Source organism: Lolium perenne, chromosome 2 (genome assembly GCF_019359855.2).
Source record: "Lolium perenne isolate Kyuss_39 chromosome 2, Kyuss_2.0, whole genome shotgun sequence".
NCBI lineage: Eukaryota > Viridiplantae > Streptophyta > Magnoliopsida > Poales > Poaceae > Lolium > Lolium perenne.
This window is the reverse complement of record NC_067245.2, coordinates 49,018,767-49,090,855: the sequence shown is the minus strand read 5'-3', so window position 1 is coordinate 49,090,855 and position 72,089 is coordinate 49,018,767. Positions and strand designations below refer to the sequence as shown.

At 46.2% G+C, this 72,089-nt stretch overlaps 2 protein-coding genes and 1 long non-coding RNA gene across 4 annotated transcripts; 2 read left to right on the top strand and 1 right to left on the bottom strand.

Annotated features, from left to right (window-relative positions):
* The first annotated feature begins 18,509 nt into the window (after positions 1-18,509).
* Positions 18,510-23,737, top strand: LOC127328426 (protein FAR1-RELATED SEQUENCE 7-like). The gene is made up of 2 exons (XM_051355026.1): positions 18,510-18,584; positions 22,514-23,737. Exons 1-2 carry the CDS (start codon positions 18,510-18,512, stop codon positions 23,735-23,737), a joined length of 1,299 nt encoding a protein of 432 aa, XP_051210986.1.
* Positions 23,738-29,715: 5,978 nt separating this feature from the next.
* LOC127332059 (uncharacterized) lies at positions 29,716-33,579 on the top strand. The gene is made up of 3 exons (XM_051358310.2): positions 29,716-30,334; positions 30,718-30,993; positions 31,659-33,579. Exons 1-3 carry the CDS (start codon positions 30,314-30,316, stop codon positions 33,156-33,158), a joined length of 1,797 nt encoding a protein of 598 aa, XP_051214270.1. The 5' UTR covers positions 29,716-30,313; the 3' UTR covers positions 33,159-33,579.
* Positions 33,580-36,048: 2,469 nt separating this feature from the next.
* LOC139835997 (uncharacterized) lies at positions 36,049-44,334 on the bottom strand. 2 transcript variants are annotated; one of them, XR_011751583.1, is made up of 5 exons: positions 44,122-44,334; positions 43,806-44,035; positions 37,363-37,577; positions 36,976-37,262; positions 36,049-36,872 (listed from the first exon to the last, which is right to left on the bottom strand). It is a non-coding gene; the product is annotated as an uncharacterized lncRNA (long non-coding RNA). The 2 variants fall into 2 exon arrangements; XR_011751584.1 differs by having other exon boundaries at positions 37,388-37,577.
* Between the last annotated feature and the right edge of the window lie 27,755 nt (positions 44,335-72,089).

Below are 72,089 nucleotides of genomic sequence, written 5' to 3'. Positions count from 1 at the left end.
GTCCTCCTCCACGCTGACGGCGCCGCTGCCACCCCAAACGCCGCACGCAGATCGGCGCGCGCCCCGCCCCGATGCCATGGCAAGGCCACATGCTGATGGGGAATAGACAGAGCGCGCACGTAGGGGCACAATGCGGTGGTAGGGAAACGGAAAAAGGAGGAGGATCATGCGGCACCATGTGACGGCGCTGGCTGTGGCCAGGGAGGGGAGCAGGGCACCATGGCAGCCATGGGGAGAAAAGGAGAAAAAGAAATAGAAGAGTGCGAGAGATGGAGGGCAAATTGGCTGGTTAGTTGGGTGACAGATGCGGTGTTAAGCGTCGTGGGCACCGCTTTGACTGCTCTAGCAAGGCTACATCCACGCGTGAAGGTGGAAAAATAACTGTATCAGTCTTCCTAAAAATTCTACAGAGTACTTAAAGTGTACACAGAAATTATTGTGGGCTCTATTGGATTACGTGTTACCACCATGTTAATCCTCAAATCATCTCAAAATTCTGAGAAAAAAGGAAGCTGTTAAGGTTTAATATAGTAGTTATAGTTAATGTTGTGATTTATTTACCTAGCAAAGTGGTATGTAATAGGTATGTGTGAACTTCTTGTATTTTGTACTTATGAGTTCCGTTATGCAAATCTTACACGTGTATGCATCTGGTTTCACTATACCACTCAATGCTTAGTCTGTTTCAACTTCACGAGCTAATGACTTTGAAGTGTGCAATTTAAATTTACATATGTAATCATTTTTCCACTTGATTTTGATCTTTGTTATATAAATGTAAACCGGCGCGAATTTCACGGGATCATCCGCCAAGACGCACCCCTATGTCCAGTTCTAGTTAAAGATGATCTTTAGCATAACTTGTAGGCCGGGCACTAACCAGAAGAGACCCTGCCTAAGTGAGCCAACCATCAGGTTGATCTGGTCATATTAATGTGTTTTATTTTGTAACTTAGAGAATCAATATCGATGTGGACTTACACATAGAAATTTGGCTTTTGTTTTCCTACATCAAAAGTAGACTTTTTTTTCATTATAAATACCTTTGGAGATATGCCTGACATGCAATAGTAAAGTTGTTATTATAGTATGTTTGTGTGTATGATAAATGTTTATTTTTATGCTATAATTTTATTAACCGGAAATGCTAATACATGTGTGTTTTGTAAATAAATCGGAGTTCCTAGTAAGCCTCTCGTTTAAACTAGCTCGTTGATCAATTGATGATCAAGGTTTCTAGATTATGAACATTGGAAGTTGTTGATAACGAGATCATATTAGGAGAATGATATGATGGACACACACCAAAGGTAAGCATAACTATAAGATCGAGTCATTACGTTTGTTTTGCTATAGCTCTCAGGTAACATAATTCTTAGACCTTGAGATCATATTAATCATTGATATCAAAGAAGTGCTTTGATGATATCAAACGTCACACCATAACATGGTGATTATAAAGGTGGCATTGGGTATTCTAAAAGTGATTGCTGAGACACATGTATCAAGAGTGAGATTTTTTCCATCCAAATGTCGGAGAGATATATTCTAGGCCATCTCGCTGACATCACAATCAATAAGCTCGCAAGAACGTGACTAGGTCTCAGGGATCTAATATCACATATTGAGTAAAGATTACTTATCATTAACGAGATCAAACTAGGTATAGATGGTACCGGCGATTGGATGTCGGATAAGTAAAGTATCGTGAGAAAAAGGGAATTGATCACAATGTGTATAGTTCATTCCACGAGGTCATCATTGAATAGGTAGGAGCCATCACGAATATCTAGATCCCGATATTGGTTATTGATCGGAGAGGTGTCTCGATTATGTCTGCATCATTCGCAAACCGTATGGTGACACACTTAAGGTTCGTTGACGCTAAGGGTAGATACGAGAATATGAGTTGGAGACCGAATGTTGTTTGGAGTCTCGGATTGGATGCAGAATATCATGAAGAGTTTCAGAATAGGGTTCGAGGAATAGGATTCATATAAGGGAATGATACGTCTCCGACGTATCGATAATTTCTTATGTTCCATGCCACATTATTGATGTTATCTATATGTTTTATGCACACTTTATGTCATATTCGTGCATTTTCTGGAACTAACCTATTAACAAGATGCCGAAGTGCCGATTCTTTGTTTTCTGCTGTTTTTGGTTTCAGAAATCCTAGTAACGAAATATTCTCGGAATTGGACGAAATCAACGCCCAGGGTCCTATTTTGCCACGAAGCTTCCAGAAGACCGAAGAGGAGACGAAGTGGGGCCACGAGGTGGCCACACCCTAGGGCGGCGCGGCCCCCCCTTGGCCGCGCGGCCCTGTGGTGTGGGCCCCTCGTGCCGCCTCTTGACCTGCCCTTCCGCCTACTTAAAGCCTCCGTCGCGAAACCCCCAGTACCGAGAGCCACGATACGGAAAACCTTACTGAGACGCCGCCGCCGTCGATCCCATCTCGGGGGATTCAGGAGATCGCCTCCGGCACCCTGCCGGAGAGGGGATTCATCTCCCGGAGGACTCTGTGATGTGTGAGTAGTCTACCCCTGGACTATGGGTCCATAGCAGTAGCTAGATGGTTGTCTTCTCCCCATTGTGCTTCATTGTCGGATCTTGTGAGCTGCCTAACATGATCAAGATCATCTATCTGTAATTCTATATGTTGCGTTTGTTGGGATCCGATGAATAGAGAATACTTGTTATGTTGATTATCAAAGTTATGTCTATGTGTTGTTTATGATCTTGCATGCTCTCCGTTACTAGTAGATGCTCTGGCCAAGTAGATGCTTGTAACTCCAAGAGGGAGTATTTATGCTCGATAGTGGGTTCATGCCTCCATTGATATCTCGGGACAAAGGATGTGAGAAAGTTCTAAGGTTGTGGATGTGCTATTGCCACTAGGGATAAAACATTGGTGCTATGTTCAAGGATGTAGTTACTGATTACATTACGCGCAATACTTAATGCAATTGTCTGTTGTTAGCAACTTAATACTGGAGGGGGTTCGGATGATAACCTGAAGGTGGACTTTTTAGGCATAGATGCATGCTGGATGGCGGTCTATGTACTTTGTCGTAATGCCCAATTAAATCTCACTATACTCATCATAATATGTATGTGCATGGTCATGCCCTCTTTATTTGTCAATTGCCCAACTGTAATTTGTTCACCCAACATGCTGTTTATCTTATGGGAGAGACACCTCTAGTGAACTGTGGACCCCGGTCCAATTCTCTATCTTGAAATACAATCTCTTTGCAATATTGTTCTACTGTTTTCTGCAAACAATCATCTTCCACACAATACGGTTAATCCTTTGTTACAGCAAGCCGGTGAGATTGACAATCTCACTGTTTCGTTGGGGTAAAGTACTTTGGTTGTGTTGTGCAGGTTCCACGTTGGCGCCGGAATCCCTGGTGTTGCGCCGCACTACATCCCGCCGCCATCAACCTTCAACGTGCTTCTTGGCTCCTCCTGGTTCGATAAACCTTGGTTTCTTTCTGAGGGAAAACTTGCTGCTGTGCGCATCATACCTTCCTCTTGGGGTTCCCAACGAACGTGTGAGTTACACGCCATCAAGCTCTTTTTCTGGCGCCGTTGCCGGGGAGATCAAGACACGCTGCAAGGGGAGTCTCCACATCCCAATCTCTTTACTTTGTTTTTGTCTTGCTTAGTTTTATTTACTACTTTGTTTGCTGCACTAAATCAAAATACAAAAAAATTAGTTGCTAGTTTTACTTTACTTGCTATCTTGTTTGCTATATCAAAAACACAAAAAAATTAGTTACTTGCATTTATTTTACTTGATTCATCATGTTTCCTTTTAATTTTACCACAAAAGACATACCGGTAGGACGTGGGTCTATAGTTGGGAGAAATAATATAGAAGAATTTTTCAATCATGTTAGTACCATTGAAGATTTTGAAGATAGACACTTGGTAGACCTTGCGCCTACTTATGAAATTGCTGCTGCTTCTTTAGTTCACATGTTGGAAACTAAATTTGTTAATCTTAATCCTATAATCCAACACATGTTTCTCACACTTGGTGATATGGAAGAAGGGGAAAAGAAAGATTTTGTTTTAGAAACCCTTCTTAGAAAATTTGGTGGTATAGCAAGAGAGGCTAGAAAGGTCTTTGCTAAATTTAATATGCTTGGTTCTTATACCAATTTTGTTAGTCTCCTTAAAAAGATGGACATGGATAGAATAAGATACACTAATAATATTGATGATGGTGGGGAGATCAAAGCACCAATACCATGTAAACTCCTAGCTATGAATGATGCACTAGAAAATAACTATGCTTGGCTTGTTCCTGAAAATTTGTTTGATGAGAGTAGCATGCCTAAGACTAATGAAAAGGGAGATGCTAAAACTTATGTATCTAATATCCTATGCCTGGTTGAGAAAACTCCACATCCCGCTGTAGAAGTACCACCCTTCGATAATACTTGATACACACTTTCTGCGCCTAGCTGAAAGGCGTTAAAGAAAAGCGCTTATGGGAGACAACCCATGTTTTTACCTACAGTACTTTGTTTTTATTTTGTGTCTTGGAAGTTGTTTACTACTGTAGCAACCTCTCCTTATCTTAGTTTAGTGTTTTGTTGTGCCAAGTAAAGTCGTTGATAGAAAAGTTCATACTAGATTTGGATTACTGCGCAGTTTCAGATTTCTTTGCTGTCACGAATTCCGACCTGCCTCCCTGTAGGTAGCTCAGAAAAATATGCCAATTTACGTGCGTGATCCTCATATATGTACGCAACTTTCATTCAATTTGAGCATTTTCATTTGAGCAAGTCTGGTGCCTCGATAAAATTCGTCAATACGAACTGTTCTGTTTTGACAGATTCTGCCTTTTATTTCGCATTGCCTCTTTTGCTATGTTGGATGAATTTCTTTGATCCATTAATGTCCAGTAGCTTTATGCAATGTCCAGAAGTGTTAAGAATGATTGTGTCACCTCTGAACATGTTAATTTTTATTGTCGCTAACTGACAAGGTATCAACTTGTCAATGCCTATGGATTGTAGGCTAGGCTTTAGTTGGAAGTAGAGGGCAAGTAGATCTCGAAGGTTTCAGCCGAAAAGTACTCGACGATTATGAGAACTAGGGTTTGTAACAATGATTCAATGATCTCTTCGTCCCTCGACTCCCCCTTTATATAGGAGGCGGAGCCGAGGGCTTCGTTTTGTACAAGTTACAGAGTCCGGGACGGTTTCTAACTCATCCCGCCAGTTTACAAATAACACTTCCTATTACAACTCTAACTTTCCTTAATATATTTTGGGCTCCCGAATCTTCTTATTCTTCGGGTATTGGGCCTTCAGTAAACCCCGGGTACTATCTTCGGCAGGCCCATTTGGGATGCCTATGTCAGTAGCCCCCGAGATTTTGCTTGAATCGTAGAGTCAGGGAAAATCTCCACTGCTTATTTTTATTCGAGAGCTTTAACTTTTTTATATTTCTTCACATAAAATTCTATATTGTACAGGGATAATAGTAGTTGGGGCTAGTTCATCTGACGGATCAGGTACTAGTTAACTGCTCTAGTGGCAATCCGCAAAAACCTACTTCAAGATCACGTCCCTGGACATGATCTCGGGATACTGGTGTAAACTTCGACAGGTGCCGCTTAAGGTCTTACCATTCCGTCAAGTCCCAGTCAAATTTATCGAGTACCTAACGCGTCCGTTAGGATTTTTCTTCGTATCTGTTGATACGGATAAAAGTAGCAGAGCGCAGTCTTCGGCGATGCCACGCCCAGCAGAACGGATCTGGGGTCTTACCTTCGCAAATTTGCAGCATTCAGAAATTGATCGCAACTTTGGCGTTCTGAGAATATATTGTCGAGTGCTTTTCCGGCTGTTGGAATGGCACATTTTATCGAGTCAAATATGACTTATATTGCTCTCCCGATGGGAGTATATGTAGAGTTAATTATAACTCGAAATATACTCTCTTGCTTTTCTATCTTTTCTTTTTTAATTTCATCGGGCACGCGAACAGCGTTCCCGATGGGAGTAGCCCCCGAGGCTACAGCCAAGAACTTGTGCTTGGTTGTAGGCTCAACATTTTAGTCCACCTTGTCGCTATATTGCCATTATTTCCCAATATGATCTTCTTTTCATCTCTCGGGTGCGCGAACAGCGCTCCCGATGGGAGTAGCCCCTGAGGCTATAGCCAAGGACTTGTGCTTGGTTGTAGGCTCCCGCAATTTCTATACTGCCATACTCAAAATTTTACTTTTTGTCGAAGTAGCCCCCGAGCATTTGGGCAAAAACTTGTATTTGATCAAAGGCTCCCGAAGTATTTAATAACTTCTCCTGTCGCCAATCTTCTTTTATTTTTCTTGTCGGCATGCTTCCCTTAATCAAATTTACTTCATCTCTGTTAATAGTCGTGATTTTTCTGCCTTGTGGGTCCATTGTTTCCACCACGTTGACACGTCGTGCAAGTGGGGGACACACGTCCTCCGCTTTTCCTGGCGCACGTACGGTAACGCCTATTCTATTCTATCTTAGTAAAAATACCTTTTTACCCTTTATCTAGAAGATCTTTTTTCACCACACGATTTCTTCATCCAACGGTGCATTGCTTCATCCGATTCCTATATAAACCTTTCTTCAACCTCCGTTCACTCCTTCGCTTGCGCCGCACATCTGTTTCCCTTTGCAAAAACTTCCACTGCGCCCAACTCTCGTTGATCTCACCCACGCACGAGCTTTGCTTTTCCAGTGCCGTTGATGCCACCGCGCACGCGACTCACTCGCCACAGCACTCCAGAGTCCAAGATGGCCGCTGAAGATCTTGATTGGGAGAGATCTAAAATCTCCAACCAAGACGTCAACATGCTGAAGAGGCTAGGCCTGATGAAGAAAGAAGACGCCATCCGCTTTCCCAGCGAAGAAAGCTACCCAAACCCTCCAATGGAGTACCGGGTTAGTTTCGTTGATCACCTCATCCGCGGCCTTTCTGCCCCAATTCACGATTTCCTCCGCGGCCTTCTTTTTGTTTACGGGATTCAGCTGCACCAGTTGACTCCCAATTCCATCCTCCACATTTCCATTTTTATTACGCTGTGCGAATGCTTCCTTGGAATCCCTCCTAACTGGGCTCTGTGGAAACTCATTTTCTGCCTCCGCCGCAATGGCTCCCACAACGCCACCTATAACATAGGCGGCGTTGTTATCTGTGTCCGAACTGACGTTGATTACTTCGACGTCAAATTTCCTGATTCTGTCCAAGGATGGCGCAAAAGGTGGCTCTACATTCACGAAGAAAGTGCCAATTCTGTGGAACACAACATAGTCCCTTTCGACGGAAGTGCCAAAATTCAGCGCCGCCGCTCCTGGGATGCTGAAGCTTCCGAAGAAGAGAAAAAGGCGATAGAAGCTCTTATGTCTCGTATTCATCAGCTTCAAAATACTCGAGGCAAAGAACTGTCTGGTGTTCAAATCACTGCCTACTTCCTTAGGATTAGAGTGCAGCCTCTTCAGGCTCGCAAAAATCCCCTTTGGACGTATTCTGGTGAAAACGACGCCAATAGACTCTCCAGTGATCTTTCTGCAAAGGACTTGGAGAAGCTGATTCGAAGAATTTCCCGTTTGAACAAGAAGGATCCTATTCCCTCCTCTTGTCGCGTGGAACCATACAGCTCCGCGAATCCTCTTCCCGAGGTATTTTGTCTTCTCGAGTTTCTGTCTTGTTCCGAACTTTCCCTGCATCTCATTGTATTGATATCTCTCTAATTTTTCTTTTGTCGCTATTTTCTTGCAGAACCATCCTACTATGGCTTCCCTTCCTCCTCTTCCTGAGGATGGAGAAGTCGAAGAACAGGCTATCGTTGCCGAAGACAACCAAGGTTCTTCTATTCCTGAAAGTGAAGTCGCAGGTTCTCACAAATCTGCGGCTTCCCATGAAAAAGAAGTTGAGTCTGAAGCCAGCGAGTCGACGTAATCCCTTCCTCCTGCTGTTTCCCCAAGGAACAAAAGGAAAAGGAATGATGCCGAGGATTCTGGCACTTCTAAGGCTGAAAAAGTTGTTCCTTCTCATCCGAAGGCAGCTTATGATCCTTATATTGAATCCCTCGTCAGCTCGTAAGTCATCTTTATTTCTCCCTATTTCTGTACTCGAAATGTTTATCTTGTCTTGCTTTTTATGCTGCCGATTTTTGATCAATAGTGATGACGAGGAAGAAGTACCAACTGTTGACGTGGCTCCTCGGACAAGCACGTCACATACTGTACTTGCCTCAGACACGCTAGTTGAAGGAGAAGAAACCTCGCCTCCTCAACAAAACGTCGTCACCACAACTCCGCCAGCAAGCCCCCTTGCTCCTTCACCAAAAAGGACAAGGATTGAAACAATTCTTGAACCTGCCCCTCAATTGGGCAGCTCTTCGACCCTGCTCTTGGATGATGTAAGTTTGTCGATATCTATATTTCCTCTATTTTGCTTTTTCACGCCTTCACTCTTTTTTCATGCCGATGTTTCTCTTGCTGTGTTCTTCTTTGACAGCCCATGATCAAAGATCTTATCCGCATCGGATCCCAATTCATTGGGTACCGTGAGTATGCTAGCAGAACTGAAGGTAACAACTTTTATACTTGCCATTTTTTCTGTCTTTTTGCTCCTGTTGTTTGTCGTGATTTTTGATCTTTCTTCCCCCCTTTTTTTTTATATCTCGATAGAGAAACTTGCAGAGGCCAACAAACGTGCCGACGCACTTGCTCAAAAACTGGAGCAAAGTGAGGCGGCTCGCAAGAAAGCCGAACTTGTTGCTAGCGAAGCTAAAACTGAGGCTGATGAAGCCAAAGCAAAAGCTGCTAGTGTCGAGGAACTGCAGAAAAAACTTGAGGATGCTGAATCTGCTTTAACCGAGCATATAGCTGCACAAGCTGCTCGTGAACAAGGGATCCTCAAGCGCCTGAAATCACAAAGTCGACGCACTCACAGTAATACCATTGATCCCTTCTATTTTTAAGAGAACCGCTGTTTCTTGTTGTTGACCAATGTTTTGTTTCCTGTGACAGACCAAACAAACCAAGATTTTGATCTGGAGAATCCCGTCAATGACCCTCTCCTTGATGCACTTTCTTATCTGGAGCTTCATGGGTCCGAAATTCGTGAAGGCGTGGCAAATGCTAATGCAGGATTGTCGGCACTGTTTCCCTACTTCTTCCCGAAGAAAGAGGAGCCCCCGACTTTCCTTACCCTTGCCAAGAGCTTCAATTCATCAGAAGACCTTGGACTGAAGATGCGTCAAGAAAACATGAAGATTGCTGTCGAAAGCACTGTTGCCCTTGTTGCTGACAGCCAACAGACTGTTGATTGGACGAAGGTTGGCGACACCGATCAAATAGAGCAATCGAAATGGAGGTCGCTGATTAAGGCAGCCAAGCCCAACACGAAGAAAATCTTGGCATATCTCGGGATCAAACCAGCTTCGACTCCTAGCTCATCAAGGCCGGAGGTCTAGTTGCATGCCTCTTTGTTTTTCTTTCTCTGTTTCTTTTGCTCTTGTCGCCAAAGTAGTTATTTGGCGACACGTACTTCATTAGCTCCACTGTAAGGCCTTTGTAATTATTCCGAAAGATTAATGAAAACTCTATCTTTGCTTGTTGTTTGATGTTGTCTTGTTTTGTTAAATTTCAGTTGGTATTTGATAACTATACTCCATCTTCCGCTCCTTCCACTGTTTCGCCTTCTTCTTCTCACTCAAGGAGACCTCTTGCTGATGATGCACCTGTCGAAGATTCCTTGTCGCGAGAATTGGATGAACTTCGGCAGCAACTTCAGTATGCGAAGAAGCAAACACTTGTGATGATGGAAAAATCTCGTAAGTCTTCTGAAGCCGAAAAAATTGCACTTCAGCAAGCTCACGAGGCCGTGGCTGCTAAGGAAATCGCTGCTTCCGAGGCTGAAAAGGCGACTACTCGAGAAAATTTCATGCTCGAGTTAATGAATGAAGCCAGTGCGGATATGTCGGGTATGCTTGTTTCATCCTCAATATCTTCCGTCTTCATGCTACGTCTCTTAAAGTTTTCTGCTCCGTTGTTTTAATAGGTTCCTTTACTGATGCTTTGTTCTTTGAAGAAGAGAGGGTAAATACTAGGACGAACCTCCTTGTTAACCTTTCCCTTGATCATGGTTCTCTGTTTTGGGCTACCCCAGAGAGGACCCGCCAGATTGTCAGATTTCAGGATCGCGCCTCTCAAACTCGCGACTTCCTTGACTTCTGTACCAAGACCCTGTCTATGGTTTATAACTCCATGTTTCCTCGGAACGTTCAACCAAAAACTCTTCCCGAGTTAATGGAGAAATTCAAGGATGCCCACAGGATCCATGATTTTGTCAAAGCTCAACTGGTAGCTGGCGCCAGATTTGCTCTTATCATGCTTCAGATCTGCCACTCAAATCTTGACCTGACCCAAGTTGTTGCGAAAGTTCATCAGAAGGTAAAGCGCCGAAGAGTTGGTGTCGACCGAATTAACACGAAGGTTTCGCCTGTAGCCGAAGAAATGATTGAAGACCTTCTTCGGATGGATGCCGACTTTTTTGCCGATGGTCATTATGCTGATTTTCTTGGCGCTGCTCCTGAAGAAAACAGAATTACCCTTGATGACATGTTGAACCATGACTAATTAATTTCCTTTGGTAGATAAATCTTCTTTGTAACCCATGATTGTGATTATATTGTGAAACAATCATCATATTTCTATATTTGTCTAGCCCCCGAGTCTTTCGGTGGCTATTTACTGTATTTGTATATTGTGAGGTTTTGAACCAAGGCATTTATTTAATATGTATTTATGGCGAATATCAGCCCCCGAGCTTCTTTATTGAGTACTGTTTCGTATTTTTATTGACTCACGAGGTATTTTAATACCAAGGCAAGGCTTTTCTTTTTCGAGGAAATATATTGAAATTCGTCGGGTCAGAGACTTTGAGCATGTCGATAAAGAAAAGTTATATTGACACTATCTTTATTATATTGCAGCACCGCGAGCCCGCCTCATTAAAAACCTTTCTCGGCCCCACTCGGTGCCCCGAAAAAGGAAAAGAGTGCGTCTGAAAACTCGCGGGCGTTTCAGTACATTGAAGTTTTACAAGGACTATATTTCGATTCTAGGCGTAGAACCGCCTGAGTTGCACCACGTTCCAGGGGTTTTGCTCCTCCACCCCTGTCTTCTTGTCCTTTATCCTGTATGCTCCTCCTCCAATTACTTCCGTGACAATGTAGGGGCCTAGCCATGGTGACTCAAGTTTTTCATGACTTTTTTGCGTGAGCCGGAGAACTAGGTCTCCCACCTGAAAGGATCTTGGCCGCAAACGTCGACTGTGGTAATTCTTCAAGTCCTGTTGGTATTTGGTTACCCGAGATAGTACTTCATCTCTAGCTTCATCAAGTGCATCGACGTCATCTTCTAGCGCTTTTCTCGACACCTCTTCATCATATTCTACGACTCGTGGAGAGTCATGCTCTATCTCAATTGGTAATACTGCTTCTGCTCCATGAACCAAGAAGAACGGAGTTTCCTGTGTTGCTGTGTTTGGTGTTGTTCGTATGCTCCATAATACACTAGGCAGCTCCTCTGGCCATGTGTGTCGAGCTTTCTCTAGTGGCGCTAATAAGCGTTTCTTAATGCCGTTGCAGATGATTCCATTAGCTTTCTCGACTTGGCCGTTGGTCTGCGGGTGCGCAACTGACGCAAAGTGTAATTTGATACCCACTTCTTCGCAATAATCTTTAAAATTGACAGGACCAGCAGCGATCTGTTTACCTCGATCCATTGCGTTGCTTGCGGTTGACGATGTCGAAGATCTTGAACGTGCCATCGAGATCAGATCCTTACGCCTCTAGTTCCCACAGACGGCGCCAATTGACAAGGTATCAACTTGTCAATGCCTATGGATTGTAGGCTAGGGTTTAGTTGGAAGTAGAGGGCAAGTAGATCTCGAAGGTTTCAGCCAAAAAGTACTCGACGATTATGAGAACTAGGGTTTGTAACAATGATTCAATGATCTCTTCGTCCCTCGACTCCCCCTTTATATAGGAGGCGGAGCCGAGGGCTTCGTTTTGTACAAGTTACAGAGTCCGGGACGGTTTCTAACTCATCCCGCCAGTTTACAAATAACACTTCCTATTACAACTCTAACTTTCCTTAATATATTTTGGGCTCCCGAATCTTCTTATTCTTCGGGTATTGGGCCTTCAGTAAACCCCGGGTACTATCTTCGGCAGGCCCATTTGGGATGCCTATGTCACTAACCCTCTAATGAGTTGTTCTAAGTTTGGTGTGGAGGAAGTTTTCAAGGATCAAGAGAGGAGTATGATGCAACATGATCAAGGAGAGTGAAAGCTCTAAGCTTGGGGATGCCCCGGTGGTTCACCCCTGCATATTCTAAGAAGACTCAAGCGTCTAAGCTTGGGGATGCCCAAGGCATCCCCTTCTTCATCGACAACATTATCAGGTTCCTCCCCTGAAACTATATTTTTATTCCATCACATCTTATGTGCTTTGCTTGGAGCGTCGGTTTGTTTTTGTTTTTTGTTTTGTTTGAATAAAATGGATCCTAGCATTCACTTTATGGGAGAGAGACACGCTCCGCTGTAGCATATGGACAAGTATGTCCTTAGGCTCTACTCATAGTATTCATGGCGAAGTTTCTTCTTCGTTAAATTGTTATATGGTTGGATTTGGAAAATGATACATGTAGTAAATTGCTATAATGTCTTGGGTAATGTGATACTTGGCAATTGTTGTGCTCATGTTTAAGCTCTTGCATCATATGCTTTGCACCCATTAATGAAGAAAAACATAGAGCATGCTAAAATTTGGTTTGCATATTTGGTTTCTCTAAGGTCTAGATAATTTCTAGTATTGAGTTTGAACAACAAGGAAGACGGTGTAGAGTCTTATAATGTTTTCAATATGTCTTTTATGTGAGTTTTGCTGCACCGGTTCATCCTTGTGTTTGTTTCAAATAGCCTTGCTAGCCTAAACCTTGTATCGAGAGGGAATACTTCTCATGCATCCAAAATACTTGAGCCAACCACTATGCCATTTGTGTCCACCATACCTACCTACTACATTGTATTTTCTGCCATTCCAAAGTAAATTGCTTGAGTGCTACCTTTAAAATTCCATCATTCACCTTTGCAATATATAGCTCATGGGACAAATAGCTTAAAAACTATTGTGGTATTGAATATGTACTTATGCACTTTATCTCTTATTAAGTTGCTTGTTGTGCGATAACCATGTTCACTGGGGACGCCATCAACTATTCTTTGTTGAATTTCATGTGAGTTGCTATGCATGTTCGTCTTGTCTGAAGTAAGAGCGATCTACCACCTTATGGTTAAGCATGCATATTGTTAGAAAAGAACATTGGGCCGCTAACTAAAGCCATGATCCATGGTGAAAGTTTCAGTTTTGGACATATATCCTCAATCTCATATGAGAAAATTACTAATTGTTGTTACATGCTTATGCATAAAAGAGGAGTCCATTATCTGTTGTCTATGTTGTCCCGGTATGGATGTCTAAGTTGAGAATAATCAATAGCGAGAAATCCAACGCGAGCTTTCTCCTTAGACCTTTGTACAGGCGGCATAGAGGTACCCCTTTGTCACACTTGGTTAAAACATGTGCATTGTGATGATCCGGTAGTCCAAGCTAATTAGGACAAGGTGCGGGCACTATTAGTATACTATGCATGAGGCTTGCAACTTGTAAGATATAATTTACATGATACATATGCTTTATTGCTACTGTTGACAAAATTGTTTCATGTTTTTAAAATCAAAGCTCTAGCACAAATATAGCAATCGATGCTTTTCCTCTATGGAGGATCATTCTTTTACTTTCAATGTTGAGTCAGTTCACCTATTTCTCTCCACCTCAAGAAGCAAACACTTGTGTGAACTGTGCATTGATTCCTACATACTTGCTTATTGCACTTATTATATTACTCTATGTTGACAATATCCATGAGATATATATGTTACAAGTTGAAAGCAACCGCTGAAACTTAATCTTCCTTTGTGTTGCTTCAATACCTTTACTTTGAATTATTGCTTTATGAGTTAACTCTTATGCAAGACTTATTGATGCTTGTCTTGAAGTGCTATTCATGAAAAGTCTTTGCTATATGATTCACTTGTTTACTCATGTCATATACATTGTTTTGATCGCTGCATTCACTACATATGCTTTACAAATAGTATGATCAAGGTTATGATGGCATGTCACTCCAGAAATTATCTGTGTTATCGTTTTACCTGCTCGGGACGAGCAGAACTAAGCTTGGGGATGCTGATACGTCTCCGACGTATCGATAATTTCTTATATTCCATGCCACATTATTGATGTTATCTACATGTTTTATGCACACTTTATGTCATATTCGTGCATTTTCTGGAACTAACCTATTATCAAGATGCTTTGAAGTGCCGATTCTTTGTTTTCTGCTGTTTTTGGTTTCAGAAATCCTAGTAACGAAATATTCTCGGAATTGGACGAAATCAACGCCCAGGGTCCTATTTTGCCACGAAGCTTCCAGAAGACCGAAGAGGAGACGAAGTGGGGCCACGAGGTGGCCACACCCTAGGCGGCGCGGCCCCCCCTTGGCCGCGCGGCCTGTGGTGTGGGCCCCTCGTGCCGCCTCTTGACCTGCCCTTCCGCCTACTTAAAGCCTCCGTCGCGAAACCCCCGCACCGAGAGCCACGATACGGAAAACCTTGCGAGACGCCGCCGCCGCCGATCCCATCTCGGGGGATTCAGGAGATCGCCTCCGGCACCCTGCCGGAGAGGGGATTCATCTCCCGGAGGACTCTACGCCGCCATGGTCGCCTCCGGAGTGATGTGTGAGTTGTCTACCCCTGGACTATGGGTCCATAGCAGTAGCTAGATGGTTGTCTTCTCCCCATTGTGCTTCATTGTCGGATCTTGTGAGCTGCCTAACATGATCAAGATCATCTATCTGTAATTCTATATGTTGCGTTTGTTGGGATCCGATGAATAGAGAATACTTGTTATGTTGATTATCAAAGTTATGTCTATGTGTTGTTTATGATCTTGCATGCTCTCCGTTACTAGTAGATGCTCTGGCCAAGTAGATGCTTGTAACTCCAAGAGGGAGTATTTATGCTCGATAGTGGGTTCATGCCTCCATTGATATCTCGGGACAAGGACGAGAAAGTTCTAAGGTTGTGGATGTGCTGTTGCCACTAGGGATAAAACATTGGTGCTATGTTCAAGGATGTAGTTACTGATTACATTACGCGCAATACTTAATGCAATTGTCTGTTGTTAGCAACTTAATACTGGAGGGGGTTCGGATGATAACCTGAAGGTGGACTTTTTAGGCATAGATGCATGCTGGATGGCGGTCTATGTACTTTGTCGTAATGCCCAATTAAATCTCACTATACTCATCATAATATGTATGTGCATGGTCATGCCCTCTTTATTTGTCAATTGCCCAACTGTAATTTGTTCACCCAACATGCTGTTTATCTTATGGGAGAGACACCTCTAGTGAACTGTGGACCCCGGTCCAATTCTCTATACTGAAATACAATCTACTGCAATACTGTTCTACTGTTTTCTGCAAACAATCATCTTCCACACAATACGGTTAATCCTTTGTTACAGCAAGCCGGTGAGATTGATAACCTCACTGTTTCGTTGGGGCAAAGTAATTTGGTTGTGTTGTGCAGGTTCTACGTTGGCGTCGGAATCCCTGGTGTTGCGCCGCACTACATCCCGCCGCCATCAACCTTCAACGTGCTTCTTGGCTCCTCCTGGTTCGATAAACCTTGGTTTCTTTCTGAGGGAAAACTTGCTGCTGTGCGCATCATACCTTCATCTTGGGGTTCCCAACGAACATGTGAGTTACACGCCATTAGGGAACTCACTTTCCGGTGTCGATCTAACAAAGGGAATATGACTCAGTGTAATGGTTAAAACGACGATCACATCTTCGTATAATACACATGGACAATTATGGTTCTCAAGAACCCCGTGGTGATCATTGATCGGAGAGCCGTCTCGATCATGTCTATGTTATTCTTGAACTGTATGGTAACACGCTTAAGGGTTCAACGAAACTTAAGATAGTTTTAGAGTCATTGGAAACAGAGAAGAGATAGCCGAAAAGTGTTTCGGTAGTATTCCGGAGGATGTTCGGAGTGGTTTGGGAGGTGTCTCAGACCATCGAAACTTAAATAATATATACTCTCTCTGTTCCTTTCTATAGTGTCTATAGATTTTTAGCATTTGTTTCAGAATATAAGGTTGTAGCTTGGCTTTTTTTCAATTACCCCCTCTCCGTTCAGCTCCCACACAATATGCGTGAGAAAAAATCCATACAAAATTGAAAACAATTAACTGAGATTCCTAATGCATGGCCCAAAAATTCCTTAAAATTAGGCAGCAATGTTTTACTTTCCTTAATTGAACTTGGCTGCACATATATGGAGAATCAATAAGAGAGATTTGTGGGATTTGTTATGGTAAGTTAGAAAGATATGGATTTCCCAAATTTTACGTTAATCTCAAATCGTTTAGCTAGGGGGTCTTGTGTAAAAAATACTATTGCGCTAATTTTCGTGTCAAAAAACTATAGGCACTATAGAATGGAACAGAGGGAGTATTAATTAAGTAAATTAATATATTAAATATAATTTAATTAATTCAATAAGGCTCCACACCCTAAATGGGCCTCTCCTGAAAGGGGAGCCCATTAAGGGGGGATGGTCGGGCCAAGGTGGGGGCGTGCCAGCCAAGGTGGCCGGTCGTACCAACCCCTCCCTTTTGTCCCACCTTGCCAAGAGACAAGACCCTCCCCTCCCATTTCACATGTATATAGTGGACACGTGGAAGGAGAAAAATACACAAAACAAAATAGAGATCTCTCTAGGTTTCTCTTTCGTGCGGTTCTTTGAAGAGCTGCGTCGAGAGGGAGACAACTCCACCTAGTACGCGGGAGCACTGCTATGATCTGGATCCAGTAGATCTAATTCCACACCTCTGCTGGATCGGAGACGAGAGCGTTGTTGAACATCGTACTTGTCCACAACTATGAGGTGCTGCATGTGCGGCATTGTACGTCGTACAAGGAGGACCAGACTCGACCCTGAGGTCGGCACGAGTATGACTACATCATCCACGTTCTAGCGGAACGTTAACCGATTTTAGTCTATGAGGGTACGTTACCGAAACCATCTTCATTACAACATTACTTTTAGATAAATCTGAACAATCGTAGTACGCTAGTTAGATTTTTTTTTGCTGCGAACACCAATAGTTACACTGCAAATTCCAGCAGTATTGGTTAAATTGGCCAATGGACAGTTAATTACCTGTGATCAAATATGTGCCTCAACTGGCAATGTCAGGGAAACACCTTACACCTTTCAGACTGATCTCCGTCTATTGGACCTGGGAGCCTACGATGGGATGTTGGGCAAGGGGTAACATCAGAAAACACACTACCGATTTAGCAACTGGAGATCAAAGAATTGTTTCACTTACAAGCAACAGATGACATTCTCAGATAAAACAGAATGACATTCTCAGAAAAGTACATTTGTTTTCCCCATGCCAGGTGCTCCCGCACCCCCAAACACTAGACTCCTTCCGCCGCCGCTGCCGGGCAAAGACCACGGGGCGTGGCGGCGGTGGCCTTCCCTCTCGTGACGCGGCGGGGACGGCGGCCGGGTGCTTCCCTCGACGCTGCGGCGGCGGACCTCTCGCCTCCCGTGTGATGGCTGGGCGGCAGCGGTCGGAGGATGGAGGGGCGACGGTGGCAGATGATCTGTGCTGCAGCCTCCCCTGCCTCCCGTCAGCGGCACGCCGGTGGTGGCTGGTGGTGGGACGGCTTGCGCCATCCCCTCCGCTTCTCGCCGATGCGGGGTGATGACCTTGGGCTTCTCCCGCGGTACGAGGTCGCCCGGGGCAGCAGCCTTGGGTTCGACGGTGGAGGCAGCCTTATTCTTCGCCGGAGGAGGTCGGCTGGTTGCTAGGGTGGCGGATCACGAGATCCCTCTACCCCGGTGATGAAGGTCTAGTCGACGAGGAGCTAGCGACGAAGGGGCCACCGGTGAACACCGAGCCTTGACTTTGTTCTTGGCGGATGATGGCGGCGGCTATTGGCGTCGTTCCCTTGCGAAGGCATCTCTTTGCTGGCCTCTCCGTTTGCTCTCGCCGAGTTGGGGATTCGTGGCTGTCGGTGAAAACCGTGCCACGATTGGCGGGCGATGGCGGTGTTAAGCGTCGCTTCCTTCTTGAAGGCATCGTCGTCGCAGTCCACGGGTACACACTCGTGCTGCTCCGGGGGAATCCCTAGATCCAGCCAGGATCGGACGATGACGGCGCTCCCTGCGTCGTGCTACCTCTTGGGGCATCGTTTTTGGAGCAGCGGCTGGATGGATGTGTTTTTTGGTGGGGTGGTGTTTATCTACCACGTTGTCCTCGATGATTCTCAGCGGCATGGAGCTGCGGGGTATTGAAGACGGGCGAGGGCTGCTGGACGCGTGCAGGATGGTGGAGCTGTCTGGTGTTACGGTGACATCGACGGCAGGCCTGACACAGTCAATGCGTTGATCTCGCTTGGAGATGGGTTCGAGATAGATGGCGGTTGCGAACTCTTAGATGTGTGCAATGGCACACCCTCAGGGTTTTGCTTTTTGGATGATGTGCGTTGGTGTATCGTCAGGGAGTATGGCCTTGTTCATGGTCACCCACTTCATCGTAGGTATAGCGAGTTTGTCGCTAGGAAGGAGGCTTTAAGTTAATCTTTGTATTCCCCTTGTAAGGCATTGTGAATAATTTAATAAAGCAAAAAAGTTGTGTGAATCCTTTGGATGCAGAGGCTAGGGCTATGCTCCTTTATTGAAAAAGGATAAAACAGAATGACATTGTGGCTTTGGCAGTGTTGGATTCTTTCCCTCGTCAGCATGACACTGACACTCTGCCTGTTGGTGTGAGTTAGTTGCTCGCGGAATTCTTGGATGTCTTTGATGAACCGAAAGATCCTCCTCGTCATTACCAATATGATCATGAAATTTTGCTAGAAAAAGGAGCTCCCACTAGTAGAAAAAGAGGCTTCCATCCACCCCTATTAGTCCCCAAAATATTCGAACCGCGACTAAAGGGGTCTTTAGTCGCGGTTCGGGAGGCGACCCGCGACCAAAGGTCTGGGCCCAGTGGGCTCGCTCGACAGCTGGTGGACGGGAGGAGATTTAGTCGCGGTTGGCCTGGCCAACCGCGACTAAAGGTGCCCGAAGGCTTTTAGTCGCGGTTGGCCAGGCCAATCGGGACTAAAGGCCCACCCCTATATATACCATTCAGCACACTCACTTAGCTATTTGGTGCTACTTCTCTTCACAATCTTCACAAGTGGGTGGTGGGTTTGCTTTTGGTTCCTCTTATGCACACAAGGTGTTCGATGAAATGCCCGAGAGAATGAAAGAAACATGATATGAAGTGTCCGAGTCACACTTGAGCTTTCTCATTTATTTTTCCTCCTCGATCGCGGTTAGCAACTTGAACCTTTCATGTGTCATTGATAAAATATGCATGTGTGTAGTTCATTATTTAATTTATATTATTTCTAGCTAGTTAGTTTAACAAATGCATGATGGTTAATTATATACTTTATATAATAATAATGCAGATGAATCGGTAATGGATGTACGGTAACCGACTCTCTGGCGAGTTCACTACGGGTTTGAAAGATTTCCTCGTAGTGGCTAATACGAACAAGCAGGGGGTTTTGTTATCTGTCCATGTGTTGGATGTAAGAATCAGAAGGGTTACTCTAACTCAAGAGAAGTTCACCTGCACCTGCTTCGGCACGGTTTCATGCCAAGCTATAATTATTGGACCAAGCATGGAGAAAGAGGGGTTATATGGAAGAAGATGAAGAAGGGGATGATATCATCGATGACAACTATCCTGATCATTTCGGTGATACTTTCATGGAGGATGCTGAAGGTGGGGAAGGTGAAGGGGAAGGTGAAGAAGAGGCACGTGATGAGCCCGCTGATGATCTTGGTCGGACCATTGTTGATGCACGGAGACACTGCGAAACTGAAAAGGAGAGGGAGAATTTGGATCGCATGTTAGAGGATCACAAAAAGTCGTTGTACTCAGGATGCGATAATGGTCTGAAAAAGCTGGGCTGCACACTACATTTGCTGAAATGGAAGGCACGTGAAGGTGTAGCTGACTCAGGATTTGAAAACTTGCTGAAAATGTTGAAGAATATGTTTCCAAAGAATAACGAGTTACCCGCCAGTACGTACGAAGCAAAAAAGATTATCTGCCCTCTAGGTTTAGAGGTTCTGAAGATACATGCATGCATTAACGATTGCATCCTCTACCGCGGTGAATACGAGAATTTGAATGAATGCCCGGTATGCACTGCATTGCGTTATAATATCAGAGGCGATGACCCTGGTGACGATGTTGAGGGCGAGAAACCCAGGAAGAGGGTTTCCGCCAAGGTGATGTGGTATGCTCCTATAATATCACGGTTGAAACGTCTGTTCAGGAACAAAGAGCATGCCAAGTTGTTGCGATGGCACAAAGAGGACCGTAAGTCGGACGGGGAGTTCAGACACCCTGCTGATGGAACACAATGGAGAAAGATCGACAGAGAGTTCAAAGACTTTGCAGCTGACACAAGGAACATAAGATTTGGTCTAAGTACAGATGGCATGAATCCTTTTGGCGAGCAGAGCTCCAGCCATAGCACCTGGCCCGTGACTCTATGCATCTACAACCTTCCTCCTTGGTTGTGCATGAAGCGGAAGTTCATTATGATGCTAGTGCTCATCCAAGGTCCGAAGCAACCCGGCAACGACATCGATGTGTACCTAAGGCCATTAGTTGATGAACTTTTACAGTTGTGGGGCAGACCTGGTGTACGTGTGTGGGATGAGCACAAAGAAGAGGAATTTGACCTACGAGCGTTGCTTTTCGTAACCATCAACGATTGGCCTGCTCTTAGTAACCTTTCGGGACAGACAAATAAGGGATACAATGCATGCACACACTGCTTACATGAGACTGAAAGTGTATATTTGCCAAATTGTAAGAAGAACGTGTACCTGGGGCATCGTCGATTTTTTCCCCGAAATCATAACGTAAGAAAGAAAGGCAAGCATTACAACGGCAAGGCAGATCACCGGCCGAAGCCTGCGGAACGTACTGGTGCTGAGGTATTTGATATGGTCAAGGATTTGAAAGTCATCTTTGGAAAGGGTCCTAGCGGACAATCAGTTCCGCAGGGAGTTGACAGGCACGCACCCATGTGGAAAAAGAAATCTATATTTTGGGAGCTAGAATATTGGAAAGTCGTAGATGTCCGCTCTGCAATCGACGTGATGCATGTTACGAAGAATATTTGCTTGAACCTGCTAAGCTTTTTGGGCGTGTATGGGAAGACAAATGATACAAAGGAAGCACGGCAGGACCAGCAACGTTTGAAAGACCCTGATGACCGACATCCGGAATGGTTTCAAGGTCGTGCCAGCTACGCTCTTACCAAAGAAGAGAAGGTCATCTTTTTTGAATGCCTGAGCAGTATGAAGGTCCTGTCTGGCTTCTCATCGAATATAAAGAGAATAATAAACATGGCGGACAAAAAGTTCCAAAACATGAAGTCTCACGACTGCCACGTAATTATGACACAATTGCTTTCGACTGCTTTGAGGGGGCTTCTACCGGAAAATGTTCGAGTAGCCATTGTGAAGCTATGTGCATTCCTCAATGCTATCTCTCAGAAGGTAATCAATCCAGAAGATCTACCACGGTTACAGAACGATGCAATCTCTCAGAAGTTAATCAATCCAGAAGATCCTGGAAGCTTTTGAGTAGATGAAAATTTTCTCATGAACTGTAGTAGACAAGAATCCTTAGACAAAATAAATCCCATTGGATTCAGTTTTACTAATCAAACAACCAACATAGGATTCTAAGGACTCTAATCCTGCAAAATTCTTATGAAAATCCTTTAAATCAAAGAGGCCCTAGCTTCCTCCTTTTGAAATCTTTTATACAACTCCTACCTACAGGTTATATCTACAACTCCAAGAAAATGCGGCTCAAGATTGAATATATATCTGGAGTAACAAAACAAAAAATCTCGACTATGAAAAGCGTCAGCTTTGAGTGAATATATTCACACTATTTTTTCAAGTATTTCACACTATTCGTAGCTAGCCAAATTTATCTTTTTGGTTCTCTAATTGTAGATTGAACTTTTGAGTTGCAATTTTTGGGAGTCGTATATATATAACATGGACTTGTGTTGTCGATTTTCTTTTTTGAGAATTTATAAACACATTTTGTCATTTTTTTTCAAAAAAAAAAATGTCTCACGTATTCTACCTAGAGTCTTACCCAAGTTGCCCCCAGTCCCCGCCACCATCCGTAGTATCCAATCTGATCGCTTGCCACAGTCCTAAACTCTAGCCCTAGTTCCATAGTTGCGTGATCTGCCCTGCTCTCCCTACAATTCCTACATCCACGACGTCGTCGTCGTCGACATCACGTTCCGCACGAACAAGTACAACGTGCCATTCGTCCCCTTCGTCGGCCTCAACCACCACCGCCGCCCTGTGGTCCTCGGCTGCGGCGTCGTGACGGACCAGTCCCCCGACTCCTTCGCCTGGCTAATGCGCGCCTTCATGCGCTCCACCTGCCAGGAACGGCCCAAGTCCGTGATCACCGACGGCAGCGACGCGGTGGTCCACGCCGTCGAGACCGTGCTCCCGCTGTCCAACCACCGGATGTGCTCGTGGCAGGTGGAGCAGGGCATCAGGGAGCACCTGGGAGGCTGGTCGGCGCAGGAGGGGTTCCGGTCCCTGATGTCCGACGACGCGTGCTCGCCGGTTGAGTTCGAGCAACGGTGGCACGCTTTCCTGGCCAGTCACCGGACGGTGGCGAACCAGGAGTGGCTCTGCAGGATGTACGTGAAGAGGGAGCTCTGGGCCGCCGCGTTCGTCCGCGACAAGTTCTTCCTCGGCATGGCGCGCGACCAGAGGACGGAGTGCCTCGCCACGGACCTGCACACGGGCCTCGCCGAGGGCATGTCGCTGCTCGCCCTGCTCCGGCACGCGGACTCCTGGACCAAGTACATGCTCGTTGATGGGTACAAGCACGACAGCCTGGCCGACAAGTCCCGGGAGAAGCTGACCACCGACCACTACTTGGAGGAGGACGCCGCGCGGTCCTTCACGCCGGCCAACTTCGCCATCCTGCGCCAGGAGATCGAGGCGATGGGCGACTTCGAGATCGTCGACACCCTGAGCAGCAGCTCGAACGGCTCCGGCGACAAGGTCTACACGGTGGGTTACCGTGGCCAGCACTTCACCGTGCTACGGTGCCACGACCGCGTCGGCGGCGAGGACGACAATATGCAGAAGAAGGCGAGCGTGGCCTTCAAGTGCAGCTGCCGGAAGATGGAGCGCGAGGGCCTGCCGTGCCGGCACATCCTCTGCGTGCTGCGGCACGAGCGGGAGCCGTCGATACCCAAGTGCTGCAAGCTGAGACGGCTGCTGCGGCGCGGCGACATCAGGCATGAGAGGCTCGACGAGATGGAGGACCTGGGGCGCCAGGTGTTCGACCTGGCGTCGCAGGACGCCCGGGAGTTTGAGGAGATCAAGGACTTCCTGGAAGACTGGCTGCAGCAGAGACGCGCCAGGCGGTGAATGTCGTCTACTCTTGTGACTTACTAGCACGTACACCAGTGAAATGTCCTTGAGTGAAATTTCTTTGTACCATGGACACGGGAGGTCCCGGCATGTTTTATCGTGGGATTTACATTGTTTCCTGCTTTAAGATTTAAGATTTGTTGGCAGTGGATCATTAGGTTTTACTGCGTTTCAAAACTCTGAGTCAGAATATTTTGCATCGAAACATGGTGATATAGTGCAAGAGATGTCCTTACTTACACCATCTATCTTCTCTTGGGGTTTGTTTGGTAGTCTGCAATGCTTTTGGCTCTCATCAGATGAGCAAAAAAGGGTTTGTGTTCTTGCACGAAAAGGTTCTCGAAGCACCTTGGGCTAAGCCCCTAGAGGAACGTCTGAATCGGCCGTGTCAACCGGTTTTGTCCCGTTTTTTTCTCTCTGCGCTCCATTGCACGTCGCGCTTGGAGCAGTTTCCGCTCACTCTCCTTTAAACTACTCCACGCACCTTCTCTTCAAATCGACACAATCATTCTAAATTAAAATAAGCCGTAGATGGAAAAGATGTGTGTCGATGGTATGAATCAATTTCGATAATCGATTTCGAGTTTCATCCGTCGTAAATCGTTAATTTCATGTATGAAGTTTTGAGCCTATTTTGCGAAATTCGTCGCACACGCTCAGTGCTGGACCAAGTTTTATAATGCAGTTCCGTTGTTAATAAGTATCATCATATCATCTTGGAAAAAATACCGATATGATAGTTCATGATTGTATGCATGGTAATGTTGTATGGTTTTAGTTCTTATATTCACTTAAGTTAATTACCTTTTATGCCGTTGAATTTCCACCTTCCGTTGCGGGTGGGATCTACACATTTAGTCACGGATTAGTCTAGGCAGTTAAATGATGATACGGAGTATATATTTTCAGTCCCCGTTTCTCCAAACGAAAAGTTAATAATCATACATAGAGAATCATGGAAAAATGCAATAATTCAGTTACCCTATCAACCTTTGAGCAAGTTTTATTTAGTTTCGGATCTCATGTCAGAGTCTTGGTATGCCATGATTTTCTAGAAACTCAATTCGGCTCCCGGGTGCGTATGATCCCTCTATCATAAAAACATATTTTCAAGTGTTAAAAAAATTTGACAAAAAAATTACACGTACATCTACATAATATATGCATGTTCGTCAAGTTTCACGAAAAAATGATTTTTTTTGTAGTCTACGTGAAAAAGAGAAAATTTATCTTGTGACAAGTCTTTGTTTCAGCATCGAATTTTATCCTTTTTACACACACCACACGACAAGTCGATTTTCCATGAAACGACTTTGTAAGCGTGTAGCACATAAAGATGTACGTGCGAAATTTTTGTGTCAAATTTTTTAACATTTCAAAATGTGTCTGACATGCATTTCAAAATAAAGGGAGCATACACTCCCATGTGCCAAAACATCACTCCCATGATTTTCCCTATATTTTAGATTGGGATTTATCATGTTCCCTTATGAGTCATGCTCGAGATCTTTAGATCCCAAATCTTCAAACTTGTTTATTTACCTATTTTGCTAGACAAGGTCTAGCATAGTGGATTTTCATGTAGAGATGCCTCGGTTTCTCCTTTCCTAAGAGCATCACTAGCAGTGCCTGTAAAAATCTGATCTGTAAAACGCGAGTATAAAGCGCGGTATTCGTGTTTTAGGGGTTGGAAAGTGCTGGCGCAGAGATCGTGCCTGTAAACTAAAACCGTAAAATAGAATATTCGGTTTTACGGGCTCGGTGTGAGGGGACTGTTCTCCGCACAACACATCTGAACCCGTAAAACAGGGTTTTAGGCAGCTTAATCTCAAATTGCATATAAGAACCGATACAACATACATCAAATATACGAATCAAAACATGGTTTTAAACACATAGTAATCATTCAACTTATTCAAACAATGTTTCTCACAAATTATTCGTCCCACACAGTCAACCAAATAAACAATTGTTTCAAAACACATACAAGAATATGAAATGTGAAAGTAAATCAATGGTAGATCATTGGCGCTGGCCATGTAGCTGCCAGTAGTGCTCGATGAGATCATTTTGGAGCTGCTGATGGGTGTCGACATTTTCAATGGCCCGATGCGTTTCAAGAAAAGCTTCAAGGCGATCGGGGTTTCTCTCGGGTTGCACTCGGGTGCCAACATTGTCGTAGAAACACGGCAAGTTTAACTCCCTCTCATCCTCGAGGGTCATGTTGTGTAGAATAACACAACACTTCATGATGTTTACGAGGGTTTTATTGTCCCAAAAGCGAGCAAGTCCCCGCACAATGGCAAATCTTGCTTGCAACACACCGAAAGCCCTTTCAATGTCCTTGCGGGATGACTCTTGTGCGGTGGTGAAAACATCATCTTTTCTTGTCAAGGGAACGCTATTCTTCTCTTTAATGGACTTCACAAGAGTTGCCCATTCAGGATAGATGCCATCGGTTCAATAATAACCCATTGTGTAGTCATGACCCATGATTTAACCCATTGTGTAGTCATGGCCCATGATTTTGTAGTTGCAAGTTGGGGCCTGAGGATTAGCTAGTCTTGCAAATAAAGGAGATCTTTGCAAAACGTTGATGTCATTGAGTGTTTCCGACAAAACCAAAATAAGCATGCCAAATTCACAAGTCCATGCCATGCCTTTGGGCAATTTTTCCACTTCCAATGCATGCAATCAAGACTACCTAACATTTTCGGCCAACCCCTTTTTTCATTCATCTCCAACAATCTCTTTGTATCTTCCTCGTTGGGAGCTCGAAGATACTCATCACCATATAGCCGGATGACCATCTTGGCAAACCTACGCACAAACTTCGCGGTTGTATCTTTACAATGCGAAGATACTCATCGGTGTAGTCGGCTGGTATGCCATATGCAATCACCCGCATGGCAGCCGAGATCTTTTGCCAAGGAGTAAATCCAAGGGTGCCGGTAACATTTCTGCGCTCCTGGAAATACGCCGAGTTGGCCTCGCAATCTCTCACTATTTTCTCAAACAAGGACCGACGCTTTCGGTACCTTCTACGGAAGAGGCGGGGTGGGTATGTTGGTACCTCGGCAAAGTAGTCATGCATGAGTTGTGTGTGGCCGAGGCCGCGGTTCCGCGGGATGCAAAGCCGACCCATCTTCGACCCGCAGCGCCGATCGAGCAGCGACATACGACCCTCGAGCTCCTTCACGGATAGGATGAGGACCATCATCTCGGTGTCGTCGTCATTCAACAGCTCTTCGTTGTCCGAATCGGACGAGGAAGACCAATCGGAAAGCGAATCGGACATGGTCTCCTCCGTGTTCATCTACAAACGCGGACGCGCACATGAATTTGAACTCGCGCCCGGGCTACGGAAATCAAAGAAAAGAGGCGGGAATACGCGTACATACCGTGGACGGTGATAGAGAAGGCGACGGAGTGGACGGCAACGGACAAGGCGGCGGAGAAGGCGAGGGCGGCAGCGGAACAGGTGGCGGCTGCTCCTTCCGGCCCACGAACGGCAGGATCCAGGTGCGGCGGAGTTCGTCGCAGTCGGGCGAGCCTCGGCGTGGGCGGCGGCGCGCGGAACTAGCGGTGGCGCGATGGAGGCTCTGGCGGAGACGCGTGCGGAAGGGGAAAGGGGGAGAGATTTGGGGCTGAATGTTCAGCGCGCCGGAAGTGGGGGTCGTGCCCAGTTCAGCCACCGTAGCCCGAACAAGTGGGGGTTGAGGAGCTGAACCTAGGTCCAACCCCAATTTTTTTTATAGGTTCGATGTTTTATGGGTACTAATCCCGCCGTTTATGGGCTACAAGCCGAAAAAAACGGTTATTATACGGATTTCACCCTTTTAGGGCTCTGCTAGTCATGCTCTAACAATAGCTGCATAGGTTGACACCATCAATGTCTCCGCCGACGGTATGTATGACATGTTGCTTTGTTTTTTTTTGTAATTAATTTTACATACAAAGTATTCATAGTAAGCAATTGTAGATGCTGCTGAAATCATCGCTAGCTATATACGTGGTTCTACAGCAACACTGAAAATAAATTTTAAATAAGATGAGTTGATCAATCTTACATGATTATGGATGTCAAGACATGTAGTTGATTTACTTTAGCTATAATCTAATTAGTTCTCTGGCACTAATTGTCATCATGCGTATTGTTTATTTGATAGAGGATGACAAATGGTTCTTCATCTTTGTATATAGGTTGCCTCGACAATTTTCATCGTATTTCTTATAGTACACTAATGACTGAATTATTTTGGGTAGACTGGTTCGGTCAAGAAGGGGGCACGACCCTGCGGGGGTGCAACTTGGATTGAATAAGAATGAGAGGTTCTGATGCTAAGAGCATGTTCACCGGGACGCCCCTTAGCCGCCCGATAATGTTTTGGGGACCGGTGTGGTTTTTGGGCTCACACCGACGCACCCAAAAGGCGCCGGCTAGTTTTCGAGCCGAATAGAAGCACGTCAACCCCGTGCCGACCCCTACGCAAAGGGTGTGAATGGGCGCACCGGCGCCTTGCGGCACGACGGTTTTCGTGGGTGGGGCCACCTTGGCAGCGACTCGAAGCGGCGGGTCGAGTTGAAAACGACGCGGGAAGTTTGGTCGTCGGTGTTAATGATCTCCCGCTCGGAAACCGAAGCGGCGATGAAGGACGCGACTGGCCACGCGGCGTCCGCCCACCTTCCCACACGCCTTCAATGCGCGTCCGCCGCCGCGCTTAAAACCGCCTCCCCCGCACTTCTCTTGTTCCCTGTCTTCCAACCCTAGCCGCCGCCACCGCCATTCTCGCAGACGCCGCGTGAAACACCCACCGACGAAAAAACCCACAGACGGCGCACAATGCCGAGGCCGGCGGCAGTGGCGGCGGTGGGCTCGCTGCAGCTCACGTACGACGAGGCGGACGTGATGTTCTGGCAGCGCATCCCCGTGCCGCTGTAGTTCAAGCTGCCGCATGGGTGGCACATGTCGAACGTCGGCTACGCCGTGCCGCCACCGCCTCCTCCAGGGCCGGAGACGTGTGCCCTCATCGCCGAGCGGCGGGCGCACATGTCGCCGGCCGACCGAAGCCAGCCGTCGAACGCGCCCACCAGCCCGGCTTGGCCGGGGCGCTTCGCAGAGGAGCGTGCCATCGAGGTTGCTCGTTCGGCCGGCCGTGACGCTGGCCATTTCAACAACGTCGGCCGCTAGGCCTGGTGCAAGGTCACGACGTCGACGCGACACTAGCGGAGTACAGCTACCGCCCGCGCGTCCACGGCGACACTCCGCACGTCCCGCTCTACTTCCCCCAGACGCAGTGCATGGCACCGCCTCTACAGAGGCCGCCGACAAGAACCACATCGGCCCACTCACGCTCTGGTTCGTCAAGCGTCGGTGGACGCACGCGCTCGGCCGCGCCTCCTTCTGCCAGTGTCGTCGTGGTCCTTCGGCACCTCCTCTGACAACGACGGCGACAGTGACGACGCGGACAACCTTGACTTCAGCGCCTTCGACGCGCACTGCCACTAGTTTTTTTAGTTTTTACTTCAAATTCGAATCACTTTTATATAAAACTTGTCTAAATTTGTATGAATTTCACTTTTTAAAATGTTTTCTTTTTTACATTTGAATCCTATCGGGGTTGTCCTATGCGGGGCATCGGTGTGGAAACATCATGTATGCTATGCCGGCGCCTCCCATACGATCGTGTCGGCGCTCCTGCCGTCGCCTATTTGTGGGGCATCGGTGGAGATGCTCTAATTAGGAACAAGTCGAGAGCAATGTCAATGAAGTGACGTGCTAGGAATATGACGACACGAGGTGATGTAAGGATCTTCCGTTTAATTGATAATAAGATGAGTATTTATATGAAACAAATACTCATATGTAATGCAGACAGTTTAAGGGTTTTTTTATACAGTAAAGTAATTGAGAAGTATGGCATGTTATTTTCAAAATGGGATGTTTATAAGTAATCGTTCAGAAATAAGGGAGGGATCGCAATCCCAATCGGCACGGAAAGCCGGCGGCCACGCACCCACCGCCCGCACGCACATTTCCTCTAGCTAGCCTCAGCGGGAGTTCGCGCCGGACGAGTGGCCATGTGCGGGAGCGGGAGCGAGAGGGGTCATGGCGGGGAGGAGCTTGGGAGCGGCGCGCTGTCGCGTGGGGAAGACGCCGGATGGGATCGAGGCCCGGAGCTCGTGCGGTGGGAGCCGGGAGGCTGGCCGGCGGCGCGCGCACTGGATGTGAGGCCGCCGGCGGGCTGCGAGTGCTGGAGGGTGCGAGCGCCGGCGGCGAGGGCGGGTGGCGTTGGACAGCGGCGGGGTGCTCCGGGGAGGCGGCAGGGCGCGGAGCATTCCCGGCAGCGAGGAAAAAGGGCGCTGTTGGGCTCGTAGGCTGTATGGGCTGAACGGGCTTTTCTTGGGCTTGGCCTAAAAGTTTTTGTGGCAAAAGCTTTTCGGCCTAAGCTTATATAGCCCACGGCCGCCCATTCAGAATCAGAAAAAAAACAACGGTCTTCTTCTGTCGAGCTCTTCCCCGCCGCGAGCTGCTCCGGCTCAAGCTCTCCGTCCAACTTCTCCAGAGCAGAGATGGATGACACGGGATGCGAGGTACCCCACCACCCCTTCCCTCCTCCTCCCCGAACGGACCCAAATGTTTGGATGGTTTCTTGAAAAGTATCCGGTGGTTCTGTCCCCGGTTCTTGGTTTCTTGCCGGCAATGCTGGCGGTGGTTCTTCAATCTTTCCAGCGACGATTTCCAGTCCCCTGTTTTAACGCAAGCGTGTTATTCTCCTGCCTTGCGCTCCTCCGTCTCAAGAGGCTTGAGAGATGAACTCAAATTTTTGGATGGTTGGCGGTTCTTGGTTTTTGCCGGCAATGCTGGCCGGTGGTTCTTGGATTCTTTCCAGAGATTCTGTGCAGTCATGTTTCCGTTGATTATGAATTGTTCTGGACCTCTAATTCACGCATTGTCCTCTTCTTTTTTGCTGCAGTACCGTCAAGCTAGGATACTCTTTAGCATCTTGTTCACGGTGGCCCCGGAGGTCGCTCATGACCCCAATTTGGGGAATCGGTCGGTGTTTGTGACGGGAGTGACGCGAATCACGACTGTCAATGATCTTATCAAGTTGTTTCCACTCAGTACGGACGGTGTGGCGGCAGCTGTCGTCCGTGATTTCGACACCGGCGAGCGCGCCGGCTTGGTGGTGCTCGCCAACGAGGCCGACTGCGACGAGGCTATTGCCAGTCCAGTGGTTAAATGTCTCAAGGTGAGCGACCCGGCCTGTTCAATTCGCACTGCAATTTCGATTTGAAATCGGCTCGAGGGTAATAAAAACAGTACCATTGAATTCAAGATGGAGAAATCTTCTGATACCCACTAAATAATGCTCATGTCATTCTAGAGAAATCAAATAGCTAATTCACAGGAGTGCAAGGCTTATTGGAATGCATGGGTTACTAATGGAATGATAACCTCAACTATCATCTCAATAGTGATAGCAACACAACCAAGGAATGTTTTACATTACTTGCCTTTCCTTACTTTTTTTACTTCACTAGACTTACTGGAACATACCATACATACTGGACTGACTGGGCTTAGCAACTACATTCTAGAGAAATCAAATAGCTAATTCACAGGAGTGCAAGGCTTATTGGAATGCATGGGTTACTAATGGAATGATAACCTCAACTATCATCTCAATAGTGATAGCAACGCAACCAAGGAATGTTTTACATTACTTGCCTTTCCTTACTTTTTTTACTTCACTAGACTTACTGGAACATACCATACATACTGGACTGACTGGGCTTAGCAACTAGTTATGTCCCTATTGGACAAATCTCCCCTACACCTTGCTTCTGGGGACATTGATTATTGAGTTGATAACGCACTCCGTTTACTAACATTCGGTTCCACCACAAATTTCAGGCTCGAGATGTGCTGATGGCCCACCCAGGGTTGCTTGCTGATGCGGCAGAGGATCATGCTGGAAGGAGTGCTACTGCAGCTCGAATTCAGTCATTAATTCCAGCCGCTTACGTGGAGGAAGACAGTTTGGTCCATCTGCGCTGCCTGTTTCTGATCGGGGAGTACAAACTGAAAGATCTGGATGAGGAGCCGCTGCTGGCGAAAGTAAGCGTCTGTGCCATCGTCACGTTCAAGGAGCTTGCCGTCCTTGTGTATGAAGACGCAGTCACTGCCGAAAAGGTGGCCAGGAGCTTGGCAGAGAGCGGCCAATTTAGGATCTATGACTCGACCATGTTCCCCTTGAGGGACATGGCTGGAGCAGCTGCCGGCGACCACCAGCTGCGAGGTATCATCCCCAGCTGCTTCACCCAGCCAGAGTACTTGGGACGTATTGTGCTGTTCAAAGGACTGAACACAGAGAACTGGGATGCTCGCGATGTCGCCCGCTATGTCAACAATGGAATGGGGGGCCTCGAGGCTTTGATCCTCCACCGGAGTCAGGACTTGGTTTTTGGTGTGTTCAGTAATACACGTAATGCTCGCCTTCAGCTGCGTGAGACAGAAGAGACATGGATCAGTATCTTTGGACTGCCGCTGACCTGTGAGATCCTGGACGATGATGAGCTTTTTGCCCCACAGGATGAACCTGTCGTCGCGCAGCATCCCATGGCGCAGAACGAGCCTTTGGTTGCGCGGGATGAGGAGGACGAGCAGGAGCTCGTGGCGCAGAACGAGCCTTTGGTTGCGCCGGATGAGGAGGACGAGCAGGAGCTCGTGGCGCAGAACGAGCCTTTGGTTGCGCCGGATGAGGAGGGCGAGCAGGAGCTCGTGGTGCAGAACGAGCCTTTCGTTGCGCCGGATGAGAAGGAGCTCGCCGAGGAGGACGAGCAGGAGCTCGTCCTGCAGAACGAGCCTTTCGTTGCGCCGGATGAGAAGGAGCTCGCCGAGGAGTACGAGCAGCAGCTCGACATCCCTGCATGTAGAATTAACACACAAGTGCTCCGCCTGTCTACCGAGCTTGTAAAGTCCCGGATCAACAGGGATATTAAGGCCTGTGCACCTGATGAGGTCGAGAGGATTGCTGAGGGCCTCATCGAGTTGACTGTTTTTTCCCAGCCGTTCGCTGTCCGATACAGCGATTTCCCGGACAGGGCTGTGCTCCTGCTAGGGATTCAGCCTGACAGGAGGGAGGATCAGCTTGGCGCAGCATTGAGGGCATACGCTGGGCCTCATGCCCTCGCTTTCTCTTTTGAGCAAGGTGCCGCTCTGGTTCTTTTCGAGAAGTTGAGCTCGGCCTCCGAGTTTATGCAGAATCGCCTCCGGAGCTGCTGGAGCCTTGACGTTGGCAACTGCCAGCGAGTGCCTGGAGCTGAGCGTTCCGCAGAGATAGCAGACAAGGTATATGCAGAGCTGGACCTGTTGTACGATACGCTTATGAGATGCGTGAACTTCGGGCTGTGACCTGTTAGAGTTTCAGCTATTATCCGTCCATTCTCTACCTGTTACAGGATTGCAGAGGTTGACCCAGAACTCGATTAGGTGTAGATTTGAGCTGTGACATGTTGGAGTTTCAGCTATCCAACGTCCATTCTCTACTGTTGTAGTTACAGGATTGCAGAGGTTCACCAGAACTCTATTAGGTGTAGATTTGAGCTGTGACCTGGTAGACCTTCAGCTATTCTCTGTCCATTCTATACTGCTGCAGTTACAGGATTGCAGAGGTTCACCAGAACTCCATTAGTTGTAGATTTTCATCTTCTTTACCATCTCTGAAACAAAGTGTACAATGATACCGATACACATTCTGCTGATACAGTGTAAATTGCTTGTTCATTTTTCCATGTCTGCCAAACTCGATTGAGGTGCATATTTGTCTCTTTTACAGTAGCTCGAACCTTGTGACTTGTGAGAACACATGGAGCAATGTTCTTTTCGTGTACATTACATGTTTTGCGGAAAAAATTAAACAAGTGGCAAGGTCTGCATCATCACACGGACACACACCCACCAAAGTTTCAGAACAGACTAGAGGCAGTTTCAGGTTACATATTAGTTTACCATGAAGTAAATTTCTAGTGTTAGTTGTAGTGGACTGAGGTATATATGCTTTCAAGTTACTGATTGTAGGTGTTACGTTTTGTATTGATTTTGTTGTTGTAATACAAATACAGTTAAGGTATATAAACGCCAAATTATGAAAGTCTCGTTGTCACCAAAAACTACATAAAATGAACATTTCATGATGTAAGAGAAAACGAAAAAGGGAGCAGGACCCATCACTCCTAATCTGCACATGAAACAACGAATCTGTTGTTCGTCAGAAACATAAAACATGATAAGAATAGAAGTGTATATTTGAATTGACAGCTTTTGGTCGCGCATCCATTTTCTTGCTCGGGAGCTCACAAATTCTGTACTGATAGATGAGTTCAACAACAGGGAGATAACTGCCACCTGCGCCCATGTTCGCTACTTCTTTAGGGAACACAAAGATTCCATTAACCACGGCACATATAGAAAAACGCTAGTAGCCACAGAATACACATATTTCAGGAAAATGAGATGTACACACTATATAGTTACAACTGCTAGTTATGGCATTTTTAAGTACAAATGCAGAAATATCCACGATGATCTCTTCCATGCCCACCAAACTCCAAGCATACATTCATAAACAGAAAAGCCCCAAACACCAGCTTGTGCTAAATCATAGAACGAAGCGACATTTGCCATCAGCCAGTTAGCTGATCAGGAGGCCTCCAGAAACAGCTGTTCTTGGGTAGAGGGAGGCATCAATGAAACGGCTGTCGTTGGACAATACACCTTAGTCATTAGATGGACTTCAGCGGTATACTTGCTCGAACTCTCGGTGCAACTGATAATCCACACATCTTGGTTGTTCCTAGAAATTTCAATGGAAAAGAGGCGAGAAGTATTTGTGGGACTTCAGACGCCCTGTATCTAACTGACCTAGCTTTATTGCTTTAAACTACCACAGGTCCACAGGGAGGAGGGAACTACAAATGTCAACTTGACCATTAAACACATGCGTTGTCAAAGGTCCATGTGGGCTTGTGGTATACCCAGTTCCTCAGAGCACCAACAATTAAATCATCAAATCCGATGGAAGTAGCATAACATATCCTGCTTTGGTCCCTTACACCAGCCTCTGCATTTAATCATTCGAAAGTATTGTTAATTATGGAATGAGCTATACTCTGTCAGATGAAGAATGTTAAGGAAGGGCTCAACCTCAATCTGAGATAGACGAACATTGCCATAACACATTGGACAAAGTTCCCATGGTGTTACATTGAAAATCCAACATGTCATTTTCCCCAAGCTTTTCTGTGAAGCCTATAGTAAAAGCGAAACAACGATTATGTGATATGCATAATCAAAAAATATGTATCACTTTTTACCCACTAATTCTAAGAGCATTCCACGCCTCTCAAATAATTTTTTCGCAGGTATATAGGGTTTTGAACTATTGGATCGCAAGATTATATAAACAATTGAAACTATTGTGCAATGTGTACTATATTACATTCTCATAAAAGTTATGTTGCAGAAAATAAGTTGACGACTTACATATGACAATTCATTGATTCAGATTACATGATTATACATAAGTAAGTGAAGCGAAACAACATAACAACGGACTTAAGTAAACAATGGAAAACAGTACTGATGAGATAAATAAGTTACAAATGTAAACACAAGATGAACGTAAGATGTTTCTATACTTTTTGGTGCGGCGATCTAGTTGGCCGATAGCAATAGCTTTAGAATTCACCCCACCTTCGACAATCGAGCCAGACTGAAATACAGGAGCACATGGAATGGAGAGAAAACAGAGCAGAAAAAGTGTACTGTACGTCTTTTGCACATAAATTAGAATTACTTCCAAGAAAAACACCACAATTTCTCTCGTTCATGATGATCTAATAAATTATATGTTTCCAATTTCTCAAATGGACCGACATAAAAACTGATGCTGTCATTTTACTGACAACCCAGAGAAACACAGAGAGAGACCTTTGTGCAGGTAATAAAAAATATAAGATGATATCTCACCTGAATCCTGATTCTTGTCTAAACTAACAACTCAGAGTTCGCTTGGCTTATTTGCTCCAGGAAATCATAAAAGATATATATAGAGTGAGCTATTATTTTTGCACCAAATATCCAAATATCAGCTTAAGTTAGCAAAAGGAGTTATAAATCGGAAATTCGAAACGGAACTCAGGTCCAGATGATCCCTATATCTGGACCATTCATTTTCGTCATGATCTGTGTGCCAGACAATACAGTGGGTAGTATTCCACAGAGTATATCAGTTTTCGAACAGTACATTTCTGCCACGCAGTGTCCTCATTTAAAGCAATCCAGACGTTATCTACGTCTGTCGATAGATTCAAATCCATCCTGACTGCACACAAGCCAGAACCTGCCCATGCGGCCATGCACTTGCTGTATTGATTGAATGCAGCTCCAATGGAGCAGCTCAAGATTACAATTTTTTTTACAGTTTCACTACGGCCGCGCCACGCATTTTGTTCATACACTCCAAACACTAAACAGTACTACTACCATACAGAACGACACTCATTACTCAAGCAGTTATTTTTATTACACATAGTCATGAAGCTTTAACACGATTAGTACAGGCGAATTTCCTACTATTCTTTGTCACACCTGCATGGGTTTTCACAGGTGCTCCCATGCCCAGCAACACCACAGACACTGCACCTTCCTGGCTTCCTTGGCTGCTTTGGCTCATTCCCCTCTCTGGGCAAGTAGTTCATTTGTGACTGGGCTTTTTGCAGATGCTGCAAAATCTAGTTCTTTTGCTACAACCCTCGCACGGTGCTCTAGTCGATGGTCTGTCCTCCAAACCAAGGCCATCCCTTGTTTCTTCGAAAGGAGCCATGGTAGCAAGGTTCTCCTTGAACAGGACTGCTAACTTGTCAGAAGCTGCGGCGCTTGTATCTCCAAGCCTAACAAGTTCCATTGCTTGTATGTATAGACTGGAATGCCTCTTCGTGAATTTTTTTCCAACAGCCTGGTCACGCAGTGCCGCAGGTGTTCTGGAAGCAAATTCCTTGCATCTCTCATCCACTGCTTCAGGATATGCTTCTTAGGTATCTCAGTTACTCCAACATAATCCATCACCTGAGACAGATAAAACAGGAATCAGGCACGCTTCCTAGGCAAACCGATACAAAATAGTGGCCAGCTGTTTTCGGTGTAGGGTATCAGGATAAATGGAACCTACCTTCAGAGCATGCCCCAAAGCATCCCCATGTGTGCAAACATTCTACACTCACAATTGAACTGCTGCCCTTCATCTAGCATATTCACATCAAATACAACTCTACTCGACTTCTCCCGCCTGGAGGCATCTGTGTGTGTGGTTCTGTATAGTCTGTTCTTCTCCACCTCCTCTACCTTGTAAGCGCATGCTTGGAAGATCATCTTCCCAAATTGCTCGAACATTGATCTCTTGTATACCTCACTGGCATGCCTTTCAATTGTGAAATTATACCGCAGGACAGCCCCGCTCTGCACAGTTAAGTTCAATCATCAGATGACAATTATTCATCTTAAATTATGCTTTTCCGACACAGTTACAAAGTACTGATATAACGGGAAAGTTACTTACAACTTTCGTACGCTTCTCTTCTTACCTTTCATCTGCTTCACGTTCATATACCAACCTCCTGTACTGACAGACAAACATGTGCATCGAACAACCTTCGGGAAGGGTCAATGACCTTGTCTCCCAACTTCTCTGAGTAACCCCGGACCGATTTCTCTAGCGCACTCTGCCTGTCCACGCAATGAGTTCTGTCTGGTGGGGCACGGCCAACCCGTACCCTGAAAGGAAAAGGTGATTTGCGGTATCAGATTTAGTATTTTCTCCGCATTACTATGACTGCCAACATGTGTCTGTCCTTTCTACACAAGACCATCCTACTAATCTTTATGCAGATCATTTTCCCCATTTTCTTGCCTCGCACATCAAAACGAACCAACAGAAGCTACCTCATTTTTGCTTCACAATAATGCTAAAAAACGACGAACACTTGAACATAAAGAATATACTCACAAAGAGAAACAACTACCACATACCCTACTGCATCTTGTAATGTCGACTAGTACTGCAGAATTCAAATTACTCCTACAATTTGGCCTACCCCACCACAAAAAAAAAAAAAATACACTGCCCTTCCCCCTGAAACTCATATGCAGTAAACCTTCGACACAGATTTGAGACTCCTCTTACTTACGGTTCTCACAGAACCACAAATAATTAAGCCACACGTACATATTCTTCAGATCTAGAGTTCAGTGACGATTTTCCCTGGAACCTACAGCAATAACTCCTTCGGCGCGCATGCTGGTAGGGGCTAGGGTTCTACCAGGTCTAGGGCGGAGGTTGTAAGGGTGGAAGTGAGGGCGGAGAGGTTGGAGAGCTCGGCGCCGGCGGCTGGGCGCCGTCGCGGAGGAAGGAGGCGGCGGCTAGGGTTGGTGCGGCGGGCGCAGGGTCTCCCGTCTCCCTTCAGGAGACGAGACAGTAATGATACTGAATTATTGTCTGATTAATCTCGAAGGGATACAAGTGTTTATATAGGAGGACGGCCTCCTCGAAACCCTAATTTACTTGGGCTAAGCCCACAACTAGCCACTAGTGGGCTTCCTGCGTGTATAGGTCAAACCGACCATAACATCTCTCCCCGCCTTCTCAAACAGCTCGTCCTCGAGCTGAACTTCTGGAAACTGCTGGCGGAGATCGTCAAGCTTCTCCCAAGACGCCTCGTCCTCGGGCAGGCCGGTCCAATGCACCAAGACATGCCAAACACCACGACGCTGCTGGGCCTTCAACACGCGAGCCACACTCGCCGGGGCAGGCTCGAGACGCCCATCCGAAGTAGGTGGAAGAGCTGGTGGTGCAGAAGGAGGGTCGCCCCGGTAGGCCTTCAGTAGGCCGACGTTGAAGACGTCGTGGAGGCGCGAGCCCGCAGGCAACTCAAGGCGGTAGGCGAGCTTGCCGATGCGCTCCAGCACACGGAGAGGACCGGCGTAACGAGGTCCCAACTTGCGCCTGGAGCGTGGGTCCAAGGACTGGGTCGTCCGGTGAAGAAGACGTAGCCAGACCCAATCGCCCACCGCAAACTCCGCCTCGCGATGGTGTGCATCATAGTACTTCATGGCCAGCTGCTGAGCCTGAAGAAGTCACTGGCGCGCCTCAGCCAGTATCTCGTCGCGGGTACGCTGCAGGTCATCCGCCGTCTCAGTACGGGCCGTGCCAGACGCATAGGGAAGCATCGCCGGTGGTGGCCTCCCGTAGACCACCTCAAAGGGAGTAGCGTGCAACGCGGAGTGGTAGGACGTGTTGTAGCAGTACTCAGCCCACGCTAGCCAGTCCACCCAAGCTCGTGGACGATCCCCGGTGATGCAGCGCAGGTACATGGCGATGATCTTGTTGACGACCTCGGACTGGCCGTCCGTCTGAGGATGAAACGCCGTGCTCATGCGGAGCTTCACGCCCGCCAACCCAAAGAGGTCCCTCCAGACGTGCCCCGTGAACACAGGATCGCGATCACTGACGATGGAGGACGGAAACCCGTGGAGGCGAACGATGCCGTCGAAGAAAGCGCGTGCCACGGACGCCGCCGTATAGGGATGGCCGAGGGCGATGAAGTGCGCGTACTTGGAGAAGCGGTCAACCACCGTGAGGATGACGGACTTGCCGCCAACCTTCGGCAGCCCCTCGATGAAGTCCATGGAGATGTCCGCCCACACCTGGGATGGCACGTCTAGCGGCTGCAGCAAGCCCACCGGACGGAGCGTCTCCGTCTTGTTCCGCTGGCATGTGACACACGCCCGCACCCAGTCTCGCACCAGGGCGCCATCCCCTGGAATGTAAAAATCAGCGCGGAGACGGTGCAGGGTCTTCTGGACGCCCTCGTGACCTGCAGAATGCGCCAAGGACAAGGCCTGGTGGCGCAGGTCTCCATGATCCAGCACGAAGATGTGGCGTCCATGGAGGAGTAGTCCCTCGTCCAGGCGCGGCCAGCTCACCGTCGGCCGGCGGCGCGCAGTCTTGCGCATCCGCGGCCGTGGCGATGCGCGGCGAACCTCGTCGATGAAGGCGAAAGATGGCCCGGAGTGGATGCAGGGCTGCACCGACGTGGGCGCGTCCGCGATGTCGTCAACGTCTCGGCGGGACAGGCGTCGACGATCGTGTTGAGGCGGCCGAGGCGGTACTCGACGGTGAAGTCGAAGCCGAAGAGCTTGCCGATCCACTTTGGTGTTGCGGCACGGTGGAGAGGCGCCGATCCAACAAGAACTTCAAAGTCAGAGTGGTCCGTGCGCACACGGAATGTCCGGCCCCAAAGATACGCCCGCCAATGGCGCACTGCCTGGACCAGCCCGATCAGCTCGCGCTCATATGCGGCGAGCTTGTGGTGGCGCGCGGCGAAGGGGCGACTGAAGAAAGCGAGTGGACCCACGCCCTGGTGAAGGACGGCGCCGAAGCCAATGCCGGAGGCGTCGCAGTCCACCACGAACGGCTCGTCGAAGTCCGGCATCTGAAGAACGGGACCCGTCGTGAGTGCCCGCTGCAGGGCGGCGAAAGCCGTGGCCGCCCCCTCGTCCCAGGAGAAGGCGTCGCGGCGAAGCAGGCGCGTGAGGGGCGCGGCGATGAGGCCGAAGTCCTGGATGTATCGCCGGTAGTATCCTGCGAGGCCCAAAAATCCGCGAAGAGCTCGTGGTGACTAGGGCGTTGGCCAGGCGGCGACGGCAGCGACCTTGTCCACGTCCATCGCGACACCGTCGGCGGAGATGACGTGGCCCAAGTATGCGACGGAGGTCGTGCCAAACGAGCACTTCGAGCGCTTGAGGTGAAGACGATGCGCTCGAAGCTCGTTGAAGATGATGGCCACGTGCTGCAGGTGCTCCGCCCAGGATGCGCTGTAGATCAAAATATCATCAAAGAAAACAAGCACAAAGCGGCGTAAGTAGGGGCTGAGCACGTCGTTCATCAGAGCCTGGAAGGTCGCCGGTGCGTTGGAGAGGCCGAACGGCATCACCAAAAACTCGTAGTGGCCATGGTGAGTGCGGAACGCCGTCTTGGCGATGTCGTCCGGGTGCATGCGCACCTGATGATAGCCCGAGCGCAAGTCGAGCTTGGTGAAGAAGCGCGCGCCATGCAGCTCGTCCAGGAGCTCATCCACGACGGGGATGGGGAACTTGTCCTTGGACGTGACGGTGTTGAGGGCGCGGAAGTCGATGCAGAAACGCCACGTGCCGTCGGTCTTGCGCACAAGGAGCACGGGGGCGCAGAACGGTGACGTCGAGATCCGGATGATGCCCTGTGCCAGCATGACCGGCACCTGACGCTCGAGCTCATCCTTCTGCAGCTGGGGGTACCGGTACGGCCGCACAACTACGGGTGCCGTGTTTGGCAGCAGGTGGATGCGGTGGTCACAGGGTCGCGAGGGAGGGAGGCCCTGCGGCTCGTCGAAGAGGTCGCCGTGCTGCTGCAGTAAGTCGGCCAGGAGCGGATGCGCCTCGTCTAGCGCGGCGGCCATCAGGTGGAGCTGCGGGGATGTGCCAGTGCTGCCCACGCCCGTCCAGTGAACACGGCGGCCGCCCTCACGCCAGAAGATGAGGGACAACTCGTCGAGGTCCCACAGGATGGGGCCTAAGGTGCTCAGGAAGTCGAGGCCGAGGATGAAGTCGTAGTAGCCCAAGTCGATGCCGACGCAGTCGATGGAGAACGACTCGTCGCCCACGAGCACGGGAACCTGTCGCGCCACGCCCTGGCACGTAAGACGATCCCCGTTGGCGACGGTGACGCTGTACTTCTCCGATCCCGCCGGCTGGAGAGCGAGGCGGTGCATGGCGGTGTTGGACAGGAAGTTGTGTGTGGAGCCCGTGTCCACCAGCGCAATGAGACGCTCCCCATTGATCGTCACCGGAAGCAGCATCGTCTTTGCCGTCTTGATGCCCGCCATAGCATGGAGGGAGACGACGAAGGCGGACGCGTCGACTGGCGCGTAGGTCGTGACACCGGCCTCAGTGACGGTGGCGGCCGCGAGCTCGGCGGTGAGGGCCTCAACGTCGGCGTCATCGACGGTCTCCAGGTAGAAGAGGCGGGCGCACGTGTGGCCGGGCACGTACTTCTCGTCGCAGTTGAAGCACAACCCCTGGCGGCGCCGCTCAAGCTGCTCCGCAGCCGTCGCCCGCCGAAGGGCGAGTCGGCGCAGAGGGCTGCGGGCGCGGCGGCGGTGCGGGCGCGGCGGGCGGTGGCGTCGGGCGGGTCGGGCCGCGGGACGAGCGCCGCCACGTTGCGTGTAGACCTCGCTGCATGGCGAGGGCGCGCCGCTCGTAGGCTCGTGCGTAGTACATGGCCGTCTGCAGTCCGCGGCTCGCGCATCTCGACGTCGACGCGGATGTAGTCGGGAGGCCGCCGACGAAGAGATCGGCGCGGCCGCCGTGCCGAGACGCCCGGGGCATGGCACGCGAGCGCCCGAAAGCGGTAGGCGAAGTCCTGGACCGTGGTGGTGAAGGCGAGGCGTCCCGGCTCGGCGAGGCGGGCGCCACGGAGGGTCGGCCCAAACCGGCGGAGGCACGAGTCACGGAAACGCTCCCGGGCGGCATCCCGCCCTCGTCCCGCTCGAGGGCGTAGTACCAAGTCTGCGCGGCGCCCGTAGGTGATAGGAGGCGATCCATGTGCGGTCGGTGCCGAGCGTCCGTCGTCCCCGAAAAAGCGCTCACACTAGTTCGGCCGATTCGGGGGTCGGTGGCGCCGTCGTAGGTGGCGAACTCCCGGCTTAGTGAAGCGGGGTGGCTGCTGTGCCAAAGGCGGGACCTCGGGGGTGCCCTCCTGGCGGCCCGGGTTGAAGGACGTGCTCGCGGCGAAGGGGCCCGCAAACCCGCCAGGACCGCCAAGGCGGTGGGCGGGCTGCTGAACCGTCGTCCGCGCCGCAGTATTAGTGTAGACGGGCGACGCGTCGGTCCATGTGGGAATCGGCGAGGGCGACGGCGGCGGCCACCACGCGGGCCGGCCATTGCGGCGCGAGGCGGGCGGTGGGGGCGGGCGGCGGCCGGTGTGGGCGGCGGCGGAACGGCGGCCGGTGGGGGCGGCGGCGGAACGGCGGCCGGTGGGGGCGGCGGGTGCTGGCCGGCCTTTATCTCCGCGAGCTCGAAGCGGATGGCGCGGAGGCTGTCGGCGAGGTCCGCCAAAGTAGCGGGAAGGAGGTCGAGGCCCGTGGGGACGGCGGCGGCCTGGTCTCCGTTGGCGGCGGCGGCCCCCTGCAGCGCGTGGCCGCCTGTCATGGCGGCGGGGGTGGTGTTGGTGGCGGCGGTGGACGTGGTGGCGATGGTGTCGACGGGGGGGCTGTTGGAGCCCATGAGACCTAGGCAATCTGATACCAAAGTGGTAGGGGCTAGGGTTCTACCGGGTCTAGGGCGGAGGTTGTAAGGGTGGAAGTGAGGGCGGAGAGGTTGGAGAGCTCGGCGCCGGCGGCTGGGCGCCGTCGCGGAGGAAGGAGGAGACGAGACAGTAATGATACTGAATTATTGTCTGATTAATCTCGAAGGGATACAAGTGTTTATATAGGAGGACGGCCTCCTCGAAACCCTAATTTACTTGGGCTAAGCCCCTAATTTACTTGGGCTAAGCCCACAACTACCCACTAGTGGGCTTCCTGCGTGTATAGGTCAAACCGACCATAACACATGCATACACCCAAGAGAAAATTCAATTTTCTCCAGGAAACTTAGCTACTTTTCGTGATGCAGACACGATTCATATCATTTTTTCATTCCAGACAATTAGGGAAATGAATAATGCCTTCAGCTTAGGACACAACAAGACTTGATAAATCTAACCAGATATTGCCCTACCCCAACTAATTAATTTTTGTTTGTACTCCATTTCATGACGAAAAGTTTCAGTTGCATTTCCATAAAGAAGATGTGCACTTTTTTTTTTTTTTTTTTGCAGTCACACACCGTCTGAAAACAGAGGCACACCTATTTCACCACATCAAATGGGCGTCACATGATGCAGGCTAAGATTTTACTGAATCTAACCTCTTTGTCCAGCCAGGCGAATTGGGATTTCCGTGCCCAGTAGACTCTGCTGAATCAACGGGTATTGCATCCTCCACACCGCCAGCTCCTTCGGCCACCAGGTCTCCAAGAACTGACATACCCGCCGCCGCCGGACCAGCATTGCTGCTCACCGAGTCCTCCCCTTGTAAGCTCATCAGCGCTTCATCAGATGGATACTGCCCGTATATAGGCATACTGCGGTCCACAAACTGAAAGCCGGAAAATCAGCATCAGGCCATGTATCACATGGAATCCGAACAACAGATCACACGCCACAAGCAAAAAACTCGCGTACCTGCTCACCGCATCCATGAGGAAATCTATGGGTCCGAAACCAGGAGACGTGCGACAGCCTCGCGCGAGGAAGAAGATGATAGACTCGGAGGGGCGTGGCGGTGAGGGCGGCGCGGCGGGGGGCGGTGGCCGGGGCTTGCGCAGATGCGGCGGAGCGGGGGCTTCCTGGATTTCTCTCGAACTGTCACTTCTCTGTCTGGAGCTCCAAAACGGAACGATTTGGACTACTTTCTCCTGTACCACTGGTCCTACACCGTGCGCACGAACATGGACCAGTGCTACAGCAACCCCCACGTCAAAATTGAACCAACACTACCATGTGGTAGACGTGGTGCGCAACTAAACAATTGTTATACAAAAAAAAATTGAACCAACACTGGCCGTCCCGTTCTACAGCCCTTCACCTCAATAAATGGGCCCACTTCATTTACTCTGTCGTATTCCTCTATGTCTTTCACTCTTTCCAACAACAATCAACGGTCATGATATAGGGATCATATGGACCCATGTTCCAAAACGCCTCTATATAAATCGTCTAAAGTCCTTATTCAAAATGTATAGCTCAGTACCAATTGGTGACAAACCAGGTGTGAATACAAAAGAGTATTGGCAGGTCCAAATCATATTTTTACCAATCATACACAAAGATATCTTTTTATAAGGAAATATTAGATCGAGGGTTAAATCCATTTTTATTTATGCTAAATTGTACAGTCTGGTGAATTAAGAAGGCTTAAACTGGATGTGTGTTTTGGGCCTTTTGGATAAAGCTCATGGTCTAATAAAATCTATATGGTGATATCAGCAAAACAAAGTATTTAATGTAGCAGGTAAGAATCAATTGCAAGTTAAAATTAGATAGCCTCCTCTTAGATCATATGCTCTTCTTAAGAGTATAAACAGGGCTAGCAGATACCTAAGGCAACGCAAACCATTAAAGGGAAGTGTACTTTTTAGGGATGGTCCAAATTATGAAATGCAAACAAGACACGGGAAACTTAAGCTAACATACATTATTACTTTCAGCCTTAAGGAAAAGATCTGGAAAAAAGAAATGGTTGCAGTACCTCAAAGGATTAGTAGGTAACTTCTTTCTATACAAACTGATAGGTAACTTATTTCTGATAAAAAAAAAACAGATACGTACTACATTCTTTGCTATACTTCTATACAAACTGAAAAGCAGAGAGCAATGTCACATGGTCGAGCTTAGCGATGGTGTGTGTGTGTGTGGGGGTGGGGGGGGGGACCTCCATTACAGAGAGAGAGGTGGACTGTCACGATCCCCATTGCTGTCGGCAATCGCCGAGACGTGAGGTGGATAAATAGCAACCGGACCTGGAGAAGAAGGGATCTAGGTTGGAGAAAGAAAAGAGAGAGAGTAGTTTCAGTTCTTCGTCCCCCCCCGGCGGCCATGCCACCAGCCCATGGCCCATGCGGCATGCCCAGCATGTCCAGTGTGCCTCCATATAAGGACATGACATTACTGCCCGAAGAAACATTGATTGCTCCACATTGTGCACAAGGTTCTTCTCATCTTTTGAGTCTGGCCAGTAGTGTCCCTTGTCGTCGCTGCATTAAGCTTTGGCACTTCTTTACTGAGAATCTCCAATACCACATGATCCCATTATTTGTACTGAAGTTGGCTTGCCAAACGGGTCAAGGAACAAAAACCATGTGGTAGAAGCCAGACGGTGTCAAAGTTTTCAACGCTCATGCTTTTTAGTCATCCAAAACTACATGCTGTGGCAGAAATCATAACCTCACTGCGTTGTTGGGGAGTAACTTCAAGCTGAACTCCATCATCTATCAGCTGCCTTAAAAAACTAAGATTCCAGGATCATTTAAGATGCACAACACCTATGGGCACCTGAATTCCTAGTCCTTGCTGAAAGGTGTTGCATCTCCACGGACTAAAAACCGCTACAGCTTCATGACGGCCAACTGTCCAACACTGGGTGCACTCTCCCCATTCCTTCTTTTCTGGTATTGAAAGCAAATCTATCACATGGTGGCATCATGTTGGCCTCTAGGCAATCACCTCTTGTTGCAAAAATGCCAAGGTAAAAAGCATTTGTTTCTGCAGTTGATATACCTGGATCCCACAGCATGACAATCCAATAAACTGCTGCATGATTTCCTTGTTGTCGGAGGAGCCTATATATTTGCACTGCAGATCATGTTGATGCTCACATTTACCTGGACTAAAACCATTCCATTTCCATGATGAAATATTGTCAAACATAGGACCAACATCTTCCATTCCATATTTCCCTTGGCTGACAGCACTTCACCTCCATGGTGGCAACTTGGCCTGTATTGCTGACCTTTCAGGGCTGAATCAAAGGTGATGGCGTTCCAAGAAAACAGAAGTACCAAGGCTAAATCCACTTTGCCCCAGGCTGGCATGTTACCAAACAACTGTCGCCTCTATTCTCTGGTCATAGAGATTTTTGATGTATGCCAACGGATGTCCTCTCAACGAACATGGCATGTCGGCATGGTTTGGCCCGAAGAGTAGAGTGAGGCCCTGCTGCCCGGCTGTGTCATCTCTTCTTCTGCGGGACACATCCATATCAAGCTCCAGAAACAAGGACAAGCCTCCCACATCTGTGAACACCTCATCAGCCACTACGTCAATCTTGCACGATGCAACAAGAGAGCTGATGCCAGCACTCACTGGAAAGACAGTAACGGGTGGCGTGGGGCTGAAGCTGACGCCAACAAGTGGAGAAGGGGCCGGGGAAGAACCTGATCTCGTTGCCTGCTTGAACGCAAACTCATATGCGCTAGTGCCATCATGGCAACACTGCATCAAACTAGTGGTGGGCGGCAGCATGTTGAACTCAAGGGGGCCAGGGATGCAAGTACAACTCCTTCTGTGTTACCCCGGGACAGAAATGCAATCACAACCTGGTCGCTGCCGCTGTAGGCATCCAAGCCCAACGTCGAACACCTTGTGGGCATGGAGAGGGCGGGGATGGCTTCCGCATGCGGAGCACCAACACCAACGACCTGAACCGCTGAGAAGACCGAGGGTAACTAAGACTTTCCCTCCGGCTGCTCCAGTACTCGACTCAGCGCGAACATCGGCAAGGCTGTCGTGGTGCGCACGAGCGTCGCCATCATCTTCTTCAAATCAACCAGCATATTCTCCTGCTTTAGGTTCAGGGCGATCCGACCTAGCGTCATGCTGAGCTGCACACTCTCTTGGATGGTGCTCAAGATAGCTTCCGTCGCTGTCACCGCAGCCGCCATCGCTTCCAAAATCAAATCGAATGGGGGAATTTTTTTTGTGGCGGTTTTTTTCGGTGGCATTTGGTGGAAGAAACCAAATTTCACGACCCCCGTTGCCCCTGGCTATCGCCGAGAAGTGGGGTGCGTAAATAGCTGCTTGTAGTAGCAACCAAACCTGGAGAAAAGGGATTTAGTCTAGGTTGGAGACAAAAGAGAGAGAGAGGGGGAGAAATTTCTTTCTTTTTGAGGAAAACAACATGACTCTGCTCCGAGATTTATTGATTATCAAATATGTTCACATCGTTTATCAGGAAAGGTAAGACAAAACTAGGGGATCACCGTCCCAAGTATAAGAACCAGAAGACCTAAAACTAAACTTAGCGAACTTGAGCTACCACATTTTCCTCTCTATGACAATACTCAAAAGTAACCTTCGTAAAGTCCTGAAGCCAAAATATTACAATCATATAAGATTGCTGTAGCAGAAATTGCTGTAAAGCCACTTTCATCGCTTCCGCGACCTCCGAATTATTAGATTGGATAGTAAGCTTATTACATCTAAGATGTTGTGCAATGAGAGCCCTTCTCCAAATACAACCCCGTTTGAAGGTTTTCAAACCGGCCATCACACTTTGCCACGTGAATGAGCTACCCGGCTTGAGTTTGGCCCTTAAAAGATTACCATCAGGATACTGAAGACTCTTGAACAAAGAGAACCTGATTTCTCCAACAACCTCCAACATTGCGTAGCAAGCATGCCAAGTTCAATGTGTGAAGATCACGAAAACCATACCACCTCTTCCCTTATGGATACACATTTTCCACCATGCCACCCTATGCATTTTCTTATGGTTGTCATCGTCACCCCACCTAAGCTACGAAATAGCATCAGTGATTCCTTTACATATGCTTTTTGGAATCTTGAATAATGTCATCGCAAACACTGGCATTGCTTGAGCAATCGCTTTGAGAAGCACTTCCTTTCCACCTATAGATAGCAACTTTTTCTTCCATCCATTGATTTTAGCTAAGACCTTCTCAATAAGATGTTGAAAATAGTCACTTCTATCAGCCCCCACAATCACAGGTAAGCTCAAACATTTGGCAGTAAGGGACTCATTCACAATATTTAGAATTTGGCATACCACAACTCTCTCCTCCACTGGAGTGTTTGGGCTAAAATAGATATTGGATTTTGCATCACTTACCAACTGCCCGGAGCTATCACAATAAAGATCCAGAATTTGCTTGAGCATTTGAGCATTCTTTTCATTTGTTTCCATTAGGATAAAGAAATTGTCCATAAATAATAAATGTGTAATCATAGGGGCCTCTCGACATACCTTAACACCCACCAGTTCTTCATTTTTCTCCGCATAAGCATCATACTAGATAGGCCCTCCGCACATAAGAGAAATAGATAAGGAGACAAGGAGTCACCCTGTCTAATACCTCTCGAGGGAATATGGAGTTAAAGCGAACAAAGTACTTCACTGAAGATACGCATGCCATAATAAGGGATACCCATGTTGCATCAAAACCAAATTTCAACATCATCTTCTCCAAAAAAAAAAAAAAAAAACACCACTCCACTCAACCCTTCTTTCCCCTTTTCTTTTTGTACAACCCAAACTGAGTTTAAGAGAGTTGGGGGGAGGGGGGGGGGGGGGGGTAAAGAGAGCAGTTTCAGTTCTTCGTTTCTCCTCCCCGTGACCAGTGTGCTCTCCATATACGTACATGACATGGACCTCCTCCACGTCCTCACCCCAAAACCAGCGTTGCACGTCCTCTCCTCGCCACAGCCAGCGCCTCCCTACTGTACTGCTCGGCTTGAACCAGCGTCGCCGCCTCTATCATCTCCATGCCATCGTTACAAGACTACTTATAGTGACATAGACAGGGCTACCTGCAATGCCAACTAAACATTTTGATGATATGACAAAACATTAGTGGAAAAAAGAAGATTGTAGTAACTAGCTATGTTACCATCACATCGTACATTCCAAAACAAGAAGAATCTACAACCTAATAAATATGTATTTGCATGACACCACATATATGTTACCAAATTAATTCATGTCACTATAATTTTGCGCCTTCAACAAATGTATTGTTAGGAGAATTTCTCATATACTCTACTCCTTGGTATTTGGTGTTTATTTCGAATCATTAACTATCGAGGAACTATCACTTAAAATAATTCAACTTTAATTTCCATGTTTGTATCTCGCTATTATATACGGAAATTTCTATCACTACCATCAAAACGAACGGCATGGCAACACACATTGTTATGGTCTAGTTATTTTTAATGTAAATTATGTTTGAATTGAATAAAATATTTATCAAATTTTCGTGTGCTTCTAAACTTAATTTAAATTCAGTCCATTTATTTGTTTTCGGTCAGCGGGTCAAATGGTCAGCGCACGGATCTATAATAACTAAATAGTAGCAACCCACTAAAATTGTGTTTGGATGTTTGTATTAGGGCTAGGCATTAGATATTCAGATGTTTTGAGGCCCCAATACCAGGATTGAGGATGTTTGGCTGGTCTAGGTATTCAACACGTGCGGTCAGAATATTGAGATTCCAAATTTTTTTTTTGCCTCCGCACCTTGTTCCAGAATGTCTTGGGTTAGGGTATCTCGAACGGGGTAATGCATTTCAGACGAGCAAATGGTTGCGCGCGTCCGTTTACGTCGTGCAACAGACACGGAATTGGTCGTTTTTTACCGCGCGTCCGTTTGCGCATGAGATGTCTCCGGTGGGCAACTCATTTGTGCGTCCACATGAATTGGAATGTTTTAAATAACAAAATAAACAGGTTCAAAGTAGTCTCAGTTATTACATCCAAATTCTTAAAAGTCTACATGAAAATAAGATGATATTGATCGCTACACATTTCTTATGGCCAGCCAATGCCCACTGATGCTCAGTCAGATTCGTCTGTAGGCGTATGATGTTCTCGTCAATGACTTCAACATTCATATCTAGATATTGCTGTCGGGATTGGCGCAACCAGCTCACTTTGGAAATCCCATTGGTGATCATTGCGGCTATCAAGACGCTCGTTCTCAACGATCATGTTGTGCATGATCACGCAAGAGGTCATCATCTCATGCATGATCTTCAGCGACCACGTTCTTGCTGGGTGACAGACAATTTTCCACCGAGCTTGGAGCACACCAAATCCCCGCTCCACATCTATCCTGCAAGCCTACATCTTGGCAAACCTTCTCATCTTTTCCGAGTTGGATTACGGACAATCTTCACCAGTGTGACCCATTTAGGGTAGATGCCATTAGCAAGATAATATGGCTTGTCATATTCATTTCCATTGATCTCGTAGCTCACCTGGGGAGCTTTGCCTTGCATAAGCCTGTTGAAAACCGGTGATCGGTGCAACACATTGATGTCATTGTTGGAACCGGACATGCCAATGAATGGATGCCAAATCCATAAATCTTGAGATATCACTGCTTCAAGAATGACAGTGCATCCCTTCGTATGGCCGTTGTACTGACCCTGCCATCCAAATGGATAGTTCTTCCACTCCCAATGCATGCAATCTATACTGCCAATCATTTCTAGGAACCCTCTAGACTCGTTGATAGATAACAACCGCCTTGTATCCTCAACTGTTGGATGGCTACAGTAATATTCTCCGAATACGGTAATCACAGCTCGGAAAAACCGGTACATGGACTTAAGGCAGATGCTCTCACCCATTCAAAGATACTCATAGAATATATCAGCAGCCGTTCCATAGGATAGCATGCGAATAGTTGCGGAACATTTTTGGTAGGATGTGAAGCCTATCACACCTGTTGCATCGGGCCTGCATTGGAAATACGAGTTGTAGTCTCTGACGCCCTGTAGAATGACCATGAACAGGTCCCTTGACATCCTGTACCGGCGTCAGAACATTTTTTCTGGGAAAACCGGATTGGAGCGGTCGCAGTAGTCCTTGTGGAGCCGGAGGTTCCCTTCCACTATATTGCGCGACAGGTTTTTTGAGAGGCCCTTCATAGAGCCCCGGTGCACCGACATCTGGCTGGCATTGTGCTCGTAGAAGATGGAGGCCGCCGCAGTAGCCATTGTATGCGTCGTCTGATCGGACTCTTCGTCGGAAGAGGAGTCCATGACCTCAGCGCGGAACTTGTCCAGCAACTTCCACATGTCCATGTGCGTGGGTATCAACCGTTGATCAATGGTCGCCCACAATGTCAACACCCGGATTTTTAAGTCCAGATGCCCGTTATGTCATACATCGCAATCCCAGGAATATTGTTGTTGCGAGACATAACAGTTGAATATCATAAGTCATCATTCATTACATACCATAGTCGTCTTACAAATAGAGATCACATGATCCAATATTACACAAATAGTTGATCTATTGATCAACAGGCACAAAGTTCATAGTTTCATAGCGGAAGCGTAAAGTAGAAGGGACTCTTTAGTCCACAGGCCAACGTCTGACGTCAGAAGATCTCCTAGTTGTCGTAGACATCTTGGTTGCCGTCATCTTGATAGTTCTGTTCCTCTTCATAGTCTGGCCATTTGAATAGCCAGGGACACATCCGTGAGTACTTTAAAGTACTCGCAAACTAATACTAATGTAAGTGCTAACAATTCTAGTAAGGGGGTGCTAGGCTCTAGTTTATTTGCATGAAGCTAATTTTAGTTCACAAGTATTTGAGAAAAGCTTATTCAAGTGCTAACTAACTCAAGTGGGAACATTAGTGTCATTCCCACCATTCAAGTGGTGATTTCAATTCAATTCACCACATGTCATTTCACCATCTCAATTCAACATCATTTTCAAAGATATGACATCGGAAACTGTATGGCCTTTCCAACCGTCCGTAACCGTGGACGCGGCTATTCGAATAGATTTACACTCTGCAGAGGTTGCACACTTGTGCCACAACATTTGATTTCATCCATCGGGATTACCCCGAATCATCGTAACACAGTACGCGGATCATCAACCATAACCTTTCACTTACAAATCCTAGTATGAGCACCTCTCCCCATGAGCTTGGCCTCCCAGTGAAGACCAACTGTCAACCTGGGAACTGCACAGGGTTTGGCCGTACAATTCACCTCAATTTCACATCATTTCTCAACAACGGAGGCAGCCTCAAGCGTAACCCCTATGACGTGTGTTCAGAGGGAACCCATACTAAGATGCATAAACTTCCAGTTAAGCCCTGCCCATAATCAGGTATTGTGGGGGTACTTACTAATTGGAAAGGTATCGCATTCAAACCAACATCATGTTTATCAAAAATCACCATCTTCTCTTGGTCATATTCACCTTCAAAAATCATTCAATGGAATGCTTCATCATTCCAAGGTTTCAAATTCATTTCAATTCACATTGTTCCCATCTAGAGTAGTCAAGTTTTATTCATTTGCACTAGCTCTAAATCATGAGGGGTGCTATCTTGCTTTGCTTGACGGAGGCTAACTTTACTACTCTAGCTAGTAAACTTCCTTACTTTGACCAAAGTTAACTATAAAAGTAACTTCTTGAGAAAACAAGTAAAAACTTGTAATGTATAAACTTGGGATAGGCTTATGTAAGAAAAGATAAGATTCATGGTGCCTTGCCCCAAGGGGCACTACAAAGGAAAACATTTTTTTGACAAATCACTTTCGTCATTTTAAGGCCAGTTTTCGTCAAGCATTACTTCGCGGTGACGAAATTTGATCGTCAAGGGGTTCGTCAAGGAAGCTCCGTCATAAAATATCGGGGGTGACGGTATGCATTTTTTCATCAATGTCAAATGTTTGATGGTGAGACCTGCAAATTCGTCAACATCGAAGGTTTATTGTTGACAGAAAGGTTTGTCACGAAAAATTGCAAGTTTCGTCAATATCTAAATCTTGGGAAGTTTCTGATTGGTCCAAAAAAAGCATATGTGGCCTTACATGTGGGTCCCATTTGGCTTCTGACAACATGGTCCGACGGCGCTGACATGGTGGGACCCACAAAATATTATGACAAGCTGGACCCTCAATATTCTGACCGGTGGGATCCACAAAATTCAGACAAGTGGGACCAGGTTGTTGCCGACATATGGGTCCCAATAATGCTGACTGGTGGGACCCACAAATTCTGACAAGTGGGACCAGAAATTGGTGCCACGTGGTTTCATTTAATAGTGACGTTGTGACATTTTCCGTCACCTTTTGAATTTGACAAAATTTGAGAGTATTTGAATTATTTGTGAAATTTGGGAAACAAAAAAACTGACGAAATATGAAAAAATAGACAATAAATATCATGCATAAATGGTGGCACAAGAAGTATATATGTCTCTCACAGACCGAAAGATTCATAAGAAAAATTACAATTGGAACACAAAGAAATTAAAAGACCTATGATTAATAATGTTGTAGGACGGTGGTGCAATAGATTAGTTGCCCTTGGATTCAGACATGGATGGTGGCTGGGATGTCCTCAAGAGCAAATTAAGCACGGCATCCGTTTCTCTCTGCCTCTTTTCAAAAGCCAGAGTCTTTTCTTCTTGGGCTTTCTTCAGAGCTTCAAGTTCTTCCTGCTGCTTCTTCCTGATCTCTTCAAATTTGTGATCTTGTTCTTGCAGTCTTGCCTGCATCTCATTGTGGTACCTTTCAGCTGCCTGTATGGAGTTCTGCTCTTGATCTGCCAGTCTTTGTTGTAGCTCTCGGATGCGTGTAGCTGAGACAGAAGACTTCCTGGAGCTTGTTGCGACGCCCAATCTTGGTAGGAATGTGCTGTTGCAGGTGGTGGATGGGCTTTTCTCGCTCAGAACTAGCTGAACAATTTGCAAATCAGTCAAATCAGGTTCATCTTCATTGCGTGGCACCGTTTTTTTGCCACCATTTTATCCTGCATAAAGATTACAATCATTGCATGGACAACATACAAAACTGGATTATATTATATTGTGCTAATATGAAATATTTCTTACATATGCACTTTTTGCTTCAGCACTCATAATGTTATCCTTGTTAGTGTGTGTGATTCTAAAAAATTCATTTGGAGAGGTTTCTTCTTCCTGCTGCTTAGCCTTCTGCTTGAAAAAATGTAGAATGCATAATACCATTGTACACTGTGTATGACAGAAGTATGAACTGTATGGGGAAATTCAGAACACTTACTATAAGTTCCCAGTGAGCAACATAGCTTCGAGATCCAGTGGTATGGAACTGTTTCACAGCTTCCCTGTTCTTTCCATTTTTTACACACACTACCTATGTTCAGTACATGCATTTTATTTATCCAGATCAGAGAAATGTAAGAATTCAGTAGCTGTTATTGAAAGAAATAACGTTTATGTACCTGGTACTTCTCATCAAACCATCTCTTCACCAGTTCTTTCCATCTTTTCTCTTCTACATGATCTGGCTTCTTCAGATATGCTTGCTCCAGTGTGAGATTTTTAATTTTCGGCCAATACTCCTTTTTAAGCCTATATCGGAACTGCCGAATACTAACTTGCAGCATATCAGTGCACACATCTTGAGCCACCTCATCATTTTTGTCCATACTAAACTTTCCCTGCAAAATAGTGATGCATTAATCAGTAGATTCTTAGATAGTTGATCATGTAGCATACTAATTAGGTTAAACCAAGATTGTACACGACTCACGCTCATCGTACTTATAGCATGAGGAATGACATGCTTGAGACTTTCATCTTTCTTGTCTTGTGTCTAGTGTGTTGCAAGCGGCATTTTCTCACGGATGTGAATACCAACCTCACTTTGCTCAGCTTTGCTGATCGGATATAATCCTTGGGTCTCCCGACACCAATGAGAGAATTCAATTGGCATCTTATTGCCACCATGTCTTCTTGTGTACTCATGTAGTCCATGGCCCATGGTAGGTCTGCGTCCACCTCTCTTTCTCTTACTACCGCCAGATGTTGTCAATGTCTCTGAAATAAGAGATATGAAATGATTCTCTTTTATATGAAAATATGCGGTACAGTGTTTAGTTTTTGGAAACTTTCATACCTTGCGGCTGAAAGTTTACAATTTGATTGTCCTCAGGAGATGAGTTGCTGCCTCCAGATGTCATGATCTGGTTAGGTGAGGGTGCTCCTTCAGTGTTCTGACCAGCAGTGGCCGTCGGCTCATCAGATGACCCAGCTTCAGGTTCAGTTGTTGCCATTGATCTTGTTGCAATGTTGGATGGTGCAACTTCAGGTCTGGATCGCTTCATGCAACTGTTGCAGAAGAAGCAACTATCTGCAAGCAAAGTAGAGGCTACATTAGTAGGAAACATTTAGCATGTACGTATTTGCTATCATAGTTCAGACATAGTTCCACATACCCGAGCTGAAGTTTTGCCGATAGTGCGCTGATCCTCTTCTGAATGAAGATCATCTTCAGTAGTAGCTATCTCTTCTGGATTCGGTTCGTACGAAGGGTCCTCTTCGACCTCCTTCTCTTCGCAGTCTGTGTCCTTTAGATTGTTACTAGTTCCTATTTGTATCCCACCATACACTAATGAACGTGCAAAACTAGAGAATTCCTGCTGATTTTTGTGGCCAGGTCCAAATCTTTCAGCCAAAACTTTTTCCATGCGTTGTACATTTTCTTGCATTTGTTTCTCCTTGACAAGCTCATATGCCGGCTTGACGGGGTTTTCTGTATGCGCTGAAATAATCGGAAGAGCGGAGCGTGAACAAAACATAAGAGGGGGCCAATTCCATAGAAAACACCAAATAATTGTCTTTGCAAAATATTGTACAACAGCAAATGATTGAAAACATAAGAGTCTACATAAGATGTGGACGAACAAAACATAAGAGGGGGCATATGCCAGGCTAAGGGACATCATGTGCTTTTAGATTTCTACTCGTAACAAATAATTTTCAGTGGGATGCAGCCAAGTCCCTCTACTTTTGTTTGAAGTCGTAATTAGGATGCACCATTTCTACCTGATTAATCCCTTGTCTCAGTTACTAACGCACATCCGCACCAAAAGCATCATTGAGGTTACAATATTAGAATCAGAAAAGAATTTAAAAGGAAGTATGTTTTGTGATCACCTAGATATGGGTCAATTGTTTTGTAGTTTGGTTGATAGCCTTTGGACCTGATCAACCTCCTAGATGTAGAGTTAATTGACACATTGATTTGGGAAACACGTGCAAACTAACTAGATCCATAGAAAACAGCAAACAATTGTTCTAGATCAAAATCTGCTTCCCTCTGAAACTGAGGAATAAAAGTCTGAAGCAATGTCGTTGTTCACTGTAGCTCGTCAGGCTGTTTTCGGCAACGGCTGGAATTAGTTCAGTTAAGTGTTTTGGCAAACAATTGTCTACGCAAAAGATTGTACAGCAGCGGGATGGCAAATATTGCATAGCATGGCATGATTGTCTCTGCAATAAAAACGATAAACCCTAGACGTATGATGTCGGGATTGGATCTATCAAATATGCAAGATCTAGATATAGGTCTAACGGGCGAGGTAGACATGTAAAACCAATCTCTCGATCTAACCATCCGAAAACACAACAACAAGCCGATCACCGACAGATTTACCTCGGGGTTTCTTCGAGCTGGGCGTCTTCTTCGGCGTGTGTGCGCGATTTTCCTTCCCCCCGAAGTTTCGACGACTGCCGGCCATGGCGACCACCGGCCGGGGAGATAGATGCGAGATGGAAGAACGTCCGACGAAGACACCGGATCGGGGTGAGCACGAGAGGATGAGGTCGGGGGGAGGGGGGTGGGGAGTTAAGATGCTCGTAAATCATGCGGGAGAGGCACGACGTATATAAGGGAGGGCGGAATATTTGATAGGTGGGGTGCGCGGGAGGAGTGGAGGGAACAAAAAATTTGGGCGTTTTGGCAGCCGGCGTACTACAATTTGGAGGGAACAAGTTTTTGCCGTGAAAGAAAAAATATTACTCTGAAAATGGAACTGTACATGTATATTTTAATTAAAAAATGACAGAAAACAAGTAAAACTCATAATAAATGCTAAATTCAATGTAAAATCATCAGTAACTAGTGGGACTGAGTAAATGTTGTGACATTCATGTGGAAAATTCAAATTTAAATTTTTCATGAGGTTTGGTGTAGTTTGATGTGAATTTACACAAGTGAGGGCATTTTCGGCATAACGGTCGAATCGTCGACCCCGGAAGTTGTAAAACCTTTTGCATGTGAGGTATATGTGAGATCAAATCCCACATATACATTTTATTGTTCACACATGTGAGATTTTGTGTGAAAACACTTGTGGAACCTCATGTTGGTTGGGTCGATCCATGTGTGGACCCACATCGATCATGTCGGTGAAGGGCTCTTTTTCAAGCAAGCTGCACTTCAAAGACTCAGATTGAGCTGCAAATTTTTGTGAGTGGTCATGAAGGGTAGGTATGTGTGCCTGAGGAGTTTCAGATTTTTCTGACAATTTTAGGTGTTTGCTGATTTTTTTATTAAAAAATGACAGAAAACGAGTAAAACTCATAATAAATGCTAAATTCAATGTAAAATCATCAGTAACTAGTGGGACTGGGTAAATGTTGTGACATTCATGTGGAAAATTCAAATTTAAATTTTTCATGAGGTTTGGTGTAGTTTGATGTGAATTTACACAAGTGAGGGCATTTTCGGCATAACGGTCGAATCGTCGACCCCGGAAGTTGTAAAACCTTTTGCATGTGAGGTATATGTCAGAACACATCCCACATATACATGTTATTGTTCACACATGTGAGATTTTGTCTGAAAACACTTGTGGAACCTCATGTTGGTTGGGTCGATCCATGTGTGGACCCACATCGATCATGTCGGTGAAGGGCTCTTTTTCAAGCAAGCTGCACTTCAAAGACTCAGATTGAGCTGCAAATTTTTGTGAGTGGTCATGAAGGGTAGGTATGTGTGCCTGAGGAGTTTCAGATTTTTCTGACAATTTCAGGTGTTTGTTGATTTTTTTATTAAAAAATGGCAGAAAACGAGTAAAACTCATAATAAATGCTAAATTCAATGTAAAATCATCAGTAACTAGTGGGACTGAGTAAATGTTGTGACATTCATGTGGAAAATTCAAATTTAAATTTTTCATGAGGTTTGGTGTAGTTTGATGTGAATTTACACAAGTGAGGGCATTTTTGGCATTGGGAAAATAGGGAGCACGTGCTGGTCTCATTTGGCGTCACCACATTACCCTACAACAGAAGTTTCACTTGAAAAAAAGGCTTGACAACATCTTAGTGCAATGAGGTCAACCTAGGTTTCACCAAACACTCAAACTTTCATATAAAATTGAAAATTTGTTGAAATCTTTCCAAACCTTGTGTATTGGCCAATGTGTGGCTAACACTTTCCATGGAAAATAACAAACTAGAAAAAAATTTGTTTCCCTACCAAATCACTCACAAAAGTGAGGTGCGTAGTGAAAGATTATGCCCGTCTACCTCGAACGGGCAGTTCTTGACCATTTTTTGAGGTAGCTAACTTGAAATGGACTGAAATTTGGCATAAGGGTGCATCAACATGTGGGTAATGACGCTAGCATGCTATCTTGGCAGTTTGGTTTGAAAATTTTCAAAAATTCATCCCCTAAACTCAAGAAGAGGCTATGTGTGATCACTAATTCGTATTTCAAATATTTTATAGTTTTTAATACCCATACTGAAAATTCTGTGCCTGCCCATCCGTCATGCGTGGGACCCATGTCAAAGTAATGGGAAAGTGGACTGACTACATGCAGGAATCCACGTTTTCACACGCACGCGTCAGACAGAGGAACCCAAACGGCAGCACCTACTGTATATCCATCGGCCCCATCGTCTCTCCCACCCGCAACTTCTATTCCCCAATCTCTGGCGAAAAACCCTGCTTGCACCTCCACCGGCGCACCACCGACCTCCCCTTCCACTGAAGATCCCGAAGATGAAGCGTGTTCGCGGAGACGAGCCGGAGGCGAGTGCGGTCGTCAGCGTCGACAGAGGCGAAGGCGATGGTCCGGTAGTAGTCGACGGCGCGGAGGCGGGATCTTCTTCCGGAACTGGAGCCGCTCTTCGCCGCGCCGTGACCGTGGAGGGCTCCGCCCAACCGGCCGTGGTCGCCGTCGCTGATGAGGCCAAGGGAGACGTCCTTGCTCCCGCGGCACAAGCAGATGACCGGGGCTTCGATCCGAATGACCCGTTCTACCGCCACTCCAGGCAGTACCGCGAGCAATATGGCCCCAGAGAGTGCGACGAGTTCGAAGAGGAGGCCTCCGACAACTGCAGCGAGGTACTCTACTATTCTGATCGATCCCCTGTTTTTCTTGATCTTACTGTTCACCATAGGGTTTGCTCATAGGGTAGATTGATTTGCCCTGTCTGCTACTTCTTGTACAAATTGATGATTCTGGTGTTCTTGCTCATCTGATTTATGGTTTGTAGTTACTAGATCTGTAATATTTGATGCACATCTTGATTCAACTGTAATGATTCTTTTTGTGTGATGAATCATACCTGCTTAGTGTAATGCTCACTGCATTTCAAACTTAAATTCATCCGAATATGAATCATACCAGAGTGATTATGATTACAAGAATTATATTATAGGTACTATTAATTGATCTGATACATGGATTTTATAATCACCATTTGTCTTAAACTGGTGCTTATTTATACGATGAAACCATAGTGTGTACATCATTTTTATTTGGGGAACAAATGAATTATCAGATGCATGTAATTTATGACCACTATTTTTGTTGAATTCCTGCTTATTGACGTCATGAATCCATATTGTTTTATGAATCAGTACATCTTCAGGGAACAAATGATTGATCCTTGATCCATGAAATTTATAATCACCATTTTCTCTTAAATTGGTGCTTAGTTATATTACTGAAATAATGATTGGACTACCCATGAACAATTTGTGACAACAGTTTAAATTGGTGCTTATTTATATTAGTGAAGTAATTATGTATGGTTGGATCTGGATCATAAATGTTGATTCTACATGATTAATTCTTAATAATGTTCATACAAAAATATTTAATGCTTGAATTGTATTTCAGTTAATTTCCTTCTCTCACTTCTTCTTTACTTTCAAAATCGCAGGAAGACTCTGAGGACGTTGACAGCGACAAGGAGGACCGAGACCGGAAGAGCCGCTTCGTTCTGAAGAAGCTGAAGGCTGGCCAGATCCCTTTCCGTCGGAACGGAAAGCCACATTGCCCATTCTGCGGCAGGGTTTTCCCGAACGATGTCGAGTGTCTGATCCAGCACGCGACGGGAGTTGGAAAAGGTAGCAAGCAGAAGCACAAGCCTGCTAGCAAGGCGAAGCACGCTGCCTTTGGCAAGTTCCTCAGGGACTACGTCAGGACTGGCCTCATCCCGCTCGTCGGTCCAGCTGTTGGCCCTCATGTTCTCCACTAAATTTAGTTTCTGTTTAGTTGTTCCCCTGGAGGTTCATGGTTAAACTATGTCATGTTTCAAAGACTATGTTCTACTTTTGTTATTTGGAACCTGGGCAATCATACCCAGTTGTTTAAGACTATGTCATGTTTATATCTTTGTCTTTGTGGCGTAAGCATTATTCGCACATGTTATCTCTTATTTCATGTTGATGCACGCTGCATTTGTGTAGATGCTTTATTCTGTAGCTAAGCAAGTTTCGAGTTAATTTCGACTACCAATGTTTGGCTACACCAGAGTTGTGTAGATTACATATCCCTTTGTCCCACAAGGGTGCCAAATCTTGCCCCAATCCATGGTGGTTTGGTGAGTTTTTGGCGATTTCCCCCTCTTTCCGTCCGAGAACCCCTCTTTCGACACATGTCCACCATGGGGACATCATGCCACCAACTCCAAAAAATCAAAACCCATTACCAACCAAGGTGTGTCATATCACAATGTGCACAAGGTGCCAAATCATGCCCCAAATCCATGGTGGTTTGGTCAGTTTTTGGCGATTTCCCCCTCTTTTCGTCCGAAAACCCCTCTTTGGACACATGTCCACCATGGGGACACCATGCCACCAACTCCAAAAAATCAAAACCCATTAGCAACCAAGGTGTCATATCACAATGTTCACAAGGGTGCCAAATCATGCCCCAAATCCATGGTGGTTTGGTGAGTTTTTGGCGATTTCCCCCTCTTTTCGTCCGAAAACCCCTCTTTCGACACATGTCCACCATGGGGACACCATGCCACCAACTCCAAAAAATCAAAACCCATTAGCAACCAAGGTGTCATATCACAATGTGCACAAGGGTGCCAAATCATGCCCCAAATCCATGGTGGTTTGGTGAGTTTTTGGCGATTTCCCCTCTTTTCGTCCGAAAACCCCTCTTTCGACACATGTCCCCCATGGGGACACCATGCCACCAACTCCAAAAATCAAAACCCATTAGCAACCAAGGTGTCATATCACAATGTTCACAAGGGTGCCAAATCATGCCCCAAATCCATGGTGGTTTGGTGAGTTTTTAGCGATTTCCCCCTCTTTTCGTCCGAAAACCCCTCTTTCGACACATGTCCACCATGGGGACACCATGCCACCAACTCCAAAAAATCAAAACCCATTAGCAACCAAGGTGTCATATCACAATGTTCACAAGGGTGCCAAATCATGCCCCAAATCCATGGTGGTTTGGTGAGTTTTTGGCGATTTCCCCCTCTTTTCGTCCGAAAACCCCTCTTTCGACACATGTCCACCATCGGGACACCATGCCACCAACTCCAAAAAATCAAAACCCATTAGCAACCAAGGTTTCATATCACAATGTGCACAAGGGTGCCAAATCATGCCCCAAATCCATGGTGGTTTGGTGAGTTTTTGGCGATTTCCCCCTCTTTTCGTCCGAAAACCCCTCTTTCGACACATGTCCACCATGGGGACACCATGCCACCAACTCCAAAAAATCAAAACCCATTAGCAACCAAGGTGTCATATCACAATGTTCACAAGGGTGCCAAATCATGCCCCAAATCCATGGTGGTTTGGTGAGTTTTTGGCGATTTCCCCCTCTTTTCGTCCGAAAACCCCTCTTTCGACACATGTCCACCATGGGGACACCATGCCACCAACTCCAAAAAATCAAAACCCATTAGCAACCAAGGTGTCATATCACAATGTGCACAAGGGTGCCAAATCATGCCCCAAATCCATGGTGGTTTGGTGAGTTTTTGGCGATTTCCCCCTCTTTTCGTCCGAAAACCCCTCGTTCGACACATGTCCACCATGGGGACACCATGCCACCAACTCCAAAAAATCAAAACCCATAGCAACCAAGGTGTCATATCACAATGTGCACATGGGTGCCAAATCTTTCCCAAATCCATGGTGTTTTGGTGAGTTTTTGGCCATTCCCCCTCTTTTCGTCCGAAACCCCTCGTTCGACATATCTCCACCATGGGGCCACCATTTTATGTTATTGTTCACCACTTTGCGATTTTTTCGATGAAAAATTTCAGAAAAATGAGTAAAAATCATAAAGAAAATTTGAATCACAATTTTTGGTGATTTTTACGTCTGGTATGTTTTGATTTTGAAGAACTCTACTGCTCTGAACATTTAGTTTACTAGCACTTTGAAGTACTAGGATGTACACAACATAAAATTGAAACCTCCCAAGACAATTGTTAACATATCATGGCAAAATATTTACAGTTTCAAAAGAACGGACTACTAGCCAAAAGCACCTCACGCAGGAGGGAGACCAAACCAAAAGATCAGGGGGTCATGCAGCAGAAGAGATGATCAATCCACCATCAGCAGGACTATGTTGACCACGATCTTGCGGTAGAGCTCGTACGAGACCCAAGCATCAATGGCTGCATACTCGATTTTCATATTTGGAAGTGGGAAGTCCCCCCACAGTCTGTGCCGATGGTGGTGGAACTTCTTCTTCATATCACTGTACCATGAATCAATGAGTCTTGCTGCCATGGTAGCTATGCCAGCCCTCGCATGACCAGTGTACTTGAAGTACTCGTCCTGGAGATCGACGTAGTACTCACAAGGAATCTCCATGTGCCATGTCCTCCACAGAACTCTCTTGTCACCACGGATGTCAACACTCGCAAACGTAGCGCCTTCTCGAAAGAAATCGCAGATAGCCGGAGACTCCCACCAGTTAGCACTGCAGTAAACAAAGTAATGTACTAGTCACAGATCAGTTACAAATATGCAAGAACCTACAGAGGAGACGAAGATGAAACAAATTAATAAATCGGGAACAATGTGTAGCAGATTTAGATCGGGAATGTACTGCTTTTCGGGAACAATGTCTAGCAGATTTAGATCGGGAATGTACTGATTTTCGGGAACAATGTCTAACGAGAGTCAAAGAGAGACACAACGGCGGCAAGTAAAAAACCCCAATCGAAAGATTAAAAAAGGGGATTAGTTCTTACGCTGCGTAGTGGAACACTAGCACATGTCGACGCATGCAGAGTTGAACCACGGCGATCTTCTTCTCGTCCTCGGCTCGATGGTTGGTGTACTCGAAGTCGAGGCCGACGAACTTGTGCTCGTCCTCCTTGAGCCACTCCGTGTACATGTCGAGGACGCGGCGCACTTCCCAGGGGTCGTTGGTGTAGACCACCTCCAGGTCCTGGCCGTCGTGGATGTGGACTGCGCGCGTCTTTGGACCCGAGTACATTTGCTGCTCATCCATGTCCATGGCGACGCGGCGGCGGGAGACGAAGATAATGAGGGAGCGGAGACGATGAGAAGTGTGGAAACCAGGATGCGGTGCGAATATTGAGATGGTAGGGGAGGGGGAAGGGGATAAATATCATCCCCATTAATTACTCCGTGCAAATATTGAGACGGTAGACGAAGAGAATACTGACGCGGGTCTAGTCCAACTGACGTGCAGTCCAACTGACGCGCATTTGATCGTGTTGTCACGTCAAAACCCAGCACCGCCCATTTGCACTCCTCTTGACCTACCGAAATTTACTCCACGATATAACTGGCCATCATATCACGACCTCCTTCAGCCGCCGCCAGATCTTGCCACGTCTCTCGCCGCCACAGCTCGCCACTAATCTCGCCGGCGAGACTTGTAAGACTCTCGCTCCGCGTCGAGACCAAGGATGGCGCCTACTAGTGGAGTACGTAAATAACATGTACGTCTCGCGATCGATCGTTGTTTCCGATTTGTAATCTTTCTTCATATTTTTTGCAGTGTCCAGTTTGCTTTGACAAGAAGGGGATGTGCGGCGGAGGGGGAGTCGCGTTAGGTTTTTTCGTGCAAACACTACAAGAGGGTTTTGAGGAGAAGACGGTACATGCACTTATAAGTTTAAAATTCATTCAGATGTTTTATTAATTCACCGCCACATCAAAGTTTAACACGTGATCCTAGTAGTTATTGCTAGTTTAGTACTATTATTCAGACGTGTGTAATAATTGTTGGTCACCATATGTATTAACCGCTTATTTATGGTTGAGTATTAGGATAGTTGTGATAACTTTTACGTTCATATGAGTTTTACGATAGTTGTAGCTGTTAGAGATAGAGGTATCGGTAGTTCAGTCCTATACCGATAGAAGTTCAGATATGTGCTGATAGAAGTTCAGATATGTGCTGATAGAAGTCCAAGATCTGAGACTCGGTGATTATCCGAGTAGACGCATAATTCTACCTGATCATTAGATTTTACAGTAGCTACATGCAATTCGTGATTCTTCAAGGTCCTAATATGACACGATGTGTAACATTCACATGTTTCTATCTTATTGAATTTTCAGAATAGTTAACTTACTTTTGTATTAACTCTACTGAATTTAGGTCATCCCTTGCTACTATAGACCGTATTTCCTTAAGAAGTATGATGTCCAGACCTCCCACAGGACAACTTTTGAAGCTGCACTCAAAACCAAAGATGGCCATGCATTTGTTGTTAATGTTACCAACAGAGCTAGCAGAACCTATATCAACGGAAGATTTTGGAACGAATTTGCTAGAGTGTACAATTTTAAGGTTGGCATGGAGTTAATTTTCAGAGTTAACTCATCTGGTCAGGATACTCTTGTAATAACTGGAACTGAACCACTAATCCATCCAGGTAATTTTCCACCTTTGGACAGAATGATTGATCATATTAATTATTCCATCTTATGTCGATTATTTTAATTATGCAATTACTACCGCTTGTCCCGTATGAAGCGTGACATTGTTGACTCGCTTCGTGCTAATCGATGGAACAATGATAAATTGGAGGATGATGCATACCGTCATTCTTCAGGTGGACAACTTGGACTACCTTGTTGAGTACCACAATGCTGGAGATTATGATCAAGGAGCACTAGTTGTCCCAATGCTGCATACTCTGAATTGGACAAACAACGAAAATTACAACAAACACGTGGTAAGCAGTAGATCATATCATTCCATTAACTTTGCGAGCTACATTACGTACAAGTGTTAACTAAACTATGTCTCTACTGTTGGAACAGAAAATCCCTAGCCGTTTGGTTCCTAAAGATATGGAACAATATGGTGCAATCAGTATTGTGTGCCATCCCAGTACTTTGGTGCGTGCGTCCTACGCAATTTCTTCTGACGATGGTCGTCTCTGCGTCAGTGGGTGGAAGGAGTTCATGGACAAGGAAAAGCACCTTCAGATGGGTGACAAGATGCTGTTCTTGCTTTACCTGGGAAATGCAGGGGTTTACTTGTTTGCTACCCATGTGCCTGAAATCAATCTGGAGTAGCTAGTCAGTGATTCATGGTGCCCGTGTGTCCAACTATGCAGCCCCTTTAGGTTTAAATTAAGTTGTAAGACTCTTTATGTGATTGTCGATTTTGCTTCTGTTAAAACAATATTTAGTCTTATCGTGCTGCTGGTTGTAATCGTGTCAAGTGTCGATTAATTAAAACCATTGTCAAAGTTATGTTACCGACATGTTGGCTTTTCTTATATCTGTCCATATTTTAGCTTATATTAATTTGCTCTTAAACCCTTCTGGATAATTGAATGACAAGTTCGAGATCATAAACATCTAAATAAGAACATTTCAAATGTTTGGAACAAAACATATAGTTGTATGCATAACATGTTTCTATCAATCTACATCACTATCTTCGTCTGAAGTTTTTCCCTCGTCATCATGTATGTTCTCTTCCAATATGAGACTATCTTCCTCATTCTCTAGTTCATCTTCCCTCATATCCATGTCAACATTGGGACTATCTTCCTCATTCTCTAGTTCACGAATTGTACGAGCATCATGAATATGTACAACTTCATCAGCACGATGATCATCCTCCTCTGCCTCCACCTCTGCTTCCTCCTCGTCTAGGTCAACAACATCATGAAATGTATGGTCGACTGAATCTTCATCCTCTTGGTATGCGTCTTCATTCCGTACAAATGCATCATCGTTACCATCTTCTAATTCTGGAACGTCGTACACGTGTCTATGGCTGAACTTCTGCACCACTTTCCACGGATCACCAAACTTTGTATCCTCCAAATAGAAGCATGTTTCAGCTTGACTGGCCAATATGAATGGTGAATTCTTGAACCATAGGACAGAAGTGTTAACGCTTTTAAAATAACCATCATCTTTTATCTTGGAACCCCTGCCGCATAAGGTCGAACCAGTCGCAACGAAACAAGTACACGGACCTGTCACCGTGCTTGTTAGTCCCGTACTGCAGTTCAAGAACTTCTTGCAGAACACCATAGAACTCGGTCTCATCTGCATCACCAAAAGATCCCTTAGTCGCTACGCCCGAATTTTGAGTCTTCAGGTCTTTATCCCGAGTAAGCGTGTGAAACCTCGCACCCTTTACGTTGCAACCAGCGTATACTACTACACGGCGGTCTGGCCCAGCAGCCAGAGACTTCAAATCTTCTGATGCATTGTCCAACTGTCTCACATGGTTTGCAAACCAACCTGCAAACTCTCTCTGAACCGTCTCCTCGATGTCACGCACACCCCTACCTCCCAATTCTTGTCGGAATTCACTGAAACATAGAAAAAACACATATGAAATACAGGACAATTATGTCTGCAACATTGAGAAGTAGTTGTTAAAGTGAAGCTAACTACTTACTTGATATAATGTTCTACATCGTCACAATTGTTCAGCACATACCAAACCATTTTGTCAAATTCCTTGTCAAAATGTTTCAAAATGGATTTCCCAAGACCTTTAGCTCCAACTGAAAATACTTCCATCTCGTCACGATCAGGTTTTCTCCGTATGTCTTGGTTCCTATCATATTTGTTAAATCTTGTTTCTGTGCCATCCTTGAAAAATCTAGAGCAAAAAATCAAACACTCATCAACAATGTAGCCCTCTGCGATAGAACCTTCTGGCCTTGCTTTGTTACGGACCATAGACTTTAGATAACCTAATCTTCTCTCAACTGGATACATCCAACCATAATGAACAGGACCCCTCAAAAGAGCCTCCTCAGGAAGATGAATAGCTAAGTGCACCATTACATCAAAAAAAGCTGGGGGGAACAGCTTCTCAAGTTTGCATAGGATCACAACAATTTCAACCTTCAATCGATTCAGCACATCAACTTTCAGGGTTTTGGCACACAGCTCCCTAAAAAATCTTCCTAGCTCTGCAATAGCCACATACATTTCCTTAGATGCAATTCCCTTGAGCCCAGTCAACACTCGCTGCCAGTATGTGGCAATCATGCGTCTTCATACCGGTAACCTTACAACCATCAATATTCACACATCTTCCCCAGTTTGCGCAATAACCATCTGGGAACCTAGTGTTTGCCAAATACCTACACAAATGTCTCTTCTGTTCCTTCGAAAGCGTCCACGGTGCAGGGGGCTTCGCATAAGTTACTGCTACATCATCATCATCCTTAACAATTTTCTTCAACCAATACTTCTCCCGGATTTTGAATTTCTTCAAATCAATTCTAGCACTAACAGTGTCCTTATTCCTGCCCTCAAGTTCAAGTAGTGTACCAACAATATTGTCACATATGTTCTTCTCAATATGCATCACATCTAAGTTGTGAGCTAACTTAAGTTCGCCAAGATCGGTAGATGATGTAAGCTGACTTTCAGGTGCCATGTTGGTTCACCGGGTACAGTTGCACGCTTCCGCTTTCTACTAATTATTGGATTTTTCCCATGTTCAAAATCCTTAACCCTTTCTACCTTCTCAGCTACCTCTTTGGGTGTGTACTTCCTTGGTGGATTTCCAGTCTCAGTTTTACCATTGAAAAGTCTGCTTCTCCTGTATGGGTGACTTTTATCAAGAAATCGCCGATGCCCAATATATCCAATTTTGTTTTTCAAAGATTCATAGCAAGGATTCTCATCGCAATGCACACACGCATGAAATCCTCTTGTGCTTCGGCCTGACATAGTGGCATATCCAGGATAATCATGAATAGACCAAAGAAACGCATCATGCAATGGGAAATATTCCTCTGTGCATGCATCAAATGTCTGCACACCACTCCATAACTGCATCATATCTTTTATCAGTGGCTGCATAAATACATGAAAATCTTTCCCTGGGGAATACTTTCCGGGGATTAGCAATGCCATCATGTAATTTGATTGATCCATGCACATCCATGGTGGGAAGTTGTAAGGAATGACAAAAACAGGCCACATACTGTAAGGATTACTCATACTTCCAAAGGGACTGAAGCCGTCTGTGGCAAAACCTAGTCTTATGTTACGAGGATCTTTAGCAAACCAATGAAACTTGGCATCAAAGTGCTTCCATGCCTCACCATCAGCAGGGTGCCTCAGTACATTGGGCTCATCAACCCTCTTCTCTTTGTGCCATCTAGTATGTGTCGACATTTCCTTTTTAACAAATAGTCTCTGCAACCTTTTAATTATAGGAAAGTACCTTAATTAACACCTTGTGAGGGATTTTCTTTTTTGCAGTAGGGTCTCTATATCTTGATAATCCACAAACATGGCATTGCGTATCGTCCTTGTGATCTCCCCAAAATAAAGAGCAATCAAACTTGCATACATGAATTGTCTCATAACCAAGCCCAACATCAGAAAGAACACTCTTAGCATCAGCATATGATTTGGGAAAGTCCACACGTGGCAAAGCTGTACGTAAAAGGTGAAGTAAGAGATCAAATCCTCTGTTTGTTATCCGGCTGTATGATTTGACATGAAGGAGCTTAATAATGAACGACAACCTAGTGAAAGTGGTGCATCCCTCATGAAGTTCTTTTTTGGCTGACTCAATTAGATTAGCATAAATATTTGGCAAGTTAGGACCTTTATTTCCAGACTTCTGCAATTCATCAATCATACTAGACGAATCATCAACATAACAATCACCACTGTCTTCGTCTTCATCATTGTCACCATCATACGCACCATCATCGTTTCTATCCCGCCCTTCGTCATCACTAAAACCTTCCCCATGTCTAGTCCATCTTGTATACGTCATGGACATACCTGAACAATTGAAGTGATCCTCGACTGTTTTTATATCCTGACGTATCAGATTTAGGCAGTCCTTGCAAGGGCACAAGATTGGTTCATTGATGCGTGCAGTTGACACGTCCGTTGGGAACCCCAAGAGGAAGGTGTGATGCGCACAGCGGCAAGTTTCCCTCAGTAAGAAACCAAGGTTTAATCGAACCAGTAGGAGTCAAGAAGCACGTCGAAGGTTGATGGCGGCGGGATGTAGTGCGGCGCAACACCAGAGATTCCGGCGCCAACGTGGAACCTGCACAACACAACCAAAGTACTTTGCCCCAACGAAACAGTGAGGTTGTCAATCTCACCGGCTTGCTGTAACAAAGGATTAACCGTATTGTGTGGAAGATGATTGTTTGCAGAAAACAGTAAAACAAGTATTGCAGTAGATTGTATTTCAGTATAGAGAATTGGACCGGGGTCCACAGTTCACTAGAGGTGTCTCTCCCATAAGATAAACAGCATGTTGGGTGAACAAATTACAGTTGGGCAATTGACAAATAGAGAGGGCATAACAATGCACATACATGTCATGATAAGTATTGTGAGATTTAATTGGGCATTACGGCAAAGTACATAGACCGCTATCCAGCATGCATCTATGCCTAAAAAGTCCACCTTCAGGTTATCATCCGAACCCCCTCCAGTATTAAGTTGCTAACAACAGACAATTGCATTAAGTATTGCGCGTAATGTAATCAGTAACTACATCCTCGAACATAGCACCAATGTTTTATCCCTAGTGGCAACAGCACATCCATAATCTTAGAGGTTTCTGTCACTCCCCCAGATTCACGGAGACATGAACCCACTATCGAGCATAAATACTCCCTCTTGGAGTTAGAAGCATCTACTTGGCCAGAGCATCTACTAGTAACGGAGAGCATGCAAGATCATAAACAACACATAGACATGAATTGATAATCAACATAACATAGTATTCTCTATTCATCGGATCCCAACAAATGCAACATATAGAATTACAGATAGATGATCTTGATCATGTTAGGCAGCTCACAAGACCCGACAATTAAGCACAATGAGGAGAAGACAACCATCTAGCTACTGCTATGGACCCATAGTCCAGGGGTGAACTACTCACTCATCACTCCGGAGGCGACCATGGCGGCGTAGAGTCCTCCGGGAGATGAATCCCCTCTCCGGCAGGGTGCCGGAGGAGATCTCCAGAATCCCCCGAGATGGGATTGGCGGCGGCGGCGTCTCTGGAAGGTTTTCCGTATCGTGGCTCTCGGTACTGGGGGTTTCGCGATGGAGGCTTTAAGTAGGCGGAAGGGCAGGTCAGGGGGCCACACGAGGGGCCCACACTATAGGTCGGCGCGGCCAAGGGCCAGGCCGCGCCGCCCTAGGGTTTGGCCGCCTCGTGGCCCCACTTCGTCTCCTCTTCGGTCTTCTGGAAGCTTCGTGGCAAAATAGGACCCTGGGCGTTGATTTCGTCCAATTCCGAGAATATTTCTTTACTAGGATTTCTGAAACCAAAAACAGCAGAAACAAAGAAGCTGGCTCTTCGGCATCTTGTTAATAGGTTAGTTCCAGAAAATGCACGAATATGACATAAAGTGTGCATAAAACATGTAGATATCATCAATAATGTGGCATGGAACACAAGAAATTATCGATACGTCGAAGACGTATCAGCATCCCCAAGCTTAGTTCTGCTCGTCCCGAGCAGGTAAAACGATAACAAAGATAATTTCTGGAGTGACATGCCATCATAACCTTGATCATACTATTTGTAAAGCATATGTAATGAATGCAGCGATCAAAACAATGTATATGACATGAGTAAACAAGTGAATCATAAAGCAAAGACTTTTCATGAATAGTACTTCAAGACAAGCATCAATAAGTCTTGCATAAGAGTTAACTCATAAAGCAATAAATCAAAGTAAAGGTATTGAAGCAACACAAAGGAAGATTAAGTTTCAGCTGTTGCTTTCAACTTATAACATGTATATCTCATGGATAATTGTCAACATAGAGTAATATAATAAGTGCAATATGCAAGTATGTAGGAATCAATGCACAGTTCACACAAGTGTTTGCTTCTTGAGGTGGAGAGAAATAGGTGAACTGACTCAACATAAAAGTAAAAAGAATGGTCCTTCAAAGAGGAAAGCATCGATTGCTATATTTGTGCTAGAGCTTTTATTTTGAAAACATGAAACAATTTTGTCAATGGTAGTAATAAAGCATATGTATCATGTAAATTATATCTTACAAGTTGCAAGCCTCATGCATAGTATACTAATAGTGCCCGCACCTTGTCCTAATTAGCTTGGACTACC

What these genes read in the sequence shown, in the direction of transcription:
- LOC127332059 (XM_051358310.2), top strand. Translation starts at nt 30,314, where the DNA reads ATGGATGACACGGGATGCGAG. An exon ending in TGGATGACACGGGATGCGAG is followed by an intron (nt 30,335 to 30,717) that starts GTACCCCACCAC and finishes TTTTTGCTGCAG; the next exon opens with TACCGTCAAGCTAGGATACT. An exon ending in CAGTGGTTAAATGTCTCAAG is followed by an intron (nt 30,994 to 31,658) that starts GTGAGCGACCCG and finishes CACAAATTTCAG; the next exon opens with GCTCGAGATGTGCTGATGGC.
- LOC127328426 (XM_051355026.1), top strand. Translation starts at nt 18,510, where the DNA reads ATGGAGCTGCGGGGTATTGAAGACGGGCGAGGGCTGCTGGACGCGTGC. An exon ending in TGGAGCTGTCTGGTGTTACG is followed by an intron (nt 18,585 to 22,513) that starts GTGACATCGACG and finishes CTAGTTCCATAG; the next exon opens with TTGCGTGATCTGCCCTGCTC.